The sequence below is a fragment of the Balaenoptera borealis genome (genome assembly GCF_965194805.1).
Source record: "Balaenoptera borealis genome assembly, chromosome: X".
Taxonomy (NCBI): Eukaryota; Metazoa; Chordata; class Mammalia; order Artiodactyla; family Balaenopteridae; genus Balaenoptera; species Balaenoptera borealis.
The window spans coordinates 66381983-66442354 of NC_138881.1; the positions used below are offsets into that span (position 1 = coordinate 66381983).

Here is a 60372-nt window from a genome sequence, read left to right on the forward strand (position 1 = left end):
CCAGTGCAGGGCAAGCCCCTAGCATCCTGCCCCTACAAAAGGAGCTTTATCAGCTATTTAAGTATGGTTAAAAAATAATAATAGTCATAAGCATAACCTTAACATTTGTATGCCTTTAAGTTTTCAATAAAGTGTAAATATCTTGGGGCCCTACACAATTGAGATAGACAAATATATTATCATCCTCACTTTACATATAAAGAAATTGAGGCCCTTCGCAAAAGGTTTAGTGACTTACCCAAGGTCACATGTTTAGTGAGCAACAGAGAAGATGAGACCAAAGTCTCCTGGCTAGTGCTTCTTCCTCTCAATCAAATTAACTCTAGAGGACTCAGACTTTAGAACGAAACTCAAAGTTTAGTTCCTTTGCTTGCTGGTTTTGCCTCTCATGTACTTTTCGATCTTGTGCCAGTGGCTTTTCCTTTTGTTTTCTTAACAAAATCATCTTGTCTTTTGTATTTCAAGGAAAAATGTGAGACCTAATTTTGCCAGTAACTTTCTTTTTTATGTTCAATATAATGTGCAATCACAAATATGGTTTAACTCATTGTTATCCATTTCTTGATCAGTTTCAAGTCCTTGTGAGATAGCAAGCACACCATGCATACAAAAGTATCTCTCAGCAGTGTGGAAACAGGAAGACTATCCAGGAAGAAAATGGCCCATGACTTTAAGTAGATAAAATTGAGTAGCAGAAGATGACTAAGAAATAAATGTTTTCCTTTGTCTTGGTGCTTTTCTTTTTCTCTTTCACCTGTTTTCATTTTCTTTCCTTTGTTCTTTTTACTCTCCAAACATCAGAGGAAGAAGAAAATCAGCCCAAACCTTGAGTTTCCTGACTTTTGTCATTTAAAGCACAATTTAAAATTCCTTAAATATTATCTAGATTTTATAAAGGGTGTTCAATTTTCCTACTAATAGCATCTGGGTCTTGTTACATGGCTTTCCTTTTTGGCACGTGGAATCATATTGCAATGAGACAGAGGTCATAGCACAATGTTTTTCTTCCTTTCTTTTAAAAGAAAATTTTTGGAGGTGAGGTCAAGTGGTGGTGATAAGTAATTCACATAGGAAATAACCAGCCAAAGAGATAATTTTCAAATGATCGATTATCTAAAGGGAGGGGTAGAGAGAACATATGTTATACTAAGGTCATTTTCTTTCCCTCACTAGTAATGCATCAATGGAATTAAAGCAAGCAGATGTTGGCCTTCACAAGTCCCTGCTAGATGGGCTTCATGACTGTCTGTCTACTTCACTATGTCTCACTTTAATCTACTACTCAACATTACTCAAACATTTGGAAGCATCTGATAGCAGTGCTGCATAATCCAGGTCTGTGATTTACTGTCTGATTCTTTCAGCCCCTATTTGCCTCTTGTTTGGCTTTCATGTTAAGTAGCAGAGGTCAATCACCCTAGGGTCTCTGAGTAGTCCCTCCAGCTCCCATTTGTTGCTGTCAGTCCATCCTGATGACTCTCTTCACAGACCTGCAAGAAGTGTTCCCACTCACCAGCACTGAGATGATAATTGATTTGCAGGAGCCCATTCTTCAGTTCCATTTAGGAGGTAACCTACCAAGTTTGCTGCTCACTGTCAAAGGGAATTCAATTAACACACCATAAGTGTGACAGTCTTCAAAGTTCAATATTGTTACCAGCTGTCTTGAAGTTTCTGGACCATCCAGTTCTTGGCTACCCAGGGAGGACCAAGAATAATGGAAGAACTCTTCCAAGTTGTTTCTTTTTCTCCTTCTTTCTCTTTTTCTGTTTCCTTTTTTTACCAGCCTAATGGAAAATGGTTCAATTTATGCATCTGAGAGCCATACATTAATATGATCAAAGGGGGGAAAGAGTAAATTCCTATTTAGAGCAAAAGCAAACTCTGAAAACAGTTTAATGAACACCACATTATTACTGAATTGTGGACTAAACAGTGTGTGTCTGAACATCGGTCAACATATTTCATGCTTTCTGTTTGCTGCCAAAAACATTTCATAAATCTGTAGCTTTTCCTGATTCCCATGGTGCTCTACAAAGAACTAAGGTGATATACATTTGTAATGTGTCCAATTGGATTTTCAAATAATATCGTATTTGGAAAATATTCCCAAATTAAATATTATACTCTATCTATCCCTGTCTGAGATTCTTAATGTTTCCTTATTGGATGTTGTTCAAACAATAGTTTGTGCCTTCTACGTGAGGGTGAATGTAATAATGCCTCTTAAAAGGAAAAAAAAAAAGATTAAACAAATAAGTTGTGACTCACTGAGTTTCCTGAAGCAGACACACCATAGCTTGATAATTTGTGTCTGACAGCATCTGGTATCACACTTACACTAGAGAGTAGTAAGATGTATTGTGAATTAGCTTCAGGAGAAAACTGTATTTGCTTCATTTGCTTGAGATATTTAGCAAAGCCTTCATCTGAATTATTTTGTCAACAAAATTTGAGTTTAAAGAAAAAGATACCAACAGCATTTTACATCAGTTTTAGGATTTGTTTTCCATAGGTCACAAGTCAAAAGAAATTTCTTAAAATTACATGCCATCACACCCACTTTTAAACAATAGAATTAGAAGCAGAAGCCATAGGATTTTCTCCCAGTCCTGTCAGTTTCCAGCTGTATGGCCCTGAGGCAAGGAAATGTGAGCTGTTGCTACAGCCAACTGGTTCAGTTGAAAAAAGAAGATGGACTTTTTTTTTCTCTCAGGTAAAAAAAATTTTTTTGTTTTTAAATTTACTTCTCTCCATTTTGTTTTCTTACTGTACAATTTGAGAGTAAGTTGCAAAAATCATGACTCTTCACCCTTATTTCAGTGTGTATTTCCAAAGAACAAATACAATATCTTATAGAAAATAGTACAATTATCAAATTCAGGACAGTTAACATAGATGTACCCTATGTACAATCCATATTCAAATGTTGCTAACTATAGGAAGAGTGATTTTTAAAATGAACTTAATAGAAGGAAGGAGTAGCATAATTAGATTGGGGGAGGAGGTAATATTGTTGCAAGGATTGTGTGAATCTGAGAAGTCTCAGTTTGTCTCAATTTACCCTCACTTAAAATGCTCCTCATAGTATCATGTCTTGGACACCTGTTTCTCTTTCCCTTTTGCTCTTTCTTCCTTTCCCTTCCCCATAAGCTCAAGTGAGATTCTGTAGCACAGGAAGGGGCAACTGCTGGTGAAGTGAAGACATCAGATAAAGCTGAAACCATGCACCTCAGATTGGGACTTGAACCCATGCGGCCAGGACTCAAACCTGGCTGAAACCCACAGTCTTCCAACTGAGATCACACACTTGGTTCCAGGACTTAATGAAGCTCAGATTCTTGATATCTCATCACAGAAAGAATTCAGTGAGAGACAAAGTGATAGGTAAGAAGTGGATTTATTTAAAGAGAAACACATTCTGCAGACAGAGTGTGGGCCATGTCAGAAGGTGAGAAAAGGCACAAGGGTATGGGGTTGTCAGTTTTTATAGGAGTGGGCAATTTCATAGGCTAATGAGTGGGAGGAGTATTCCAGCTATTTTAGGAAGGGGTGGGGATTTCCAGAAATTGGGCCACCACCCACTTTTTGATCCTTATGGTCGGTCTTGGAACTGTCATGGCGCCTGTGGGTGTGTCATTTAGCTTGCTGATGTGAGCATATACTGAGGCTCAAGGTCTAGTGGAAAAAGTCGATCTGTCCACCACCTTGGATCCATTTGGTTCTAATCAGTTTATGTCATGTCCTGGGGCTATGTCATTCTTTCAAAAGTTGTGCCCTGCCTCCTTCCCTCCTGTTTCAAAGCCATTATTGCTGAAACCTTAATTTTATTTATTTTTTTATTTTTAAAATGTTTATTTTTAATTGTAGATACAATCACATATCACTAAATTTACCATCTTGTGGTTAGCACTCTGGACTTTGAAAAATAATTTTAAAGTTAACCACATTGGTATTAAGACTTCACTGAAACAGAACAATTTAAGACAATATGGAAAAAATGAAGAATGAAGATTCTTTCTTGGATCAGCTACAAAGACTGAACGCTTCGACTCCAAAGTACACCATTGCCTTTTAAATCACTTTCATGTTTTTATCCATTGTTTAAGGAGATGCACAATTGAAATCCTGTCCTTAGATAGGGTAGGTAGGAGCCCAAATAATGCCGGTAGATTCCCCATGTGTTTGCACAATGCACTAACTAGAACCAAAAGAGGATGCCTCAGACATCCTATAAATGTAACCGACAAGAGGGGAAAATGGGTAGGAAAAATATCTAAGCATTAATTATACCTCCTAAAATCCTCAAAGTCTTCAAGGGTCAATAATATCTGGATCCTACCCCAAAGGCTAGTAGAGATGGGATTATGGTGGGGAGGGACTGCCAATCAGACACATCTTTAGGGCCTAGTCATCTTGGGAGGGTCTCAGAAAGATCTCTAGGAATGCCTACAAGGCAAAAAGGAGAAATAAAATCATAGCCTGGATGCATGTGTCTTTATGAGAGTAGTCATCTCTATTACCTCCTGCAATGTAGTGGTTAAATATGTGGATTGTGAAGCCAAGCTGGTACAAATCCCAGCTCCACACTTTAGCTGTTTATTGTTGAGCAAATTACTTAATATCTCTGTGCCTCAGTTTCCTTGCCTACAAAATGGGAATAATAGCATATCTTTATCTCATAAAGTCATTATGAAAATTAAATAAGCTAATATTTGGAAAATGATCAGTGCCTATTATAGAAAGAACTATGAGAGAGTCTCTTAGTTAAATAACTTGGTGTTCTTAGAAACAGATTCTTTAAAGTAAATGTTGATGTGACAGTTATTAGAAATATGATAAAAATATATTGAAGGATGCCAAGTAAAAGCAAGAGTATGAGGCATGTAAAGAAGTTAGTAAAAGGTGGCATATGTTTTGTGTGTTAGCTCCTTCAGCAATCAATGGTGTGGGCCCTACCTCACTCTCAGGCTTGCCTATGCCTCTGACTGGATGACAATCAAAACAAAACCAGGATAAAATGATTACAAAACAAAGCTCCTGGGGAGCGACTAGGATGGAAAGAATAGATGAACAGAAAATTCAACAGCCAAGGAGAGTCAGGAGTAGATGCCATCAGGAAGTTCAAGAGCACCAGGCAGGTTCCTTGATCATTTCCTACTTCTCCCCCAGAGAGCCAGCCATTCTCAAACCTGTTCAGTCCCTTTGCTCTTGCTCTCTTGCTACTTGAAACACCCTCCTTTTCCTCCAGCACCCATTCTGCGAGGTCCATTTTCTTCACAAAGCCCTCTCAGCTTCTCAGATTCTTCAAAGCCACAACTGCAATATAATGAAGTGTTAAAAACACTGAAGGGAGACAGAAAGTTTACACCTTTGCCTCTTCCATTTTCAAGCTGCCTGATCTCTGGAGAGTTACCTAATCTCTCTGAGGTTCAGTTTCTTCAGTTAAATAGGAATAAATAAATACCTACTTGATCAGGATCTTATGGAAATTAAATGAGACAATGTATATACAACACAGTATAATTACATAATAAATGACAGTTCTATATTTTTATTGTAATTTATCCCTTCCCTGAAATCATGCTATTTGTACCCTTAAGGCTGAATATTTTGTACTTTGTATTTTAATTATTTGTTAAATCACTTATCTCCCTATGAACCCCTGCTGACAATGATCACTTTTGTATGAGTCAAAAATTTCTATTTGCAATTGATAGAAATTCAACTAAAACTGGTTTTAGCAATGAAAGAAATTTATTTATAATTGAAAACGCTAGGAATACTCAGGGACTCAAAAATGTCACCAGGAGTTGGTCTCTATTTTTCTTTCTCTGTATGTATATCTGGGTAGCAGAGGGGTATGGGGTGGGTAGCCTTTAGCAGATCTATTCCTACATCTAACCAGCTACAAGTCCAGTGGAAAGAAATGGTCTCTTTCCAATAGTTCCAGCAAACGTTCTGGAGTTAAGTTTTAGACAAACTTACCCTTCCTAAACTAAATATCTATAGTTTAGAGGGCAGTGACTCTGATTTTCCATATCTGGGTCATGTGACAACCCTACTTGCTACAGAGTGATGTCAGCCATACTGGGCTCACATAGACTGAGAGTGAGAAAGGGATGTTTCCCCAGAGGAAAATCAATATGTGTGACTATAAAAAGAAGGAATGGATGATTATAAAGAAAAATAATACTGACACATTGTAAACCACACCCTCTCTCATAAATGTGGAAGACATCATAGCCAATATCCTTGGTCTTCTGCAATCAGTCTCATCCTAAGTGGCCTTCAAGTCCATATACACACTGAAGACTACATACTGCGTAACTATAAAGGGAAATATCTTAAAGCATCTATCTTGGATATCAGATCACATTCGATTCCATCAACTTCCACTTCTAGTCCAAATAGAGTAACAGGGGCCAGATTTACTCTCCTGCCTGAAACAACCAAGAAAGATAGACAAACTATATAAAATAACAGTTTTTAAGATACTGGATATCAGGCAAAAAAGGGCAGTGATATCTGAGAGATGAAAAACAAATGAGATAAGCCCTATGATTGCCCCAGGTTATTATCTTGAGAGACTTTCTAGACCACGGAACAAGGAGAGGGAACACAAGCAGAGAAAATTCCCTGTGTTAAGGAAATGGAGCTGAAAGTCCAGGGAGATCAAGTTGGCTAGAGTTCACAAAACAAAGTACCAGAGAGGAAAGAGCTCCAGAGAAAGAACCCTGAAGAGTTGCAGAGGATATTTAGCAGAGTACTCATCAGTGAATGCATGTAAGTAAACTACTGGAGAAATAATTATATGATATGATTACAAAGAAGAGTGCTCACACAGGGCTAGAATTAGTGCATATTACTACCAGTGATATTGGAAAACCTATAATTTATAGGCAAATAGGTACTCAGAAGGCATTTGCCTCAGTGGTGAGGAATAATGTCTTGAGTCTGTATTCCAAACTAAATGCTATTCTTGTCCTGCCTAAAAAATCTTACAATGAAGACCTGGAATGACCAAAACTCTTTTCAAGTAACTTAATGGTAGCCCAGAGTAAAGTTCAAGAATATTTATAAGAATACAAAACTATCCAGCATTGAAAAAGGTAACATTCACATTTGATATCCAATCAAAAACTACCAGGCATGAAAAGAAGCAAGAAAACGCATGCCATAAATGAGAAACATTAATCGAACAAAAGTGATTCAGAACTGACATACATGTTAGAATTAGCAGAAAAGGATGTTAGAATACTTATTGTAACTATATTTCATATGTTTAAAAAGCTGAGTAGAGACATGAATGATATAAAAAAAGATCCAAGTTAAACTTCTAAAGAAGAAAACTGCAACGCTTGAGATTTAAAATTCACTGGCTGTGATTAGCAGCAAATTAAAAAATTTCACATCTCAGAAGAAAAATTTAGTGGACTTGAAGACACTGCAATACAAACTATTCAAAATGAAACACAAACAGAAATTAGAATTTGAAAACGTGAAAAGAACATCAGTAAGCTCTGGAACAACTTCAAGAGAGTCCCAATATATGTGTATTTGAAGTACCCAAAAGAGTGGAGGCAGAAAAATATTTGAAGAAATAATGGCTGAAAAGTTTCTAACTGTTGTTAATATCATACAAGCTTTGTTGTGAGGGAAAACAGAAAAATTGCTGTTTTCACAATGTTTGCTTGTACGTGTTGGTAAGAAAAGTGGCCATTTTGATCTCATGCAGTAGTAGAAGCAAATCAGTTTTAACAACCGACTCTCTGAAGACAAATAAAATGAAAAAGTCCTGATTTGTCTTGGTGTATGTGTCCCATCATGGCCAATTTCAAGCTACTTGCTCACAAATTTTCTAAAAACGTAACAATAAGCTCTCATGAGCCTGTCCTAGCCAGCTTCAGCATACCACTGATTCTATGCTATCAAAATGCGGGTATATAGTTATCTTATTCCTGCCAAGTGGTTCTCTTTTGCAAAAAACATATTTAGAACTGTTGTTTGGAATTTAAGCTCTGAAAAATTATAGGGCACACATATGATCTAGGGGCTATAAATGAAATTGCTCTAACTTTGAAATGGGATTTCTAGTAGCACTCCACACCCCTTTCTTCCTTATTGAATAATTTAGCCTTTCTTTTGGCCTTAATAAATCTAAGCACCTGCTGCCTGAATCAATAGAAATCTGATAGGACATTAAAATTTCACCATGGATATTGAGTATGCCTGCAGAAGATGAGAGGCCAGACCTTTTGGGATGTCCAGAGTGACTCTATTTGTTAAATTCTTGAAAGAAAGTTAGTGTAACTCTCATAGATTTTATCAACTTCCAGGTCATAGCAATTCGTCTCAGCCCTTTCTAACAGACTGGAACTAATGTGTAACACTGTTGGAGGGCAAATTAAGGTTTCTCATGTTGATTTTTAAAGGAAATAATGATATAGACTGACTTTTTAATTAATTCATTGTTTACTTATATCTTTTAGTGTGTGTGGCAGGGAAGGAGAGTGGAGATGTTGCTGGATTAGATGTTCTGCTCTTTTCAAATTATTTTTGGGTAGGTACTAGGTGCTTTCAAACATGCAATCTCATGTATGAAATGGGATAGTGATAATAAATAGAAAATTGTGGGATTTCAGGCACCATACCTTAAAAGTCAGGGAGATAAATTCTCATAAGTGTTACTTTCTTTTTTTTTTATGGGACACACTTTTATTTCTTCAGAACAAACGATTACATTCAAAACATACACATATAACACTTTAAAGAACTTATAAACCCTTCCGTGTCCTTCAGATCTGGAGTTCTCCCTCATAAGAATGTCACATTTTACAGAATTATATTTAAAAACACAGCCTGTACTCTCTGAAGGATGGCCAGGTACCAGGGCACATTTGATCCTTGCATCAGCTGTTACTTTTAAGTGACCACACATAATCCTGCATTTTTCAGCCAATTCCTCTGGTCTATCTGGCATAAGACCAGCCTTAACCTTAGGACTTGACACACCACCCTCCCTTCAAACCACCCGTAACCTCCAAACAGTGAATTTTTAAAACTATAATCTAACCTGACAAGAAACAAAAGCGATCATGTCTCATCTGTAAGCTAGGTAAGAGAGGGGAGATAAGTCCTAATCTGAGTATGCAAGTTTTCTATTTAGTGTGTTAGGGAGTTGAGACCAGATCATGCCATACATTTTTTTATAATAGATCTTTATTGGAGTATAATTGCCTCACAATACTGTGTTAGTTTCTGTTGTACACCAAAGTGAATCAGCCATATGCATACATATGTCCCCATATCCCCTCCCTCTTGAGCCTCCCTCCCACCATCCCTATCCCACCCCTCTAGATGGTCACAAAGCACCGAGCTGATCTCCCTGTGCTATGCAGATGCTTCCCACTAGCTATCTATTTTACATTTAGTAGTGTATATATGTCAATGCCACTCTCTCACTTCGTCCCAGCTTACCCTTCCCCCTCCCTGTGTCCACAAGTCCATTCTTCATGTCTACAACTTTATTCCTGCCCTGCAACTAGGTTCATCAGTACCATGTTTTTTTTTTTTTTTTTTAGATTCCATGTATATGCATTAGAATACGGTATTTGTTTTTCTCTTTCTGACTTACTTCACTTTGTATGACAGACTCTTGGTCCATCCACCTCACTACAAATAACTCAATTTCGTTTCTTTTTATGGCTGAGTAATATTCCATTATATATATGTGCCACATCTTCTTTATCCATTCATCTGTCGATGGACACTTAGGTTGCTTCCATGTCCTGGCTGTTGTAAATAGTGCTGCAATGAACATTGTGGTACATATCTCTTTTTGAATTATGGTTTTCTCAGGGTATATTCCTAGTAGTAGGATTGCTGGGTCATATGGTAGTTCTATTTTTAGTTTTGTAAGGAACCTCCATACTGTTTTCCATGGTGGTTGTATTAATTTACATTCCCACCAACAGCAGAGGAGGGTTCCCTTTTCACTACACCCTTTCCAGCATTTATTATTTCTACATTTTTTGATGATGGTCATTCTGACTGGTGTGAGGTGATACCTCATTGTAGTTTTGATATGCATTTCTCTAATAATCAGTGTTGTTGAGCATCTTTTCATGTGCCTCTTGGCCATCTGTATGTCTTCCTTGGTGAAATGTCTATTTAGGTCTTCTGCCTGTTTTTTAATTGGATTGATTTTTTCATATTGAGCTGCATGAGCTGTTTGTATATTTTGGAGATTAATCCTTTGTCTGTTGCTTCATTTGCAAATATTTTCTCCCATTCTGAGGGTTGTCTTTTTGTCTTGTTTATGGTTTCCTTTGCTGCACAAAAGCTTTTAAGTTTAATTAAGTCCCATTTGTTTATTTTTGTTTGTATGGGTATGTTCACCTTCAGTTGACAGATGAAGAAACTGAGGCACAGAGGCTAGATAACACTTTGTCAATGTGTTAAGCATGTTACATGGATCACCTCCCTTAGTCTTCTCAATGACCCTTTGAAGACCTTTATGGTAGGTAATACAGTTATTCACATTTTACAGTAGAGATAAAGACATTGAGGCACAAAGAGCTTCAGTGATTTGCCCATGGTCACCTTGTAGCAAGTGCCAGTCTGGTTCAGAGCCTTGCACTTAAAAATTATGTCATATATTGATTGTCTTTCTCACAATAGCACAAATGGAGCCTTCCCTTTGGGAATAGGAGATAAGGATTGAAGAAGAAACACCCAGAATTAGGGAAGGGGTGGGTGGGTTATAAACCTACTTTGGGCAAGCCAACTCTTGGTAAAATTGTGAATACAGTTTTTCTTTGTTGCCTCCTGACATCTTCCTCCACAGTAGGTCCCCAGCACCAATCAAGACTCATTTTCATAGGCCCTACTCTCTAAAGCTCAAGGAGGTGGTAAAACAGTTTCTACAACATGGGGTCTCAATCCTCATTGGCTAGGTGGGACTCTTTATATTTTTTTAAAATTCATTTATTATTTAATTATTTATTTATTGGCTGTGTTGGGTCTTTGTTGCTGCATGTGGGCTTTTTCTAGTTGTGGAGAAAGGGTGCTACTCTTAGTTGCAGTGCACAGGCTTCTCATTGTGGTGGCTTCTCTTGTTGCGGAGCACGGGCTCTAGGCACGCAGGCTTCAGTAGTTGTGACACACGGGCTTATTTGCTCTGCAGCATGTGGGATCTTCCCAGACCAGGGCTCGAACCCGTGTCCCCTGCATTGGCAGGCGGATTCTTAACAACTGTGCCACCAGGGAAGTCCTAGGTGGGACTCCTTAAATATTACATTAAATTGGTGAAATTTAGTTTCAATTTTTAAGCTTTGCAGGTGATTCTAATGTGTAGTCAGGGTTCAGAACAAATGTTGAGTCTTGGCTGCACATTGAAATCATTGAAAGCTTTTAAAAATTACCCAAGTGTCCAACCTCCAGGAATTCTGAAGTAACTGGTCTGGAGTTTGACCTTGACTCTGGGATTTCTATAAGCTCCCAAATGATACTAATGTAGAGCCATGATTGAAAATCACAGATCTAGAGTTAGAAGACCTGAGATATACTATAGACTCCATCATTTAGTAGCTTGGGCTAACAACTTAATCTCACTAACATAGTTTCTTCATCTTAAAAATAGAGGAAAAAATAATACTTTGTGGGTTTATTCTGAGAATTAAATGAGATATGCCTTGTAATGGGTCACTATCTGGCACGTTTACTACTATAAAAGAAAAACAGCTATAATAATAAGCTACTATGCAGGATAAAAACTATCTGACAAACTAAATCCTACTAAGGAAATGGTTCTCAAACTTTAGCATGCATCAGAATCACCTGTAAGCTTGTTAAAACACAGATTGCCTCTCCCCACCGATTCTTTAGGTCTAGGGTGGGACCAATAATTTGTTTTTGTAACAAGTTCCCAGGAGATGCTGCTGCTGCTGGTTTGAGTATTGCACTTTTAAAATCACTGTTTGAGCTGTAACAGTTTAAGTTTCCCCTTCAAAAGAGTATTGATGCTTTAATACACCCCAAGGATATTATTATGGTGGAACTTAAGATATTTCAGTTGACAGTAGGGACATATTCTGGGGCAGGAGACATCCTTGTAGGAAGCTGACTATTCTGTTTCATTTTTAAAATTTTAATTTTATTTTTTTTTACTTTGGGGTATAGTTGTTTTACAGTGTTGTGTTACTTTCTGCTGTACAGCAAAGTGAATCAGCTATATGTATACATATATCCCCTCTTTCCTGGATTTCTTTCCCATTTAGGTGTCATCACAGAGCATTGAGTAGAGTTACCTGTACTATACAGCACATTATCATTAGTTATATATTTTATACATATTAGTGTATGTATGTCAATCCCAATCTCCCAATTCATCCCACCCCCACTTTCCCCCCTTGGTGTCCATATGTTTGTTCTCTACGTCTGTGTCTCTATTTCTGCCTTGCAAACAGGTTCATCTGTACCATTTTTCTAGATTCCATAATTTTAAGGTGAGTCCTTGTCAGCTTCTCTGCTGTTTTCCAAAGCAATGGACAGATCAGATCAGATTAGCACTATTTAATGAGAGCTGCCCTTTCCATTCCTTCACATTCCCCTTTAATTTGGAAACCATGCTGTTAAAATGGCACACATTTATAGAAGGATTAAATTCATGTCTGAAAGTATGTTAAGGCTTGTAAAACACATCAAGATGGTTGGGATCTGACTATTTCCCACTGAAAAGTGTCAGAGAAATTATGTTTTCCAGTATGACTGAGGAGGTTATGACAAATAGACCAAAGATGGCAAATTTGTGCCCCAGTCTTGACAGCTACTGAGGTCCTCATTTCTGTGAGAGATGACACACTCTGAGACCAGTGGGGAATTTGGCAAAGCTTGCCTGCAGCATACTCTTCCCACCTCTCCTTTTAGTGACTACCCAGTCCTGGCTTCCTAATTCTCCAACACTCTATTTCTGAGCAGCGGGCATTATCCATGTTAAACCTCACCCAAGTCAATATCTATTTTTGACTTAATTTCTATTTCTCTAATATCTGGCTATGCTGAATTTAGATACAGAAATTCAAAATGAGTTTGTGAATGGCTGATACTGCTTAATGGGATATTTATTTCAAGGAATTTGTATGAAAAGAAGCAGCTCAAAGGAATGCATCAAATAGTGGAAAGCGAGGCATTGTGACTGATGGCAGAGTTTCATTTGTTTGATTTGTTTTTGTTTTTTTTAAAGATTTTTTTTTTTTTGATGTGGACCATTTTTAAAGTCTTCATTGAATTTGTTACAATACTGCTTCTGTTTTATATTTTGGTTTTTTGGCTGCGAGGTATGTGGGATTTTAGCTCCCCAACCAGGGATCGAACTCACATCCCCTGCATTGGAAGGTGACGTCTTAACCACTGGACTGCCAGGGACGTCCCTGTTTTGTTTTCAATATGTGTGTGACATGCTGGGGGTGGGGGACTTTGAAACTTTTCTCATATATTCTCTCCATCCTTGGGAGCAGGTAAGAAAATTTGTTTGCTAGGTGGTATTTGGGCAATAGGGGCCAATATTCTCTAAAGAGAAAAGAAAGTGGGGAGAATCCTAGAGGCTTAGGACCACAGGTAGTTGGGTTTGACATGGAGAGATCACTCAATATCTTTGCCTCCAGATACTCTTCTATGAAACAAAGTTAATAATATCCTGCCCTGCTTTCTTCTTTTAGGGTTGTGAAAATGAATCTTTCGTGGCACATGTGAAAGCATCCTGTAAATTAGTAGGTGTTAGAGAAATTAAAGTTTTTGAATAATGATTATGATGGTGAAAATAATAATAATAAATAATAATAAATCCTTGCCATATGAGTTTTAACAAATAAGATATCAACTAATTTGGAGGGGCCAGAAAACAATAGGTTGAATGTTAGTAAATTTTTCACTCTAGAAAAGTTATACTGAATTAATTTAAAAGTGTATTGATGCAAATTAATTTAAAAAAAATTATCATTCCTCATATCTTAGAGCCAAGAAAGCCCACTGATTTGATGTGGATATAGCATATTTTCCAGGCATGTCCTTCTCTAGGTCTCAATGTCCCCATCTGTTCCATGAGGAGGAGGCCCAGACATTCATAGATAGCATGGTTTTCTGGGTATTCATAGGGAGGAAAGAAGCCCAAGATGAAGAAGGCTGCCACTGTAGCCTCCTCTCCTGTCCAGTAGGGGTAGCCCGAGGGCCAGAGAAGAAACAGTGACCCTTTGTAGAGGTCTGTACTCTGGAGGGAGGCCACGTGGAGAATCCTGAGAGGCTCACTGCTGCCCCCTCCCAGTGAGTTGCTTTCAGTGGAAGATTCACAAGTTCTAAAGACACTCCAGGACAGTGAAACAGTGGTCCACACTGGCTCAAAGCTCCAGGCAGTAAGTATGAAATGATTGCTCAATCAATAGCAAATATTCCAAGGCCTTGAAATGATCCAGGATCACTTCTCTTTGAATCATCCACTGGGTAAAAGAAGCAGTTAATTTATAGGAGAGCCTTGTTGTATTTGCCCTGGTATCTACAGCCCTCTGCCACCATGTCCCAGTACTGAATTAAATGAGTAGAGACTGTTCATGCAGAGGCTTAACACAATGAAACTGTGTGTTCAACCTCAAAGGCCCTAACATCCTGCCATCCTCAGAAAAGCAGTGACTCCTAGCTGGTCAGACTCAGCTTCCATGGTTATCCAGCACAACTTGTTCCAGGTGAAAAAGCAAAGGGCTGCAAAGAAGAGACGATCATCTCTGCATAAGGTGGGCATCAAGAGTAGTTCCATTGTTGCACTGGGGCTTAATTTAGGGAATGAGGTTGGTCAAGTGGGTAACAGAGAACCTGTTTCTAAAATTTTTATCTCCACATAAGCAAGAATAGGGATGCTTCAGACAGGGATAGCCTTATAAATAGATGCATTATAATCTCCCACTGAAAAATATCTTCTTGTAAGCCTTCAATCATGCCCCAGATTCTACTGGCAGCGCTTGTGTTAAGCAGTGCTTGTGTTAAGCATTGCCCTCTTCCTAAGGCCTTAAAATGGAAAGCAGTGATTAAGAGCCAAGTTTCCAGTTGGGACTCAGCTATTTACTAACTCTTCATCCTAGGCAAGTTGCTTAATTTCTCTAAAGTTCAGTTTCCTCATCTTAAAAACGGGTAAAGAATGGTACCTTCCTCTAAGGGTTGTTGTGATGATTATAGAGATAATATTATTAAGTGCTTGGCACATGGAAAATGTTTTTTAAAATGGTAGATGTTGGGGCTTCCCTGGTGGCGCAGTGGTTGAGAATCTGCCTGCCAATGAAGGGCACACGGGTTCGGGCCCTGGTCTGGGAGGATCCCACGTGCAGCGGAGCGGCTGGGCCCGTGAGCCACGACTGCTGAGCCTGCGCGTCTGGAGCCTGTGCTCCGCAACGGGAGAGGCCGCGACACTGAGAGGCCCGCGCACCGCGATGAGGAGTGGCCCCCGCACGCCGCAAGTCGAAAAAGCCCTCGCACAAAAAAAAAAAAAAAACAAAAAAACGGGGACCCAATGCAGCCAAAAATAAAATAATTAATTAAAAAAATGGTAGATGTTATTATTACCTAAAATCCAAATTCTCTTGCAGGAGACTTCCCAAAGTCTCCATGAGTGAGTTTGGCTGATGCCTCTTTTTCAGAGACAGTTTGGCAGAGTGTAAACACAATGGACTTTGGATTCAGATGTGGGATTAAATCTGGGCTCTCTCACCCTAGCTCTGAGACTCCGACTAAGTCACTTTACCTGTCTGAGCCTCAGGCCCAGTCTGTTGTAAAATGGGGATTAACATCTCACTTTATGGGACTGTTGTGAGAATTATGAGATATTTGTGACATTCCTGGTACATAGTAAGTGCTCAACATGTTAATTCCTTCTCAGGAAAGCAAAGGTCTCTGACACATGATGAGAGGGAGGGTGCTGAAAGTAGGGTGATGGGTGTTAAAAGGAAAGCCAGGAAACTGGAGACAAATTTATGCCTTCTGGGCTTGACTTGAGATTGAGTACTCTACTATCAAGATAATGGAAAAGGTGTAAGGACCTAGTGACATAAAAATGTTAGTACACCATAATTTAAAAAAAAGTGACATGGTATAAGCATATATGGGATTAAGGGTCAGTGTGCAGGACAGGGTATTTAAAGTGTTTCCCATTCTCACTGTATCCTTCTGAGGGCTTCCTTATCCTTTGGTGACCATCCCATTCAGCAGCATATAAAGGGCTTGTCAATTGGCATGAAAACTTTGCCCAGTAGGGGGCCTAGAGAGATGGTAACTGGCTGAGTCCATCAGATCCTCTCTTGAATTTGGTAGTGAGGAAGGAGGATTAGGGACATGGAAAACAGAAAAAGATTGGTTATGGCAATTATGGGTGCTGATTGAAGCCATAGAAACAGGTAGAGTAGAGTAAGCTGATAATGGTGATCACCAAATGCTGTAACATTAGGGGCAGGAGAAACATAATCGTTTCTGAGGGGAACTTTAAGTAGAGGTATTGATAATCCATCTCTCTTATTAGACTGCTAGAGCTACTGTTGTATCTTGAATATGTAAAGGTTCCAGTTACCTGTGAGGCCTGGTTGTATGGTCATCAAAATGGTGTACTGACCTCTGTATTTCTCTACATATTTTTATAATAAATCCTCTTTAGCAGACATGATCTAAGCTTATCTATGTTCCTTGCAAACTAAAAGAACTTAAATATTTTGGTGTGAATTTCAGCCCTGCCACTTACTAATTTCTTCATCTGTAAAATGGAAGTGATAATTAAAAGAGTTAGTACATGCAGAGCATTTAGAATAGTGCTTGGCATATAGCAGATGTTCAAAAAGTGTTAATTACTATCATCATTACTTTGGACAAGGCCTGAATTTTTATCTGTAAAATGGGATTATATTCACCTCATGAGGTTGTTGAGGGGATTAAATGAAGTAACAGGTAAAATAGTAATAGTTATATACCTGGTACTTAATATATGTTGGTTATCATTTCCCTCCCCTCAAAAACAAAACCTCTAAATATTTTGAATCATCGAACATCCATCTGGTCAGTATAAGTAAAGACAAGTTTGGGCCTTGTGCATAGTAAGTGCTGAAAAAATAGTTATTTAATGTGAAAATTTCCTACTTCAATGAGTGTTGCCATTTTGAACCACTTTCTCACTCTATAATCCCACACACAACGTCAGAAGAATTGGGGTGTCTCAGATATGGTTCTACTTGGAGATTCATAGCAACAGGAAGGTTCTTCCATAGGGTCCAGGCCTTCTTGGTCAGTTAAAAGGAAGCAAGAGGGAGGGGATATGGGGATATATGTATATGTATAGCTGATTCACTTTGTTATAAAGCAGAAACTAACACACAGTTGTAAAGCAATTATACTCCAATAAAGATGTTAAAAAAAAAGCAAGATAATTTCAAGTCCTTTACAAGTGGAATGGTGTTGCTATCTTCACCCGAGCTAAGTAATGCCTCTTCTTTATGAAGCTTACAATGGGTGTAACATGAATGGGAATAATGAATTTAGCTTTCGATTTTCTTTCTTCTGTAAATAGGCAATTCCACCTGGAGGGCCTCAAAAACGCATAATGAGCTGGGAAATCTCTACAGATTTTGGTAATTGGAAATCTTTCTTTTCTTCTCATTACCTGGAAAAGTATCCTCCATCATCTTTCATTTAACCCCAGAATGGCTCTTAGACTTTGTTTGATTGAATCTAAAGAAGAAATTATCAAGATTCTATATAATTATTATTGTTACTTCAAACCCAAATCCCTTTATAGAAGTAACATAAAATCACTGTGTGATGTTTTCCAAAAGTTTTAATCTTTTTCCTGTCAATGATTTCATGTCATTTTGATAAAGGAAAAGCTAAACATGTCAAGCTCTGGCATGATCAAGTTTGAGTAAATTTTCTAAGAAATGGACACAGCGTCATTTTATGAACCTTCACTTGGAACATGGAACCCAACTTTATTTTAATGACCAAGCAAGACATTGAATGAAGACATTTTTTTCCTTCCCTAAGTTAGAGAACAAACATTAAACAGAATAATTTATTTTACTAGGTATAAATTTTCCTTTAACATTCTATTTGGACTTTTCTAACTGAAGGCTGGAAGGCTTTTACCTGTCTGGCAGATGAAATAACTCATGAGTTAGTGGTTAATATATAAATTATTAAGCACCACAAGCACAACAGTCATTTATTTGTAGTGAGGCACTTTCAAGAACTTTGTACCTGCTAGTACAGTAGAGAAGTAGTATACTGACAAGAATATAGACAGTATCATCAGTAGGCAGTAGGCTGGATAGATTTTATTCTTGTAATTTTAGTCAAATGACTTTTACCAATATATCTTTTTGCTTGGGAGCATTTTCCAGTGTGGAAAATGAAAAGCTTGAGTATGAATACAACTTAGTTCACTTTGCAACAAATTGATTCCATTTGTTAACTTATGGAAAAACGGCTCTGATTTCAAAACTGAAATAAAATAATATTTTTCTGATAGCTCAAACTGGAGAAGAAAGAAATAGGAGAAGAAAGAACCAATCTTCACCTAGAACACCTGTTTGTCTCAGGATGAACTACCCTCTAGTCAAGAATTTGATTAGTTGCTTTCAATGTCTCAGCAATAAAATCAGAAAATTATATACTGGGAATAGAATGTGGATGAGGTATAACAAGACTTCTCTTGTAATTCCAGTTAGAATCCAGTATAGTACAGTGCTATGAGCACTGAATTTGAAGTGAGACATATCAGTAATAAAATCCAAGCTCTGTTTCTCAGTTGCTGTATGACTCTTCACCATCTACTTCAACTATCAGCCTATTTCCTGTTCTCTAAAAATTGGGATAACAATCATCCAACTGCTCACAGGATTTTGAGGATTAAATAAACCACAATATATCAAAGTACCCAGAACCATTCCTAACACATAGTAGATGCCCAACAAATGTGGTAGATCTGAACCTCTCTGGTCTCCTCTTCTGTAAAATGAGTTATAGGGTGGATTAGATGTTCTCTAGCTCTCCTGAGACAAAAGACTCTAAGACTCATAACATCTTAATACTGCATTTAGCAATCTTTTGGGTGAATAGTAGAAAACAGAAAAGAATGGAGGTAATTTACTGTACTACAGCAACTCACTTCAGTTTATGCAACCAATGTACTCTAAAAGATTTGTAGAAAGGGAATATAAGGCCCAGAAAGGGGTAAGAGAATTATCTAAGTTAGAAGTCGGTATCAGAGCTAGAGCTAGAAATCCAAATCAATCACTGTAGATCAGATCTGGGGCTTTTTCCTCTATAGTCTACACTAGAGCCAATTTAAGACTCTCTTGGAACAGTTATTTACTAACAGTTATTTACTAACTTGAGCAAATCCACCAAAAATTAGGCTAGGTTTGTCTTTGGCAACCTATCAATCATTTTGTTCTTATTTTCTTTATAGATAACTAGTACCCTTAAGACTCTCTTCAGATAGTCCATCCAGATGTTCCTTTCCCATAACTTTCTAAATTGTAAAGCAAACTCATCTCTCATCATAATTTACCTGTTCTCCTATTTGTTTCTTTATAGCAATGATTGGTAATAAATTAGCAGGTAAAATAATCCAGCCCACAATGCTTACACAAGAAAGCGGAAAATTTTAGGCATTGAGACATATAGGAGCAGGGATATAATTTTTGTCAGGGGTCCTTTTTAAGATTGCTTTAAATAATAGCTACATCGTCTAAAGGGTGAAGGTGCAGCAAAATGTTTCTGAGCTTTTAACCTTATACATTTTACCAAATGATATAATCAAATACTGAGGAAAAAAATCTGGAGAAAAGTAGATTGATAGGGGACTAAAACTGAAGGTAAATGAAAGGTGCTGTGATGTCTACTTTTCATGATAGTATAGTTTGATGTGTCACTTTTCAATGATTGAGTCACTTATCAAGGTAGAAATATAATTTGTACTAACAAGGTAAGAAAGAGTTCACAGGTTGTGGGGCTGTTGGTCTAAGAACAAACTGTAAGAAAGAAAAATTTATTATAAGATAATAGATGAATCCAAAAGCAAAACTTTGTGTCTATCAGAGAATAGTTTTAAAAGACAAATCTGATTCGGCTGTTAAATAAAACTATGAGCAGTTATCTTTAGATCAGAGTCATTTATATTTCTAGATGTAAGTAAGCCATATTTGCAATTTAACAATTTGCATTCAAGTCAAAACAAACAAAAAAAAGCTACAATTCCCACCAATGGAAAATAAGAAAACTCTATTTCATAGATAGTTTAGTCTGTAATAATCTCTTCTATGCTTCTCTGGGATGTTCCAAATGTAAATAAATAAACTTACCCTTTAAGTAGAAAAGACAAAGCATCAATGATAAACAAAATGGAAGACTACCACATTGAAGTCACATCATATAGTCAAATTATGAATTACCAAGAAAGTTAAATAGGTTTAACCCAAACATAGCAAAAGAGTAATTTCTCATTTCATTAACCAGTGAAAATAATCTTCATTTATACATGCTCTCTTTTACAATAGGAAACATCATATATGAATGGTGAGTACTTAGCAAAAAAACGAATCGACAGAAAAAGGATTAATCTCCAAAATATATAAACAGCTCATTCAGCTCAATATTAAAAAAAACAAACAACCCAATCCAAAACTGGGCAGAAGACCTAAATAGACATTTCTCCAAAGAAGACATACAGATGGCCAAGAAGCACATGAAAAGCTGCTCAACATCACTAATTATTAGAGAAATGCAAATCAAAACTACAGTGAGGTATCACCTCACACCAGTTAGAATGGGCATCATCAGAAAATCTACAAACAACAAATGCTTGAGAGGGTGTGGAGAAAAGGGAACCCTCTTGCACTGTTGGTGGGAATGTAAATTGATACAGCCACTATGGAGAACAGTATGGAGGTTCCTTAAAAAACTAAAAATAGAATTACCATATGACCCAGCAATCCCACTACTGGGCATATACCCAGAGAAAACCATAATTCAAAAAGACACATGCACCCCAATGTTCATTGCAGCACTATTTACAATAGCCAGGTCATGGAAGCAACCTAAATGCCCATCAACAGACGAATGGATAAAGAAGATGTGGTACATATATACAATGGAATATTACTCAGCCATAAAAAGGAACAAAACTGGGTCATTTGTAGAGACATGGATGGATCTAGAGACTGTCATACAGAGTGAAGTAAGTCAGAAAGAGAAAAAACAAATATCGTGTATTAACGCGTATATGTGGAACCTAGAAAAATGGTACAGATGAACCGGTTTGCAGGGCAGAAATAGAGACACAGATGTAGAGAACAAACGTATGGACACGAAGGGGGGAAAGCGGCGGGGGGTGGGGGTGGCAGTGTGATGAATTGGGAGATTGGGATTGACATATATACACTAATATGTATAAAATGGATAACTAATAAGAACCTGCTGTATAAAAAAGTAAATAAAATTAAATTAAAAAATTGAAAAAAAAGAGCCTCCATAATTGCACTTTGAATGAAGATTACCTAAACAGATGTGCTCTTTTTTTTTTTTCAGATGTGCTCTTAATAGAATTTCATGAAATATTGGCATTCTTTCATGGATCAATCATACATTAAGTAAGGAAAAACACCTTACCTACTTAACCTAGATTAGTAGTACACTTTCTAAAATGTAACTTGGTCACTTCTCCACATTTGAGACTGCTACATCAGAAAAGTGCAGGCACATGTTAATTTGTTCATTTTAGTTGGGTAAAATATAGATATTCCTGGGGAGATGGCAAGTAGTACAGCTGGTCATCAAATACTTTCTCCCAAGAATCCTGGCCTTCCAGAGTCTAGTCTTCTTTACAATCTTATGAGTTTTCTGCCCACCCTGTATGTTATGCTCCCAACCTCCATTAGGCTGGAAGTTATTTGCTTAGCTAGGCAAAACATTTGATTCCAATTTATTTATTTTCCACTTCATTTCCTCCAGTTATGAGAGTTGTTTAAGATAAAAGAATGAACACATTCAACCAGGACTTATAGTACAGTTGACCCCTGAACAACACAGGTTTGAATTGTGTGGGTCCATTTATACACAGATTTTTTTCAATAAATACTATAGTACTACACAACCTGTGTTTTGTTGAATCTGCGAATGTGGAACCACAGATACAGAGGGCCAACTATAAAGTTATACACAGATTTTCAACTGCAAAGGGGGCTTGAAACCCATAACCTCTACGTTGTTCAAGGATCAACAATAGTTGTAACTTGAGTTGGTTCAATTTCGTTTTGTTATTTTTTGTTGGTTGGTTTAAAAACACAGGCCAAGATTTTTGAAAACCAATCAACAATTCTGTGAGAAATGTAAATGACATTAAGGCCATGCAAATTAATCTCCTTTTAAAATACAACCTAACAAGGGTTGAGTGCAAATTGGGGAATCATTAAAATGTGTTTCACTTTCATTTAAAAGTATGAAACGTTGAATTTCTCAGAGAGTCTTAACAGTGATACTTAACAAAGAGAAAATATTTAATGAGCAAACCTTGATTTCTTTGATTTAATTTTGCAGATTTTTTATCAATGAAAAAATTTTTTATTTAAGGAATTCAATTAATAGTCATTAAATTACTAGGTAAAGATTCTCATAGTAATCTAAATTTAAAAGTTGATGAATACAGATTAAAAGTCAACTGAATTTCTGCTTGAATAGCAAAAACAAACAAACATAAAACACAAAAAGTAGCATTGTCCATTGTATGACGCTAAATGAGGTGTTTTTGGTTATGTAAACATATTAAGTAAACATATTTTCCCTGCTTTTATTTTTATGCATCACATGTGAATGTAGACAGAGATTTAAAACTACCTTGAGTTAAAAAAAAATCAAAACTTTTATTCTATACTTTATTCTGTATAAAGTACTTTATTCTGTAGTACTTTGGTCCTAGATTTTTTAATGTAATTTTTGAGGAAGATATTTCATATACAACAAGTTAATGCTAGCTCAGCCTAAAACACCTACAAAAAAACCGTCTCTCGCACTTTTCAACATAATATACAAAACTGTAAAATCTGTCAAGGTGGAAACTCTCTGGAATTAAAGTACTGGAAAGTACAGCAAGGTAAAAGAAAGCATTATATACAAATAGTGTTAAGCATTCTGTAATGTATGGCATTCTTAGTGTAACTGGAGTGAAACTTATCTATACATACACACAAAATATTTCAGAAGCCAGTGAAGTAAACAAAAGCGCCAGTTCTTTAAGTTACACTTGATCACGTAGACGAGCAAGTCTCTGTGATAGTTCATCCTGGAGAAAGCAAAGATTAAAAGTCACAGGGCTGTGACAAATATAAATCACTAATATTTTTAAAAGCTCATATTCAAATAAGATTTAAAATCTTGTCTCAAAAATTCACACAAAAATATTAAGAATTTACTTTTCTTAAACATTTCAAAATAAATGGAGAACTTAATAGAGCAGAAGGCTATGAAGGGGAACAAATTCAATCGCTAAATGAAATATGCATGCAATGTCCATCATTAAGGAGTTAAAGGCTAATTACACTTTGCTTATTTACGATGATGTCATACTATAGTAGAAAAATACTTTTTATAATAGATAAAAGGAGAATATATTTGCTTATATATAAATATAAATACACATATATTTAATTCATTCATCAAGTTCATACAAATCAAGATAAAATCCAACTTCTACCTGTTCCATGGAAGTAACACTTGTGCCAAAAGAACCTGTTTGACCTTGTGGTAGTTCCATACTGAGATCAAGGCTACAATTTTAAAATAATTAACATAAATGAATGTTAATATAAGCATTTTGCTCCTTATCTAATTATAACAAGCTTATAATTGTTATTATAAATAACAAAACAAAAATTACAAAAACATGCTTATTGCAAATTTGAATATTCTACCTAGCATTTTACCTTAATTTAAATAAACATAATACCGGTTCAATTTTATAGATGCAAATAGAACTTAAAAATATTCTGGGGACTTCCCTGGTGGTGCAGTGGTTAAGAATCCGCCCGCCAGTGCAGGGGACATGGGTTCGATCCCTGGTCCTGGAATATCCCACATGCAGCGGAGCAACTAAGCCCGTGTGACACAACTACTGAGCCTGCGCTCTAGAGCCCACGTGCCCAGAGCCGGTGCTCCACAACAAGAGAAGCCACCGCAATGAGAAGCCCTCGCACTGCAATGAAGAGTAGCCCCCCCCACGCCACAACTACAGAAAGCCCGTGCACAGCACAAAGACCCAATGCAGCCAAAAATAAATAAATGAATTAATTAAAAAAATACATATTCTGAATGTCCACCTTAGGATAAATTAATTACTAATTTTAAAGAGTTTTTGTTGAGCCCTAGTGGCAACCCCATGTGGATGATAATCTTATGATAGAAAAGTGAATAAAATATAGGATAATGATCTGGTCATCTGAACAAAAAGAAAGACCAAAACAATGGTTATCCAATGTACTGAATTTACTGGAGATTACTATATGTCTTCTACTGTAAAGAAAATTAATGTGCCAAAAAAAGATAAAACAGGCTAGACATATGTAGCCTCAGGATCAATATCCATATCTAACATTTGAGCTAACTTCAAGTTCAGTGTTTAGATCCTGAGCTACCCTTGCTAGAAATCATTACTTGCATCTACCCACATAACTGAAGTTTAGAAAAGTTAAGTATGCTTGCCCAAGATCACTCTAGTGACAGATAGGATTCAAATCCAGGTTTGTCTCCTTCCAAGTCCACGATTTTAATCTCCATTATAACTACTCCTGTAGGATACAAACTACTCTTTCTGCCTGTCTCTAGACGAGTGTATGCCAACTCCAGTTTGAAAACACTACAGTGAATACAGTAACTTCATCATTAGGAGATTCTAGAGACAGACTGTTATTTAAAAGGTAAAGATATGGTATACTAAAATTTTGCTATACTGAAACAGAATTTTGCTATACTTAAACATCTATAAGGATGGGTATTTCGACATCAATGGTTCTACTTATTTCTACTGCTCCAGTCACCACCCATTATTGACAGAAATAATCACTCGATTTTGGCTCCCTACACTCAAGGAACATTTGTCAATGTATGGAGACATTTTTGGCTGTCACACCTGGGGGGAGGGGTGATATTACTTGTGGGTAGATGCCAGGGACACTACTAAACATCCTACATACATAGGACAGCCCCTAGGATTATTAGCCCAAAATGTCAACAGTGTCAAGTTTGAGAAATCCTATTCTAAATCTTATAAAAAAGTTGTCTTCTGAACTTGATTTCCACTGAGAGTCAGTAAGGCTGTGATACGGCAATATTCGTTTTACAAGACCTCCCTTGCTCTATTTTCAAGCCCAATCTTCTTATTTCGTCTTTGGTACAAACAGAAACAAGTTCTTAGCCTCATATTAATAAAATGGAGTCTTCTTACACATGCCTTAGTCTCTCCTATAATACTTAAAAATCATCCTTCTTACTAACTCCTTGTTGGTATATGGGCTATATTAGGATACTAACAAAGCAAAATAGTATACCACCTACCCTCCGGCCCTGTTCTCAAATATTGCAAACCTGATTTATTAACCTAGGTTTTAATTCACTAATGAGAGATACATCAGTGAACTAAAGAGCTGATAACTAATTAAGTTCTTTCTAATTAAGCATTAGTTTCGACACTAGAATAATATTCATCAACTCTATTTTCCAGGTGTCTTCAAGAACCTTATTTCAACCTATTACTCTACCTTTGAAGATAAAGCATAAAACTTTAGTATCACCCAGTTGTAATCCTTATCTTTGAAAAAAATATTTTTAATTATTTACTATAATGTTCTCTTGAACTAAGTAAAATACCAGAGAATACTGATATAACAAGACTTCTGTAGCACAGATAATATTACAGTCAAGTCATTCCCCTCAAACATGAAGAGCCTAAAATAAATAGCCTAACAGATACCCTATTTCTAATAGCTGTGCCAGAAAGGGTGTTAATTATTTACTTTTTTAAACAACAAATAACCATCTGCAACAATGAAATGTTGCCATCTTTTGAACTCCTTGGACGTTTTGCACATATTGCTCAGTTTGCAGGACTCAGACTGGGTTTAAGACTTAATGGCCTGATCATAGTAGAATTCTTTTGGAAGATCCTATTAAAAAAAATTAAACATTTGATATATGCTGAACACAGACGGTACAGAGGAAACTTTTTAAACACTCCTGCCTCCCTCAGTCACCTTCATTTCTTATCACACACTAACCGAATCTATCTCCAGAGATTTTTAAGAAAATACTAAGATGATTGGAACAAAGTCACATTTTTATGTGCATGACAAAGAGCTGGATGTTCCAAAGGTCCTTGAAGCACTAAATTCTAGGATCAAAAACCTAACTCTGACCATTGGTGGTAAAGACAAATATTTTTATCCACATCACATAATTGTAGGACTTGTAGATATTAAATCAAGATTATTCAAAAGCATCTGAATAATTTCTTACCCAGCTTCATCTGCCATTTCTTGAAGCAGCATATCCACCTGGTTCTAGAATAAAAAAATGAGAATTTGTATTTGAATGGTATTTGCTTTTTGGGTAGATTTTGTTTCTGACCTAGGTTTAAAAAGGGGGAACTGACCTACAGTTTTTAAAAGAAAGTTAAAAAAATTTTTTTTTACCACCAGAGGGAGCTGAATTATCTCATAAAATGATTTATTTATGAATAATGTTAAATTATAAAGCCTTAAACTATGAGGTTATGTGAAAAATATTCACAGTGATATTCACATATAATTTGAGTCTGAGTAATGTAGCTCTCTAATGGAGCAAACCAACTTTGCTCGTATTTAAAATGTAATAGATTTAAATTTTAGATTAATCATAACTGTCCTTTCTGCTAGTTGATGCAAATTTGATATTAAGCTTTTCAAAGTATCTAGAGATGAATAAAATATAAGTATTGAGATATTTACAATAGTACAGGAGTTCTCAGGGAATAGAGTCCAATTAATTAAAAAAAACTTGTTTTTAACTTATTTAAAATATTTTGAACATACAGGTAGGAGCTCTAAGATGTAGTTACAGCTCTACCACAAGGTACCACATTTTAAGCAAACCTCTAATAATGCTGTTGGGCCTTAGTCTCTCTTGTCTTTCATTCACCTTCAAAATATAAAGAAGTTCAGAAAATAATAGATCAAATACTTCTGTGCATTTAGATTGTGTTGTTTTTACTTCATATCTAAAATATCATTGTGTTTTTAAAATTTACTTAAATGGCATTATACTAAGTATACTATTCTGCAACTTGTTTTTTTAATTCAACCTTATAAGATCTAATTATATTGAGATCTAGAGCTCTAGTTCATTAACTTTCACTCCTGTATAGTACTGTAATATAAAATACTCTCAGTTGTATTTATCCATTTTATTTCTGGACATTTAGACATTTTCCCCTAATTTCTCCTGATTATAGACAATAGTGCAATGAACATTCTTATGTAGAAGTATGTTTATACACATGTAGGTTTTTTGTGTATAAATTTAAAAATAGAAGTACTAGGTTATAGGTCACATGCATTTTCATATACTCTGATTTATTCAACAAATATTAACTGAGCACCTACTTTATGCCAGATATCATTTTAAGTGCTAGGGATACATCAGTAAACAAAAATAATTAAAAATATCTCTGCCTTCATTAAGCTTACATTCTAGTGTGTGCACATGAAAGGGAGGGGCAAATAAAAACTTTTTAAATTATGTGGTTTATTAGAAGGTGATATGTACAATGAAGAAAAATAAAGCAGGGATGGTAGATAGGGAGTACAGCACACGGTGGATGTGCCACTGGTGTACTTCTAAGTAGGATGATCATAAAAGAGCTCACTGAGAAAATGACATTTGAACAAAGAACTGAAGGAGATGGGGGAGTGGGCAATGAGGATGAGTGCAAGACAGATGAAGAATATTCAGGGAGAGGAACCTGCAAGTGAATGGCTTTGAGGAACAAATGTACATGGTGTGTTTGAGAAATAACAAAGAGGCCAATATCTTAGTAGAGTGATGAGCAATAATAGGAGATAAGGTCAGAGAAGCAGGATGAGGCAGATCCTAGAGGGCACTATAGCCCACCATAAAGAATTTGGCTTTTATTTTGAGAGACATGTAGAGCCACTGAAGGGTTCTGAGCAGAAGAATGACATGATCTGACTTGTTTTATCAGGATTGCTCTGGCTGCTATGTTAAGAATGGACTGTAGATATTACTGCATTGCTTTTCCAAAGTGAATATGCCAATTTAAATTCTAATTACTCAATAGCAAGGTATGAGAATTTGGGCATCTAGCATGTCCATTTCTGTTGTAAATTTTGGTTGACTCTTTATGAAAAATGTTTTGTATATACTTGAATATCCCCAGCACCTAGCACAATACCTGAAACCGGAGAAGGTGCTTAACAAATGTTAGGTGAATGAATCTCAAGATTTTTCAGAGCTAAAAGGCATTTAGATATCATCAAATCCAACCCTACATTTTACAGCTATGAATACTGAGGCCCAAGGTAGTGAGTATCTTAAGGTCCCAAACTTAATTAGTGGCAGAGTAGGGATTAGAAATCCAAGTGTCCTGACTTCAAGTCATTTTTCCAGTCCCCTTGTTTTCCTAATCTTGACCATAAAATCACCTGGAAATCACCTAAGGTGCCTGAATAAGAATCAGAAACTCTAGGACAGTGCTTCTCAAAATCAGGGCATAAATATCACCTGTAAATCTTATTAAAATGATTCCAATTCAATATATCTGTGGATAGGGTCTGAGTTTCTGCATTCCTAATAAACTCCCAGATGATACAGATGTTCCTGATTTTTGCACCACACTTTGGGGAAGCAAGGCTCTGGAGGAGGTATAAAAGTAATGGCTAAATATATGCTCTCTATAAGACATACACATGAATACTTTCTTCTTAACTCTAAAACCTGAATATAAGCTTGTTCTCTTATTACTTACCTCTTAGTGAAAGGCATCACCTTCAGTAAAATTTTGATGGATGGCTATTGATTTTTCTCCTAACCTATTTTGTAAATTATCCATATTATCATCTTATGTAGTGATAACAAGATTTTGTTTATTTGATGAACCATGTGATAGGTGCTGGGATCAAAAAGAAGAGTGATAACGATATAAATCTTCTCTTTTAATATTCAAGTTTCACAAAAACTTTATTTCTGGCTTACGTGACATCCAAACTAGTTTCAAATTTAATTTTCTCTCTAGCACATCTCTAAGTTGCAGATTCAACAACATCCTAGAAAACATCCTAGTTTTCTGAAAAATAATTGATCTTGTAATTTACTATTTGTTCATCTGTGATCTGTGCCTAATAACATACTTAAAGAGTAGGCAGGAAGCAGAATATCTGCAATGAGATGACTTACCTGGCGTTAGGATAATACCTAATACCCACTGGCCTCAGTGAGTCTCTAGTTCAATGCTTTTATCAATAAGGACCACTGGCAGCAGGGCAGAACCAAGTTCCATACTCTCTAGACATGTGACCTATAATAATTCTTAGAACTTCAAAACAAGATAGGAAATGTCATCTTCTAACATGTCCTTAGGAATCCAGGGTCAGAGCATAACTTCCTACTTGCATTTTGGGGATATACGATGGTTACTTCACATTCTAGAGATGATTTAGGTTCACAAAGCCATTATATTTTGAAGTTGGGTAATTTTTAAAAGTTAGTGTAAGTAGAGAAACTATTCTTACTTGTGGTGTTGTTAGGGTTGTAGTACTACTCATTGTGTCTTCCATTTGTTGCGTTTGAACATCCAGTGTTTCAAACTGCTGTTCAAATTTGTCCATCAGGGCAGAAATCTGCAAAAAGAAATATGGTCATAAGAAAAAACTTACTCTGAAAAGATACTATCTGAACATCAATTTATTTATTTATTTTTTTTACCTTTTCAAGGTTCATACTCCTCAATGTAGCATCCATAGACTTAACTACACCTGCCATGGACTTGGTTACCTATTGGGAGTATAAAAAAAAAGACTGAGAATCCTATAATATAAACAACCTCAAAATTTATGTAGTTTCTTATATTACTTGTAGATCATCTTATAAAATTTATCTACCGCTTCCTTAACAGTAAAAGTACGCTATGTATTTCTGGTCTAGGCATCGACTATCTTTTATCTTTGACTATTCATTGGAAGACAACTATTTAGACCTTAGCTGAAAAGCCACTGCCAAAATAATTTTCCTCACTAAGCATTTTGACTATCTTTCTCCTGCCCAGGAAGGCCAGTACCCTTGTAGCACTTTGCAGTAGATTTAGATTTCTGACAATTCTTAATACCTCCAATAACTTAAATCAAGAGTTCCTATTATTTACAGATATTAAGGCTTACCTTGCCCATTGTTACTGCAGTTTGAACTCTGGCTGCCACAGCATCAACCCTAACACTCATTCTCAAGAAATTAATTGTTTGGTTCTTCTGGCGGATTGCATTTTCAGCATGTATTCTTGCAACTTCTGTATTGCCTTTCTGAATGGCCTGTTTTAAACAGAGCAAAAGTAGACAGTGAAGATAAACACCAAAAGTAAATATAGGGAGCTTAAGTACAGATATTTTAGAAAGAGGAAAACAATGCCCAACTAACATATTTTTAATATTTAAGAGGTTTTACAATTAGTATTTTTAGGAAATAAAAGGAGAATTTATAGTCCTTTAATTTTTTATTTATGATTAAAAGATATATACTCATTAACATTTTAAGAAATTAAAATATAAAGTTTAAAAATTTTCCCATAATCACTCAGCCATTACCACTATTAATATTTCAGTATAAAGTATTCAAAGTACATAAACCTATTTATTGAAATATTACAATATAAATTACAAGAGTACATGCATCAGAGCATACTGTTTTCTCACCTAATTAAAAATTTTTAAGTCAATAAATATATAACTACATCATCACTCTAAAGACTGTGTTGAAAGAAAAAAAAAAGACTGTGTTGTATGGATGTACCATTAATCAGGGCTTTCCTCGTATGTGGTACAAACACTACTGATAGTACATAAAATGATTTTAGATGTTACACAGACATAAGTATCTTCATTTTAAGCATGCATTTATTTAAATGTGTATCTGAAATGGATATAACTAGCACAGATCCATGCTTTCTGCTATACTGTAATAGCTATGGCCAGGTGTGAAGTTAAAAGTCAATTTAAAGAAAAATGTTAAATAGTTCAGATGGTACCCCAGTATAGCAAAATCGATAGAGTACATAAGTGACTGAAATTAGAGCACATGGTTCAATTAAGATCCCTGATTGCTGGGTATTTAGTTTGTTTCCAATTCTTCAATAATATAAACACCAATGTGATAAATACATTAGTATATGCAACCTCAAACACTTTCCAAGATTTTTTTCCTAGTTAACATCCATAACCACATATAGCTACAATTTTTTTCTCGTGATGAGAACTTTTAAGATCTCTTAGCAACTTTCAAATATACAATAAAGTATTATTAACTGTAGTCACCACGCTGCACATTATATCCCCAGGACTTATTTTATAACTGATAGCTTGTACCTTTCAGCCATCTTCACCCATTTCACACACACCCCCCACCTCCTTCCTCTGGCAACCACAAATCTATTCTCTTTATCCGTGAGTTTTTTTTTAGGATTCCACATAAGTTAGATCACATGGAATTTGCCTTTCTCTCTCTGACTTATTTCACTTAGCATAATATGCTCAAGGTCCATCCATGTTGTTGCAAATGGCAGGATTTCCTTCTTGTTTATGGGTGAATAATATTCGACTTTATATATATATATATATATTCCAACTTTTCTTTTTCCATTCATCCATTGATGGACACTTAGGTTGTTTTCATGTCTTTTTTAAAAAATTAATTTATTTTTGGCTGCATTGGGTCTTCGTTGCGGTGTGCGGGCTTCTCATTGTGGTGGCTTGTCTTGTTGTGGAGCATGGGCTCTAGGCATGCAGGCTTCAGCAGTTGTGGTATGTGGGCTCAGTAGTTGTGGCTCACGGGCTCTAGAGCACAGGCTTGGTACTTGCGGCACATTGGCTTAGTTGCTCCGTAGCATGTGGGATCTTCCCGGACCAGGGCTTGAACCCATGCCCCCTGCATTTGCTGGTGGATTCTTAAGCACTGCGCCACCAGGGAAGCCCCTCATGTCTTGGTTATTGTAAATAATGCTGCGATGAACATGGGGGTGCATATATATTTTTGAGTTAGTGTTTTTGTTTCCTTCAGATAAATACCCAGAAGTGGAATTGCTGGACTATATGGTGGGTTCTAATTTTCATTTTTCAAGGAACCTCCATACTGTTTTCCATAGTGGCTGCACCAATTTATATTCCCACCAACAGTGCACAAGGGTTCCCTTTGCTCCACAACCTCTCCAACACTTTTTGCTTTTTGTCTTTTTGATGACAGTCATTCTAACAGGTGTGAAGTGATATCTTATTGTGTTTTGATTTGCATTTCTCTGATGATGAGTGATATTGAGAACATTTTCATGTACCTGTTGGCAAATTGGTATGTCTTTTTATGAAAGATGTATGTTCAGATCCTCTACACATTTTTAAATCAGATTGTTTGGTATTTTCCTTTTGACTTGTATAAATTATTTACATATTTCAGATATAAACCCCTTATCAGCTGTATGGTTTTCAAATATTTTCTCCCACTCAGTAAGTTGCCTTTTAAATTTTTTCATGGCTTCCTTTGCTGTGCAGAAGCTTTTTTGTTTGATGTAGTCCCACTTGTTTATTTTTGCTTTTGTTGCCTCTGTTTTTGGTGTCAATTCCAAAAAATCACTGCCAAGACCAGTGTCAAGGAGTTTACCATCTACATTTTCTTCTAGAGTTTTATGACTTCACGTTTAAAGTTCAAGTCTTTAATCCATTTTGAGATAACTGCTGTATATGTTGTAAGACAGTGGCCCAGTTTTATTCTTTTGCATGTGGCTGTCCAGCTTTCCCAACACTATTTACTGAAGAGACTGTCCTTTCCCCATTGTATATTCTTGGGTCCTTTGTTGCAAATAAATTACCATAAATGTGTGGGTTTATTTCTGATTTCTCTATTCTGTTTCATTGATCTATGTGTCTGTTTTTATGTCAATATCACACTGTTTCATTTACTACAGCTTGGTAATATAGTTTGAAATCAGGAAGCATGATGTTTGAGACTTCTTTCTCAAGATGGCCTTGGATATTCAGAGTCTTCTGTGGTTCCATACAAATTTTAGGACTATTTGTTCTATTTCTGTGAAAAATGCCATTGGCATCTTGATAGGGATTGCACTGAATTTGTAGATTGCTTTGAGCAGTATGGACATTCTAACAATATTAATTGTTCCAACCCATGAGAATGGAATATCTTTCCATTTATTTGTGTCTTCTTCAATTTCTTTCATCAATGTCTTATAGTTTTCAGTGTAGTCTTTCACGTCCTTGGTTAAGTTTCCCTAGGTATTTTATTTTTAATGAAATTGTAAATAGGATTGTTTTCTTAATTTCTCTGCTAGTTCATTATTAGTTATAGAAACACAACTGATTTTTGTATATTGATTTTGTACCCTGCAACTTTACTGTATCTGTTTATTCTAATGGTTTTTTGGTGGATTCTTCTATATATAATGCCATGGGTTTTTTATATGTAATATCATGTTATCTGCTAATAGAGACAGTTTTACTTCTTCCTTTCTGATTTGGATGTCTTTTATTTCTTTTTCTTGCCTAATTGCTCTGGCTAGGACTTCCAGCAGTATGTGGAATAGAAGTGGTAAAAGTCAGCATCCTTATCTTGATCTTAGAGGAAAACCTTTTAGCTTTTCTCCCTTTAGTATGATGTTAGCTGTGGGCTTGTCATATACGGCTTTCATTATGTTGAGGTACATTCCCCCTATATCCACTTTGTTGAGAGCTGTTATCATGAATGAATGTTGAATTTTGTCACATGCCTTTTCTGCATCTACTGAGATGATTATATGATTTTTATCCTTCATTTTGTTAATGTGGTGTATCACCCTGATTGACTTGTGGATGGTGAACCATCCCCACATCCCTGGAATAAATTCCATTTAATCATGGTGTATGACCCTTTTAATGCATTGTTGAATTTGGTTTGCTACTATATTGTTGAGGATTTTTACATCTATGTTCATCAGGGATATTGGCCTATAATGTTCTTTTCTTGTAGTTTCCTTGTCTGGTTTTGGTATCAGGGTAATGCTGGCCTCATAAAGTGAGTTTGGATGTGTCCCCTCCTCTTTAATTTTTTGGATGAGTGAATTTGAGGTTGATTGGTATTACAGTTGACCCTTGAACAACATGGGGCTAGGGGTGCCAACCCCCACTCAGTCAAAAATCCATGTATAACTTTACAGTTGGCCTTCTGTATCTACAGTTCTGCATCTGCGGATTCAACTGACCATGAATAGTGTAGTACTATAGTACGTCTTTGTTGAAAAAAATTTGTGTACAAGTGGACCTGTGAAGTTCAAACCTGTGTTGTTCAAAGGTGTACTTTAATTCTTTAAATGTCTGGTATAATTCACCAGTAAAACCATCTGGGCCTGGACTTTGTTTGTTGGGAATATGCATATTTTAATACTGCTGTACTTGCCTGGGATTTATAAATTCAAAAATTATTTTTAGATTATTTCTAGTTTCCTCAATATACAAAAATGTTAGACCAAAATCTTTTTTATGCTTTCTCTTTCCTTGCAATAGTTGGGCTTATACTTTTAGAAAAGGATGATGCTAATACATCAATTTTAAGTATTTTTTCTTCTAACTCAGCCTATTTCTATCTCCTTTTCTGAAAGTTTTCTTCCCATAAAGTTTTCTCTATTAAGAGCATAGACAAAATACCCAAAGTGACTCAATTTAAGGGTAGGATATACGCTATTACCAAAGATCAGAGTAAGTTAATAAAATATTAAAAATAGATATATAAATACACATGTGCAGATAAGAGTTAACACAGCAAGCCTGAGTCTGCTGTCCTTCAAAAGGTCTATTTGCAAGTTTGGCATGTAACTAGCATCTAGGAACTTGGATTTGGGGAAGGTTTCCATCTTTCCCAGAACAGTTAAGAGTGGCTCACTGTGCCTAAACTCTCTATACAAACAATGTGGTTTATGCCAAACACTGGATTTCCTTCTGGGAGACTGGAATTTTGGTGTGTGCTAGGAAGAGGATCCCTGCATGACTACCAATAAAAGCCTTGGACTCCTAGTCACAGGAGAACTTCCTTGGTAGACAACATATAACACATGTTGTCACAATTTGTTGCTGCAGGAATTAAGCTTGTCCTGGGTGATTCCACTGAGGACTCTTGGAAGCTGAAGCCTGGATTCCTTCAGACATCGCCCCATGTGTTTTCCCTTTGTTTCCTTTAGTGTAATATGTCATAGCCATGAGTCCAACTATATGCTGAGTCCTATGAATCCTAGCAAATACACAATACACAAGTCACAATATACATTAATGCTATGTACTATGTATATATAAAACTTATATTCAATGGAATATTACTCAGCCATAAAAAGAAATGAAATTGAGTTATTTGTAGTCAGGGGGATGGACCTAGAGTCTGTCATACAGAATGAAGTCAGTCAGAAAGAGAAAAACAAATACTGTATGCTAACACATATATATGGAATCTAAAAAAAAAAAAAAGATTCTAATGAACCTAGGGGCAGGACAGGAATAAAGATGCAGATGTAGAGAATGGACTTGAGGACACGGGGAGGGGAAGGGTAAGCTGGAACGAAGTGAGAGAGTAGCATTGACATATATACACTATCAAACGTAAAGTAGCTAGTAGGAAGCAGCCGCATAGCACAGGGAGATCAGCTGGGTGCTCTGTGACCACCTAGAGGGGTGGGATAGGGAGGGTGGGAGGGAGACGCAAGAGGGAGAGGATATGGGGATATATGTATACATATAGCTGATTCACTTCATTATACAGCAGAAACTAACACATGATTGTAAAGCAATTATACTCCAATAAAGATGTTAAAAAAAAAAAACTTTAGAGACTACAGAAATTCAAATGAGCCTAAAAATGTGAAATATTATTCTTACATACAGGCTTTATACTTCTCAGTAACAGTGGTTCTGGCTACAAACCAAAGGACAGTCATTAGATGTAGGCAATAGAACAGTTAGATAACAGTACAGTTATACTCTGTGTTATGAGCCATACTTGTACACATAAGTAGAAATAAACAAAAAAGCCATTATTAATTATGTCAGATAATAAATAATTTACTTAAATAGATATTTGGCTTAAAATGCTAAAGCCAGTAATCTTTCTTCAATGTAAAATAAACTAAAACAACCACTCTTCCATCATATAACTGTGCTCATTTCATGAGTTTAAAAAAAGTAAAAAGATTAAAAATTACTTACCTTTTTAATCTTGGCCTTTTCAGCCTTTTCTTCTTTATCACATTTCTTGGCATTCCTATTAAGTTCTTTTGCAGCAAACTTCAAGTTAAATAGGTGTTCTGAAATTATATGTTAAGGTTTTAAAAAAAAAGTCATTTCCCAACCTAACTACCTGAAAACAAGATGTTAAAATTATAAAACTTATAAGATTATGCTATTTAAACCAAATATTCACAAAGTATTTGAGGAAACAGAACAATTTTTATCTCTTCCACATTTGTTTTCTGTTAAAATTAATTATTTTAAGAAATAATTTTAGAAGAAAATAAGAAAAAGAAATAAATAAAACTTAAAAATTTTAAGAAACTTAATTATTTCTATTAAAACAAACTTATGGTTATCAAAGGGGAAAGGTGGGGGGAGGGATAAATTAGGAGTTTGAGATTAACATACAGACTACTATATATAAAATAGATAATCAACAAGGACCTACTGTATAGCACAGGGAACTCTACTCAATACTCTGTAATAACCTATATGGGAAAAGAATCTGAAAAAGAATATATGTATATGTATAACTAAATCACTTGGCTGTACACCTGAAACTAACACAACACTGTAAATCAACCATACTCCAATATAAAATTAAAATTTTTAAAATTAAAGTAATGGCAAGAAAGATTAATTACAAAGGGAAAAAGAGCAACTTTACAGTAGAGAAATCTGGCAGATACCACCTTACCAAGGATAATATCACCAGTAATAAAACATTTCAACACCATTTACCTTCTGAAATGATGAACTGGAAAGAGTACAGCATACTTATATGGTGGTGTTGTCAAAAACATAACCTCAATTTACTCCAGAGAAACCGTCAGGCAATCCTGAACTGAGAGAGACATTCTATGTAAGATATAACTGACCAGTGTTCTTGTCAAGCGTCAAGTTCGTGAAAAGCAAAGAAAGACTGAAGAACTGTTACAGAATGGAGAAGACGAAGGAGCCATGCCAACTAAATGCAATGCGTGATTGGATTCTGAAACAGAAAAAGGACATTAGGGGAAAAACTGGTGAAATCCAAGTAAGGTCTGTAGTTTAGTTAATATTGTAGCAATGTGGATTTCCTTTGGTTGATGATTATGTTCATGTAAGGTGTTAACATTAGGAGAAGCTTGGTAAAGGGAATAAAAGAAATCTCTGTACTATTTTTGCAATTTCTCTTTAAGTCTAAAACTATTTTAAGATTAAACATTTTTAATTAAAAACGACAAAAATATAATGGGAATAAAACCCAAATAAGCAATACCACAAATCTTCCATTTTCATGACACAAGCAAAAACAAATATGAAGTAATGCACATGAATCTGACAAAGCAATGTGGATTATTTCAAAACCAACTGCTTTGTATCATGATTAAATCACTATTAAGAATGATTCTATGTGTTTTCTGCCCTTTAGAAAAAGGTAAAATCTATTTTTTTTTAAACCCTGATTCTATATTTCTTTGGGACATTTATAAAGGATGCAGGGTTCATTTTTTTGAAAGGCACACATACACTATATAGTTTAAAGAGCTAACTGTTGGTTTGATTATATCACTATCAGAAAATAAGTATTATTCGATTATTTACCAAAGCTAAACCATAAATTAACCTTGTTCATCTCTCAAAGGCTTCATGGTTCTAATTTAACACCTTATATTTATGGATAATGAGAGGGATAACTTGCTACCGTGAGTATTTTTCATCAACAACAGATATAACTAGAATTGTTAAGAAAATAAGTATATGTGTATGAATTTCTGGGTAGTTTTAATGTGTCATATATGTTACATTTTAAAGTAAGATTTATCAATTTCAGCTAGGTAACTGAGAAAATTATAGCTCCTTTTATAAATAGGGTTTTTAACCTAAGCACTACTGATATTTTGGGCTAGATAATACTTTGTTGTGGGGGATGTCCTATGTATTTTATGAAGTTTATCAGCATTCCTGGCCTTTACCCACTAGATGACACTAGCAACCCCTCTGTTCCCCGAATTACAACAACAAAAATGTCTCCAGACATTGTCAAATGCTACCTGGGGAGGGGGGCAAAATCGAACCCTGCAGAGAATCTGAATCACTGAGATAGATGGAAATAAAGGAAAAAGTAATGAATTTTTTATTTTTCAAATCATCTCCCAAATAGAATTGCTGTCTCTGTAGAAAAAGTCACTATTGTTAAAAGCTGAATTAAGAAGCCAACTATTTTAGATGAATTCATATAATTTATATATTCATTGTTGTTTTTAAAGAATGATTTCAGTTTCCCTTAAACCTGAAATTTACTACAAACTGCAAATACTGAGGACTGACTACTGAATGCCTACTATAGCCAACTCTAATTTAATATTAATGGTTAAGAATGATCATGATATAAAATACTAGCCAAAAATATTAATAGGAGATCCATTGCAAAAGTCCATTTAATACCATAAAGCTTTTCCCCCTTCATCCTAAAAAGACGTGAACCACTTCCATTAATATGGAGGCCTACACATTTATAAAAACACCTTGAAATACTGGATAAACTACAACAAATGCCCTTTTAAATACAGAGCTTAGGTTGTAAAAATGGAAGGAAAATCCTCAGGAGACAGAAACAAGGAGGAAGAAGTAAATATCAGTAGTAGGTAAGCACTGAAGCCCCTGAAGACAAAGCCCCCTATGGAGCCCACTAGATGAGACGCTGGAAATGAATTTTCTGAATAAACCTAGAACCTTGAAAGCTACAACATTAGCATAAGGGTGAGATAGAAAGAAGTCTTATCAGCTGGCAAAGGAAGAAGAGATGACAAGGTTAACTGTCATTATGGGCCTTGGCTCACAGCTGGGGGTGGAGCAAACTAGATAAAAGAAAATTAGACAAAGCTGAGGAGAAAATTAGCAAACCGACTTTAGATCTGAATTAAGATTACAGTGAAAAAATAAGGTTAATATGAAAGAGAGGACAAGAAATAAAGAAAACAGAATAAAAAGGTCTAATATCTGCAATACCACAAAGACATAATAAAGACAATATGCAAAATGTTACATTCAAAGAGATAATACTTGAGAATCTTCCATAACTGATGAGAATAAAATCTTTAGACTCAAGAAGCACAAACAAACAAAAAATCAAACAAACAAAAAAACAATCCCAAGCAGGACATATAAAAATCAATCCAGAGAGGCGGAGTCAAGATGGTGGTGTGGGAAGACGTGGAGTTAGCATCTCCCCACAACTAGGGAGCCTGCCGGCCGCTGGTGGGGGATTCTAATGCCCAAGGATATGGGAGGAACCCCAGAGTGAACCAGCTTGCAGGATCTTGGTTCGCAAGCCTGGGGTTGGGCGGAAGCTACTGCAGTGGGAGCTCTGATTCTGAACCACTGGACTAACAGAGAACCTCAGACCCCAGGGAATATTCATAGGAGTGAGGTCTCACAGAGCTCCCCATCTCAGCACCAAGACCCATCTCAGCTCTACCCAGTAGCCTACAAACTCCAGTGTTGGAAGCCTCAGGCCAAACAACCAGTAAAACAGGAGCACAATTTCACTCAAAAAAAAAAAGGTAAAATAAAATAAGATGGCAAAAAGTATGCCACAGGTGAAGGAGCAAGGTAAAAATCTACAAGACCAAATAAATGAAGAGGAAATGGGCAATCTACCTGAAAAACAATTCAGAGTAATGATAGTAAAAACGATCCAGAATCTCAGTAGTAGAATGGAAGCACAGATTGAGAAAATTCAAGAAATGTTTAACAAAGATCTAGAAGAACTAAAGAACAAACAAACAGAGATGAACAACACAATAACTGAAATGAAAAATACACTAGAAGGAATCAATAACAGAATAACTGAGGCAGAAGGATGAATAAGTGAGCTGGAAGACAAAATGGTGGAAATAACTGCTGAGGAGCAGAATAAAGAAAAAAGAATGAAAATAATTCAGAACAAGCTCAGACACCTCTGGGACAACACTAAATGCAACAACATTTGAATTATAGGGGTCCCAGAAGGCAAAGAGAAAACGAAAAGGTCTGAGAAAATATTTGAAGAGATTATAGTTGAAAACTCCCTAACATGGGAAAGGAAATAGTCACCCAAGTCCAGGAAGCACAGAGAGTCCCATACAGGATGAACCCAAGGAAAAACACACCAAGACACATATTAATCAAACTAACAAAAATTAAATTCAAAGAAAAAATATTAAAAGCACCAAGGGAAAAACAAAAAATAACCTATAAAGGAATCCCCATAAGGTTATCAGCTGATTTTTCAGTGGAAACTCTGCAGGCCAGAAGGGGGTGGCAGGATATACTTAAAGTGATGAAAGAGAAAAACCTACAACCAAGATTACTCTACCCAGCAAGGATCTCATTCAGATTCAATAGAGAAGTCAAAAGCTTTTCAGACAAGCAAAAGCTAAGAGAATTCAGCACCACCAAACCTGCTTTACAACAAATGCTAAAGAAACTTCTCGAAGCAGGAAACACAAGAGAAGAAAAAGACTCACAAAAACAAACCCAAAACAATTAAGAAAATGATAATAGGAACATATACATCAATAATAACCTTGAATGTAAAGGGATTAAATGCCCCAGCCAAAAGACACAGACTGGCTGAATGGATACAAAAACAAGACCCATATATATGTTGTCTACAACAGACCCATTTCAGACCTAGGGACACATACAGACTGAAAGTGAAGGGATGGAAAAAGATATTCCATGCAAATGGAAATCAAAAGAAAGCTGGAGTAGCTATACTCATATCAGATAAAATAGACTTTAAAATAAAGACTGTTAAAAAAGATAAGGAGGGACAGTACATAATGATCAAAGGAACAATCCAAGAAGAAGATAAAACAATTATAAATGTTAATGCACCCAACATAGGAGCACCTCAATACATAAGGCAAATGCTAACAACCATGAAAGGAGAAATTGACAGTAACACAATAAGAGTAGGGGACTTTAACACCCCACTTAAACCAACGGACAGATCATCCAAACAGAAAATAAATAAGGAAACTCAAGTTTAAATGACACAATAGACAAGATAGATCTAATTGATATTTATAGAACATTCCACCCCAAAGTGGCAGAATACACTTTCTTCTCAAGTGCACACGAAACATTCTCCAGGATAGATCACATCTTGGGTCACAAATCAAGCCTCAAAAAATTTAAGAAAATTGAAATCGTATCAAGCATGTTTTCTGACCACAATGCTATGAGATTGGAAAACAATTACAGGAAAAAAAATTGTAAAAAACACAAATACAAGGAGGCTAAACAGTGCACTACTAAATAACCAAGAGATCACTGAAGAAACCAAAGAAGAAATTTAAAAAAAATACATAGAAAAAATTGACAACGAAAACATGATGACCCCAAACCTATGGGATGCAGTAAAAGCACTTCTAGGAGGGAAGTTTATAGCAATTCAATCTCACCTCAAGAAACAAGAAAAATCTCAAATAAACAATCTAACCCTACATTTAAAACAGCTAGAGAAAGAAGAACAAAGAAAACCCAAAAACAGTAGAAGGAAAGAAATAATAAAGAACAGAGCAGAAATAAATGAAATAGAAATGAAGAAAACAATAGCAAAGATCAATGAAACTAAAAGCTGGTTCTTTGAGAAGATAAACAAAATTGATAAACCCTTAGCCAGACTGATCAAGAAAAAAAGAGAGGGGTGCAAATCAATAAAATTAGAAATGAAAAAGGAGAAATCACAACTGACACTGCAGAAATACAAAGGATTATAAGAGACTACTACAAACAACTATATGCCAATAAAATGGACAACCACGAAGAAATGGACACATTCTTGGAAAGGTACAATTTTCCAAGACTGAACAAGGAAGAATTAGATAATATAAACAGACCTATCACAAGTAATGAAATTGAAACTGTAATTAAAAATCTTCCAACAAACAAAAGTCCAGGACCAAATGGCTTCACAGGTGAATTCTATGAAACATTTAGAGAAGAGCTAACACCGATCCTTCTGAAACTCTTCCAAAAAACTGCAGAGGGAGAAACACTCTCAAATTCATTCTACAAAGTCCCCATTACCCTGATACCAAAACCAGAAAAAGATACCACAAAAAAAGAAAATTATAGACCAATATCACTGATGAACATAGATGCAAAAATCCTCAACATAACACTAGCAAACAGAATCCAACAGCACATTAAAAGGATCATAAACCATGATCAAGTGGGATTTATTCCAGGGATGCAAGGATTCTTCAATATACACAAATCAAACAATGTGATACACCACATTAATAAATTAAGGAATAAAAACCATAGGATCTTCTCAATAGATGTAAAACAGCTTTTGACAAAATTCAACAGCCATTTATGATAAAAACTCTCCAGAAAATGGGCATAGAGGGAACATACCTCAACATAATAAAGGCCATATATGACAAACCCACAGCAAGCATCAAACACAATGGTGAAAAATTGAAAGCATTTCCACTAAGATCAGGAACAAGACAAAGATGTCCACTCTCACCACTCTTATTCAACATAGTTTTGGAAGTCCTGGCACAGCAATCAGGGAAGAAAAAGAAATAAAATGAATACAAATTGGAAAAGAAGAAGTACAACTGTCACTGTTTGCCAATGACATGATACTATGCATAGAAAATCCTAAAGATGCCGCCAGAAAACTACTAGATCTAATCAATGAATTTGGTAAGATTGCAGGATACAAAATTAATGCACAGAAATCTCTGGCATTCCTATACACCAACAATGAAAAAACACATAGAGAAATTAAGGAAGCACTCCCATTTACCACTGCAACAAAAAGAATAAAATACCTAGGAAAAAAACCTGCCTAAGGAGGCGGAAGACTGGTACTCAGAAAACTATAAAGCACTGATGAAAGTAATCAAAGATGACATAAACAGATGGAGAAATATACCACGTTCTTGGATTGGAAGAATCAATATTTTGAAAATGACTATACTACACAAAGCAATCTACAAATTCAATGCAATACCTATCAAATTACTTATGGCATTCTTCACAGAATTAGAATAAAATATCTTACAATTCATATGGAAACACAAAAGAACCCGAATAGCCAAAGCAATCTTAAGAAAGAAAAACAGAGTTGAAGGAATCAGGCTCCCAGACTTCTGACTATACTACAAAGCTACAGTAATCAAGACAGTATGGTACTGGCACAAAAACAGAAATATAGATCAATGGAACAGGATAGAAAGCCCAGAGATTAACCCACGCACATATGATCACCTTATTTTTAATAAAGGAGGCAAGAATATACAAAGGAGAAAAGACAGCCTCTTCAATAAGTGGTGCTGGGAAAACAGGACAGCTACATGTAAAAGAATGAAATTAGAACACTACCAAACACCATACACAAAAATAAACTCCAAATGGATTAAAGACTTAAATGTAAGACCAGACACTATAAAACTTTTAGAGGAAAACATAGGAAAAACACTCTTTGACATAAACCACAGCAAGATCGTTTTTGACCCACCTCCTAGAGTAATGGAAATAAAAACAAAAATAAACAAAGGGGACTTAATTAAACTTAAAAGCTTTTGCACAGCAAAGGAAACCATACATAAGACAAAAAGACAACCCTCAGAATGGGAGAAAATATTTGCAAATGAAACAACAAAGGATTAATCTCCAAACTATACAAACTACTCATGGAGCTCAATATCAAAATATCATACAATCCAGTTAAAAAATGGGTGGAAGACCTAAATAGACATTTCACCAAGGAAGACATACAGATGGCCAAGAGGCACATGAAAAGATGCTCAACATCACTAATTATTAGAGTAATGCAAATCAAAACTACTGTGAGGTATCACCTCACACCAGTCAGAATGACCATTATTAAAGAAGCTAGAAACAATAAATGCTACAAAGGGTGTGGTGAAGAGGGAACCCTCCTACACTGTTGGTGTGAATGTACACTGATACAGCCACTACAGAAAACAGTATGGAGGCTCCTTAAAAAACTAAAAATAGAACTACCATATGACTCAGCAATCCCACTACTGGGCATATACCCTGAGAAAACCATAATTCAAAAAGAGACATGCACCCCAATGTTCATTGCAGCACTATTTACAATAGCCAGGACATGGAACCAACCTAAATGTCCATCGACAGATGAATGGATAAAGAAGATGTGGCACATATATACAATGGAATATTACTCGGCCATAAAAAGAGACGAAACTGAGTTATTTGTAGTGAGGTGGATGGACCTAGAGTCTGTCATACAGAGTGAAGTAAGCCAGAAAGAGAAAAACAAATACTGTATGCTAAAGCATATATATGGAATCTTAAAAAAAAATGTTACTGATGAACCTAGTTGCAGGGCAGGAATAAAGAGGCAGACATAGAGAATGGACTTGAGCACATGGGGTGGGAGGGTGAAGCTAGGGCGAAGTGAGAGTAGCATCGACATATACACACTACCGAATGTAAAATAGTTGGCTGGTGGGAAGCATAAGCATAGCACAGGGAGATTGGCTCGGTGCTTTGCAATGACCTAGAGGGGTGGGATAGGGAGGATAGGAGGGAGGCTAAAGAGGGAGGGGATATGGGGACATGTGTATGCATATGGATGATTTGCTTTGTTGTATAACAGAAACTAACACAGTATTGTGAAGCAATTATACTCCAATAAAGAGCTATTAAAAAATAAAAAATAAATCCTAAAAAAAAAAAAATCAATCCAGACTTAGATATATCATAGCACACCTCAGAATACCAAATACTAAAATATTTAAAACAGCCATAGTGGAAATTCAGATTATTTATAAAATAACTAAAGATCAGACTGAGTAGGATTTCAAATAAAATGCTAATGTAACTTCCAAAGGATGTACAGCAGATTCTCATTCTTCATGTTAGTTATGTTTCATGAAATCACTGCAAATAGGGAATTAATGAGTACAGAAACATTTCTCCTAAGGAAAATGCAGGATTAGGTTCCTGCGAGTCTCTGGTCAAAACATTTTTGTCAACCTATGAATACATAACCTTGTTTTATGCATATTTTTGTTTTAACACATCTTACTTAATATATCTTGCTGACTCTGTAACATTGAATTCATGGCAAACAGCATTATAACTCATGCCTGAAAGAAGCTTACCTAACACACATATACTCTCCATAAGGCACATCACAGTCTTGCACTTCAGAACACTATACAGCACTTAAACACTACACTTAGAGATTAGTGAAATCACCAACAAAAAGTACAAAAAATGCAAAAAAAAAAAAGTGGCACTTGACAAAGTGAAAAAGACACTCCTTTAAAGTATGAGAGCTGAAGTAAAAAGGCAGAGCATCGTATTGTTCACCCTTAACTGGGAACATGCCCCTTTGTCCACTCAAATTTTTCACTGCCTGAGCATGTCCATGAATAACCTTGAAAGCATAGCAAGGAATGATTTCAGGTTAAAAAAAAATTATAGTGAGTAGGTAAATTTGCAAACACAGAATCTGAGAATAATGATGACTAAATAAGGATGACTGAATGTACTTCACAAAAAACAAAATTATGTCTGACATAATGAAAGGTTTAGTGAGCACAGAGACTGGTAAACACAGATAAATCCAGAGAAATACTGACTATAAGATAATCATAATGTCTAATTTTGGAGATTAGACAGGCAGAACAAACACAGACAATAAAAACATGTACAACAGAGGATGGGGTGAAAAATTATATGTTTAAAAATCCAAGAAAAAAGTTTCTAATTATTTAGAAATTAAATTAACTATGCATGTAAAAATGTGAAGGGTACTGCTAAGGAAATAGCATGTACCTTCTAAAATAATAAAGGGAAAAATGGGGTAAACCACTTAATAAATCCAGAAGAAAGTAGCAAAAGAGAAGTGAATCACAGAGAAAACAGGATACACAGAAATCATAAAATATCAATAAAAAGAAACATCCCCAAAATGTCAGGATGGATTAAAAAATAATGAAACAAATTATAAATATGTGCTTTAAACAGGACTTTAAATCACTTAAACAGAAAGGCTGGATGTAAAAAGACAGAAAAAAATTATACCAGACAAATACTAACCTAAAAAAACAGTTGTAGCTTTATTAGTATCAATCAAAACAGACTACCTAAAAGCAGCATTAGAAAGTTTTTAAAAGTAGGGATCACTATAAAATGATAGAAAGTAAATTCACAAATTGATGAAATAATTCTAGATTTCCACGTTCCTCTACATAGCCTCAAAGTGTGTTTGTATGTATATATATAAAACTGGCAGATAAAATTATTAATCTTGGTAGATTTTAATAAAATTCTCTCAGTAACTGACAAAACTAAGAATATAGAAGTTACAAAAGACCCGATTAAGAAGCTTAATTTAAAAATTAACATATAGAGAATTATAGTGAAACCTGTGCCCAATAATTTGAGAATACACATCATTTACAAGCATATGACACATGAAAACTGATCATACCCTGGGCCATAAAGCAAATATGAAATAATAGATATCAGACAAACCTACTGTCTAACCACAACTCAATAATGAATTAATTAATATGGGAATTTACTTCACAATTTTTCTGTAAGAATCTAAAACTCTTTTAAGATTAAAAGTTTATTATTCTTTTTATTTATTTATTTTGACTGTGCTGGGTCTTCATTGTGGCACGCGAGCTCAGTAGTTGCATCACATGGGCTTAGTTGCAGTATATGGGATCTTAGTTCCCTGACCAGGGATTGAACCCAGGCCCCTTGCATTGGGAGTGCGGAGTCTTAACCACTGGACCACCAGGGAAGTCACCTAAAAGTTTATTTTAAATACGCATATATCTATATCTATATCTACAGTAAGTCCCCTACATACTAACCTTCAAGTTGCAAACTTTCAAAGATGCGAACGTGCGTTTGCATGTCCAATCACGTTAGTTCATGTCTCTGGTGTACATTCTCACGTGCATGCATCCTCTACAAGTGGTTGTGCTTTGTGTACTTTACAGTATTATATAGAGTACAGTAGTACAATATCTTTATTTCAAGCTAGATCTGCAAGAGGACGACTTCATTGAACTCCTTGCTGTGCAACAAGAGGAGCTTACTAATGAAGACTTTATGGAATTGGAGGCCCAGAGAAAGGGCAAAGAGAGACAAGAGGAAGAAGAAGTAACTGAAGAACCGAAGAGATTCACGACGCAGGTAATGGCAAGGGGATTTCTTTATTTGAGGAGTCACTGTTAGTTTTTGAGGCACAGAACCCGAACGCAGAATGGTACACGAAGGTTGCAGCAGCCGTTCAGAATGCAATCCGGTGCTACTGTGTCATCTATGACGAGAAAAAAAGAGCTACTACCCAGACATCACTGGATCGTTTTTTCAAGAGGGTAGATAGAATTGAATCCAACAAGGAACCAGAACCTGTGCCATCAACGTCAGGCGTGAGTGAAATTGCAGCTTGCCCTCCATCTCCTATTGCTGATGATCCTTCAGCTCTACCATCTCCCACCTCCAGTCACTCTTCTTGCCTGTTCACTCGATGCCAGCCCCTGTATGCCAGCTGTTGTACTGTACTACTGTACTTTTCAAGGTACTGTACTGTAAGATTAAAAATGTTTTATTTTTTGTGCTTGTTTTTTATGTATTATTTGTGTGAAAAGTATTATAAACCTATTACAGTACAGTATTATATAGCCAATTGTGTTAGCTGGGGACCTAGGATAACTTTGTTGGACTTACGAACAAATTGTACTTAGGAACTTGATCTTGGAACAGAACTCACTCGTATGTAGGGGACTTACTGTATTTGGAAAAGACTATATATATGGATTTAAGAATTTATTTTTTTAATTTAAAAATAGACTTGAATGACAATGAAATGAGTGGAATGTGGCTTGTGGAATGTAAAGCTAATGCCATACTCAGATGGAAATTTCTACCATTAAAAACTCACAATAGAAAGGAAGGTAGGCTAAAAATTAACTCGATAAGCGTTCATCTCACAAAGTCAGGAAAACAAGAATAAATCCGAAGGAAGTATAAGAAAAAAACTCAGAGGGAAAAAATAGAAACAGATATATAATAGAAAGGATCAAAAAGTTTAAAATTGAGTTCTCTGTAAATAATAATATTTACTTACCTCTACAGAAAGCGATTAAGGAAAAAGACAAGGCATAAACAAAGTGTAGAAATAAAAATGGAGAAATAACTGCAGATAAAGTTACTTTAAAATAATAAATTATGAACACTATGCCAAAAAATTGGAATTAGACAGAATGGACCATCATATAACAATATTTCCGAAATGAACTAAAAACAAATAAATAGAATTCTAAATTCTTGATTCAATATGCTAAAATATTTTAACATATAAACAAAGTAACTAATTAACAACAGTCACAGGTCCAAATGGTTTCACTGGTGCACTGCATCAATCATTTGAGAAAAAAGCAATTCCTATCTTATACAAACTCTTCCAAAGAATAGAAAATATAAAGAACACTCCCTAACTTTTGATACCTAAATCAAAAAAAGGATACTATATATTAATGGACACATAGACTAAACTCACTTATGAACAGAGAGGCAAAAATACTAAACAAAATATTAGCGATGAAGCAATATTCCCTCTCACCCCCGTGGAATTTTTGCATGCAGTTTTAATGAATGAACATAAGACTATCACTTCAATTAATTACTCTGAATTGTAGCTGCCAAGACTTTAAAAACATCATGTAACAATGTTCTGAAAACAGTTACTTTCATCATTCAGAATCAAAATGTGGGGACCAAGAACAAAATTTTTATTCAAGCAATGTATTAAAGATACCTCATACTCATGATGGACTTAGCCTAGAAATACAAGGATGGTTTAACATTAAAAAAATCCATCTGTGTATTTTAACCACATTAGGAGGTCAAAGAAGAAAACACAGATGATAATCTCAGCATATAAAGAAAAAACATTAAATAAAATCCAATATTTGATGTATTCATCAAACCAACTTTCAGATGAATAGTTCATGACCAAACTTCTACTAAACTAGGAATGGAAAAAAAACACACAAAAAATTCCTTAACCTGAAAATATATCTATCAAAAACTAGAGCAATCATCATCCATAACAGTGAATAATTAGAATTTCTTTTAAAATCAGTACAGTCATCCCTCTGTATCCATGGGTTTGCATCTGCAAATAGAGGGCCAACTAAGAGATTTGCATATCTGCAGATTTGCGTATCTGCGGTGGGGGGGGGGGGGGTGTTGGAACCAATCCCCTGCAGATACCCAGGGATGACTGTAACAAGAAAGTGATCATTTTATATATATATATATATATATAAATTAAGCATTGTTCTGGAGTCCTACCAAGCATGATAAGAAAAATAAAAGGTATATAGATTACAATGGAAATCATCAAAGAATCATTACTTGAAAATACCCATAGTCTCCAACCCAGCAATCCCACTCCTAGGTATATACCATAGAGAAACTGTCCCCAGCTGACACAGGAAATATGTACAAGAATGATCATAGCAGTATTGTTTATAATGACAGAAAACCATGGAAACAACCTACCTAAATATTCATCACTAAATAGAATGGATAAATTGTGTGATATTTCTACAATAAAGCAATTATACTCCAATAAAGATGTTAAAAAAAAAAGTACAGATGTTAAAAAAAAAAAACTACATAGAGGTGAAAGTGAAAATGACATAATGAATGAATTTGAAGAATCATCTTGAATAAAAAAGAAAACAGTATACCACACACATAAAATTGGAAAATATGCAAGACATTAATTATATCCTAAGAATGTACATGTATGTGGTCAAATATAAACAAATGCATGGAAATGATAAATATGAACTTTTAGACAGTGGTTGCCTTTGGTGGGGAAATAAGGGATATGAGTTGGTAATGTTTTATTTCTTAAGCCCAGTGGCAGGTAACTGGTCTTTTATTCTTTTTTGTACTTGCTCTTGGGGGGGGTGAGGGTTAAAGTTACATGATTTTTGTAAAAAATTCATTTCAAATAAAAGATTAGATTAAGAGTTTATAGTCCTGTTCCATGAGATGGTATCTTTGCAATTTAAAAAAGAGGGTTGCTTGAAAATTAAAAGAAAAAACCCAAAAGCATGTATTAAATAATACTGGTCACAAAGCACAGAGCTGATCTCCCTGTGCTATGCGGTTGCTTCCCACTAGTTATCTATTTACGTTTGGTAGTGTATATATGTCCATGCCACTCTCTCACTTTGTCACAGCTTACCCTTCCCCCTCCCCATATCCTCAAGTCCATTCTCTAGTAGGTCTGTGTCTTTGTGACCACCTAGAGGGGTGGGATAGGGAGGGTGGGAGGGAGGGAGATGCAAGAGGGAAGAGATATGGGAACATATGTATATGTATAACTGATTCACTTTGTTATAAAGCAGAAATTAACACACCATTGTAAAGCAATTATACTCCAATAAAGATGTTAAAAAAAAATAATAATAATACTGGTATATGGACAATGCTGTTAGGAATGTGTAGTAGTATTATAACTTGGATACGTTGAACCTCTTTGTGCTTGATATAAATTTAATATAAAATAGCTGGTCTCCAAGGCTGTTTTCATACATTCTGGTCCTAAATTTTAAGTATACTCTGTGGAAACACTAATTTGAAATTTACAGTGTCAGTAGCTACTTACTCTGTATTCCCATGTTACTTTATATTTGATGTACTTTTCTGTATTTCATTATAATTCTTTGTTTACATGTCTACTTCTTTAACTAGACTATGGACACCCTGAGAATAAGGATGAATCCTAATTATCCTTATACCATCAGCTTAGTGCAGTGATTAACAGAAGTACTCAAAAGTTTTAAGTAAATGAATAGTAGAAAAAATGTTTTGCAATGGTACCTGATATACTGGGGAAAAAGCATCACTGATGTTGGGCAAGAGGACTCAATTACACATATAAGCTTATGAATAAGTTTATACTAATACAGCGATGTTTATTTCTATTGTATATTAGGATTCTACATGATTCCATTCAGGAAAAAAAAGGGCTCTGCGGCTAAGAGTGAGAAAACCAATGTCATAGCAGATCCCAGACTTTTTAAAAAATCCTTGGACTGGTATAATTAACAGAAAGAATAGAGCAACACCAAAAATGTAGGAAGGAGAGTCTCACAGTAAAGGATGGCTTTTAAAATTGAATACATTTGGCTTTGGAAAATACTTTTTACATGGTCTCTTCTTATTTTTCTCATTTTGACTCATAAATATAGTGTAAAGCACATGATTCCATAGAGGAGGACTACATATCTTAGACTACCACCTCTGCCAAATATATTCATATGTGTCTATGTATCCCAGGCAACCTGTAAAACCAGTGTTTTTCTGATGATGTATCTTTTGTCCTAGGCCAGAAATCAAAACACTCCTGGGTCTAAAACATTGCCTCTAACTCTCGGGTACCTTCTACAACCAAGGTATGCGATTCTTAAATTCAGGTGCCTGCTATTCAAATAATTACCTTCTGTATACACTACAATAAGTGAATATCCTCTATTGCTAATGTGGAAAATAATGGCATTGATTCACCCACTAAATTGAACTATGAACCAGAGTTGATATACTGTGAAATATTTTAGATATTTTAGTTGGCTGTAAATCCTTGGAGTATTTTTCTATTTGGAAAAAATAACACTGGCAGAATAATCTCCTTCACTGACTAATCATAAATTCAATTTGGCAAAGTGGTTGCTATTAAGACAGTATTTCTTTTTCTTTGCCAGCTGAAAAGACAATGACTGAAATACTTTATTTTTGATGGATTGAAGGTTTAGAAAGGCTGAACAGTAATACATATTAACATGTACAGAATAATGCATAAGGCCCTAAACTAGATCTTGGGTAATCCCAGGCTCCAGCAACTTGTGCTTCAGTGATGATGGCCTCCACCAGTTACCTGACTCTGTGTCTTCACATACAGTTCCTTTGCCCACTGTACCCTTCTTCCTCCCCTCCCTACCATCTTCCTCTTAACCACTATGAGGTTTATCACACACCACCATGCTTGCTTTTTTGCTAACATAAACACTGACTCTGAAAAATTGGTCTCAAAGATCTCCATTAATGGCAATAGGTTTCCCTCCTCCTGCCAAAATCCACGCAAAAGCAAAACACTAACTCACTTAGCCCTTGGGATTGATAAATAAGAAAATCAATGAATCATCTGAACAATTATTTCAAATTTTCAGAAAGTAGTATTCCCTACCTTCTAACTCTATAAAATTAAAATTTAAAACATTACATCATACAGGTGTACCTCTTAATAGGAAATATATCTATGAACTAGACTTGTCTTCGAGAAAATCTAAGCTAGGTCCTCCTTAAAGTGATTGTGTTGATTCATGGTTTTCCAAACTCTTTTAAAAGCAAAAATCTCAAATGGAATGTCAATATATAGAAAGAGTAGCTCTGCATAACCCTAGGACTTGATCAAATATAACTGAAGTACACTGTAAGTTCTGGAGGCACTATGGAAACGTGAACACACCAGAGACTTTGGAGCCGAGCCCAGATTCTTTACACTTACAAGCTCTGTAGCTTTCTTAGCTTTAATTGCCTGTTCTATAAAATGAGGACAATACCACCCATCTTCCAGGGTTGTTTTGAGGTTCTGAGATGATATATAAAATCCCCAGCACAAAGTTTGGTACATAGTAGATGTTCAATAAATTGTCATTACCACCTCATGATTTAGATAAGTCACCTATCTTAACTGGGCAATACGGCTAGTCAGGGAATAAAAAAATCCCAATGTGTCTTTAAAACATTCTATGTTGGGCTTCCCTGGTGGTGCAGTGGTTAAGAATCTGCCTGCCAATGCAGGGGACACGGGTTTGAGCCATGGTCCAGGAAGATCCCACATGCTGCAGAGCAACTAAGCCAGTGCACCACGACTACTGAGCCTGCACTCTAGAGCCCGTGAGCCACAACTACTGAGCCCGCACATCACAACTACTGAAGCCCACATGCCTAGAGCCCGTGCTCCGCAACAAGAGAAGCCACTGCAATGAGAAGCCCGCACACCGTAACAAAGAGTAGCCCCCTCTCTCCACAACTAGGGAAAGCCCACGCGCAGCAATGAAGACCCAACACAGCCAAAAATAAATAAATAAATAAATTTAAAAAGAAAAAAAAAACATTCTGTGTGATTTCTTTCAATAGCAATTACACTGCTGACAGGCAAAGGGGAGAAATCAGCTATGCCTTAATAGATTATTGCTTTAAAATTTAAATAAATAACAATTATTAGGGTTCCACATATTTATTATGCATACAGAAGGAAACCTTGCTCTAAGATTTCAATCTGCTTCCTCAAGAAAAATGGTTAGTCAGTTTACTAGCAGAAATTCATCGTAGAACTCTTACGTCCTGCCTACCTCTCTGAAGTGGGTGGAGCAACACAAAGGGAAAGTAAGTTATCCCAACATAGTAGGGCAGAAAGCTATTTGATTCCAAGTGCCAACAGTAGGATTTTACAATCCTTTACATAGAAGTAAAGGTTGAAAACAAAGAAGGTAAGAGGAAGGAATAAGAATGTTCTACTAGCACCTGCCTGCTCCAGAATAAAGCAGTGGTGCCATACCATAGATGGTTATTCATACATTTGATGAGAAAAAGTGGCATTATATACCCAAATTTCCTCTTTTTCAGCTCCCAGCATCTTAATCATCCCTTGTGTATGTCTGGGTGGTAGAGTTTGGGAACACAGAAACTCAGGGAGATCTTCAGAATTGAAAGAAACCTTAGAGATCGCTTGTCAACTTCCCTCATTTTACAGATGTGAAAACTGAAGCCTAGAGATGGGTAATTAACTGTGAATAGAAGAACAAGAAGGAATTCAAAGCCAGCTCAACTCTTATTTCTCTTTTTGCATTTTAACTTTCATAGTGAATTGCTCAGAACTGATCCTCAAATAGCATCAAATGATGAACGATAAGCATTCCTTACATAAAATACTTCTTGTAAGACAACATACTACTAGCAAGCCAGGACATACATTATAAGACTACTGTCAGGTGACAATATCTAAAAAACAAAATTTGAACTATTATTAATATCTTGGTTAAAAAATCACAATACATTTGTCAACACTAGCAAAGCCTCAGAGACTCTGATCTGTAATTCTGCTTTAGGATGTAAAGCCATTCACAATGGAGAGCATTTTTAAGGTTGCTGGCAATTTTTGCCTATAACATAGTCTCATTTGTCTAGGTGACTACAAAAGGAGACAATGATACCAGTCCACTTCACAACATCCCTTTCTTTACTCTTATGTCTACAGTACCTATTATCTACTTCGTTGCTTCTCAACCTTTTTCAGGTTAGAATCTCCTAGAGAAAGAGATGTCAGCGACAAATATTTTCCCCAGGAAAAGGCACATTGCCATACAGCATAAACTAACATGATATTGTAAAGCAACCATACTGTAATAAAAATTTAAAAAAATAAATAGTTTGGCTATTCCATCAAGTTGTTTAAAATGATATTGGATCTAATCCAACATAACTTCAGTGTATCTAACTGCCCAAAGACAGAAGTCACAATTACCATGCTAATTCAATTGTGTTGGCACATTTATTCTTCTTACATACTGTAACAATGAGATTTCTGCATTTCAAATAGGTGACAAATAAATGTTACTCAAGTTTCAGTTCAAGTTATTTATTTATGAAAGACAGGTCTGAGTCCATATGTCATTTTCTTCCTCTATACTCAAAGGAAAAGGTCTGGATTCTAAAAAAAGGACCAAGAGAACTAATCACTGCCAGACGGTATGAATGAAGTCCTCACTTCCTTTGATGGACTTAAGAGTAGTTACAGTTCATTTTTGTTATGTATTAAACTACTGATAATAGTACCATTATTTTTAATTATAGTCAGGCATACATACTTTTCAGTGAAAGAAAATTAGTAACTATCTTATTATTGGAAATCACATAAAGTAGGTTTTTAGGTGAGCAAAAGTAACTTGCATTATTAAAGTAGGAAATAAAAGCAGTTTTAGAGCTATTACCTCAAACCCTTCCAAAAGATCTGGCGAAAAAGATAGCAATTTGTACTCTACTTCTTAATACTTAACATGTTCAAAACTTCATAATTTAGTAAGCCCTTACATTTCATTTTATCTTCACAAGAGCTTTATAAGGCTGGCAAGTCAGTTAGTATGTTTACAGATGAGTAAACATTGCATGACAGAGGCTATATGAGTTGTTCTAACTCACATGTTTCTTAAAAGGCAGAACTGGGATTGGAAATTGATCTTCTGACTCATAATCCAGTGCTCTTTCTTTTATGATGGTGCTTTAATAAAAATCATCTAACACAACTACACTTCTATAAATTATATCCTTTAAACTGGGCCTTTTAGTCATCTACTCTGTTCATGAAATGACCTATTTCTGCACCTCCACAAAGGTTCACATTTTATTCTTGGTTTAACTTGGCCAGTTCAGCACCAAATATGTTACCAATATTCTCAGTACAGTTTACATAATTTAATCCTCTCACCAAATGTCTTTCTATATTTCAGACTTACAAATTAATGAATGAAAATAGTTTCAATATGAGCTATCAAAGAATTTCTATGACCCACATTTTGTTATTTTGCCATGTTTCATTCAATAGCAAGATATCAAACTACTCTATTTCTGTAATGCCAATTTCTGGAAGAAGGACAGCGACATGGAAATCCTGTGATGGTATTTCACTTGTGAAAAACAATCTCATCCTTCTTCAATTCAGAGCTTCGCACAGCTTGGTTCCTAACCTCGAACTCATTGCTTAAGTGGTAACAGGTGCAACTGATGGATTTTTGTGGCTTTAGGAAACTATGAGTTTCCTCACGTTCTAAATCAGATTATTAGCAAGCAAGCGATCAATTTAGTTCGGAGGGCTGGTATTAAGAACTCATTACCAGTCACCTCCATCCAGAAAAAGGAAGATGTTCCACAAAAACTATTTGCCCTCGTTACCCATTCAAAACCTATACCTCTGCCCCAAACCTCTGGCAAACTGTCGCCTGTTTCCACACCACTCTCCTTCGATTTTTCAGAAGTGGATAAATTCACTGGAAGAACAGGTGACAGTAGCCTTCAACAAGGGAGGGTTCGTGTTCAGTAATCTTCTCAAAGCAGCCCCACGTCCCCTGATTCAGGATGGTTGCGGCTACCAGGAAAACAACAACAAACAAAACAAAACAAGCTGCCAGCGCCTACCAATCCGAGTCAGAACCCTCACCCCTCCTCAACTAGACCTAAAAGGTCACCACCAGGCACCTTCCAGGGCCCCAGGCCCTCCTCTCCCCCACCTCTTTAAGCCCTAACAGCAGCTTTTCAGAAGGAAAGGATACTCTCCATATTCGACATGGTCCCACGACTTTTCTTGGGAGGCGACAGCCAGGGGCAGCGGCAAGGATTTGACGGCAGTGCGCTTGGAGCGCGACTCCAGTCCTGAGCTGCTGCCTGCCTGGCTCCTACGTCCGCAATCCCACTTCCAGTTTCTGCGCGAGGAAGGCGGGGGTGGGGTGGGGGTGGGGGGATGGAGCCGTCTGCGTCCGAGGGGCGGGGCTGGAGCAAAGCCAAAATGGCTGCCGCTCTGAGGGGCGGTTAGGGCGTGTTGCAGTCGCTTCCGGGCGTTGGGGGTTAGAGGGCAAGCGGTTAAGCCCCTCCCCCTCGTGTCCTTAGCTGCACCCTAGCCTAACCGGCGCCTAAAGGTTTTCGTCACCCAGCTGACCTTCTAGTTATTTCTTTTGTCCTCCTCCAAACTCTCTTTAACCTTCTGCCCCACCTCTTCCCTCAGATTTCACACTATCCTTGACCCCTCACTTTTGTTCTCAGAGCTTGTCTTACGGATGAAGGAAAAAGGTATAGGGCTTTTAAAGTACTTAAAAAAAACGTTATAATCGTATGAAATAAGGGATTAGCGGGGTTGGTAGTTTTGAGTTGTGAGGTTCAATTGAAGTGTTAAAAAGGATCATGATCCTAAAGTTTTAGGTTAGATGGGGAGGACGAAAAAAGTAAGCCTAGGTTTAAGAGGTGAGGTTGCTGTGAAATATATATTCGTAATAAATAGTTTATTATTATTATATAATAGATGGTGTAAAATATGAAAATTACTACCAAATCTTTAATGGACGGGAGGTTAATAGAAATGCTAAATAGCGGTTAGCATTTATATGTGAGTTATTAATATATCCAAAGGTAATTTATTAGACGCTGAATCTCTAGATTTATGGGAAGGAAGGGGATCTTTGGCGTTGGTGTCGCTGCATTTCAATTCAAAACTCTTAGACATTCCAGGAAAGAGCTAAGAGATACTACTTTGGGGGGAAAAAATAGCTAGAATAATTATACCCTTATGAAGGAATTTTATAAGCTTGGCGTTAAAATTTTTCTTATCGTTAATATTTAAATATGTGGGGAAAATAATGAGTAAATAATTGGCTAAGCCTCTTTTTATCTTTAGGATCATTTCCTATTGAAAACTAAAATGGTTCAAAAAGCTAGTGTTTTACTCTTTTGTGTTGACTACTGGTAGGCTTCAGACTTATCGAATTATAAACACTTAATGCTGGAAAAACCTTTTTGAGTATAGTTCTGGGGAAGAACAATCTGTAAACCACTTCCATAGGTGAAACTGTATAAAGATTTTTATTTATATCTCTCCATATGTATATATTTGGGACACAAGATGTACTTTTATGGAGACAGACAAAAGTTGACAGATTTCATTATTGTTTCATCACTTTCCATACTAGGTAAACCACTAACTGTATTTCACAGTTTGAGAATTCTTTTTTTGGTAAAAAGGTTAAAAAAAAATGTTTTAAAAAGTTCGTCCCTAGGTTTTTAACATGTGTTAACACAGCTCTTTCAATAAATCCACATGTTGACAGAACAATCCACTAAAGCTTAAGCATTTCCAAGTTTTATGTATTTTAGTTATATTCTTTTTTTAAAAGAATAAGCCTTTTTTAAAAGTGTTTTTAAAGTGTTTTTGCATATTGTAGAACTTCTTAGATTGGGATCAGGTTTTTAGTAAAGTTAAAATCTGAAGAGATTTGTTCAGTTAGGAAATTTGTTATTGCTGTCCATCTAAAGTAAAAAAAAAAAAATACATAGCCTATATCTTTGATTTACTAACCAGTTAGAAGATTAAGAAGTTGTTTTTATTTTTATGAGTTCTAAACTAATTTTTACCCAAAAATTGCCCTCATATTATTCCTTGGACATCTTGTTTCTTAAAGTTAGATTTAGTAATTTTTTTGATCTTAGGCACAATAATAGAACTATTTAATGTATATGCATATTCAGTTGTAACTGCTGCTGTTGAAAGCAAGGAATTGAAATCTGTTAAAATCATAAACTTGTTTTATGGCAGAGCAAATATATTACAGAGAAAGGAAATACATCAAATTTTAATTGTTTTTATTAAACATTGAATGCCTATAAAATAATATTTGTAAAACATGAGTACAGAATAAACAAAAGCAATACAACAACCTCCTGTGACTTATCACCCATTATGAGAAAAGAAAATTACCATTCCCTATAAATTCCCTTATGTACTCCTTTCCTAATCACATTCCTTTCCTTCCCTCTTTCGAGGCAACTACTGTCTCGAATTTATATATAATTTCTCTGTTTTTTTAATAGTTTTACCAATAGTATTTGCATTCCTAAACAATATGTTCTTTAGCGTTGCATGTTTTTGAACTTTGTGTAAATGAAATTGTAACTGTTTTTCTTTCTTCTTTGACTTGCTTTTGTAACTCATCATAATGTTCCTTATTTGTGTTACTACATGTAACCATAGTTCATTCATTTTCACTGAAATAGAGTATTCCACTGTATGAATATATCATAATTTATTCATCTATTCTCCTGATGATGGTTATTTGGGTTGTTTCCACATTAATATATCCTCTAAGAATATATTGGTGTTATATTAACACATACTCTGATTAAACACTAAGATCAATAACTTATTTTAGTCTCCTAAACATGTTAGTATGAAATATGGAAATGTTTAGTTTATCATAGTGATGATTAAGGTTAGTGTTTTTAAAGCCAGATGTGGTCTTTAAAACTATAATTTTACTCTCTCACCCTAGGCACAATTATTCATTCATTGTTCATTGTATTTAGTCATATTTCCTGTTGTTTTAGGTTATCTTAGATATTGGCTTTGTTTCTTCCACTCTACCAGATTTAGTAATACCACCTACCCTGTCTAACCTAGATAGGCAACTACCTTTTTCTTCTTTCACTCTTAGAACAGGGCTATAGTGATAAAAATGATAGGTATAGGACCTCCCAAACTGTTCTTTTGGGACTTAGTTAACTCTACATAAGAAGGTTTAACTGAAACAACATAAGTCACATATTGATAAACTCAGATATGGTAAAATTCACCTATTGAAACTTAGGTGTGTTTTAAGAGATCTTGAATTTTTACTGAGATAATTGAGATGTAAAGAACCAATATAGTGTCTTAACTCAGCAGCTATTGAATGTGTTAAACTTTAGCATGAATAAAGCTAATGTGGTAATTATAATTCCCCCAGGAAATTGAGTTATTTTCATGATTCTTCATTCTTAGTTCTCTAAATATTTTGCAATCCATTGTATTACAAAGAACATGCTTTCCTTTTTAAAGTTAAAAACATTTATAAAACAATTGCAGTTGAAATTTAAATTACTTAATTTTTAAAAT

At 35.7% G+C, this 60372-nt stretch overlaps 1 protein-coding gene across 1 annotated transcript; it reads right to left on the reverse strand.

Moving 5' to 3' along the window:
- Window positions 1-12567: 12567 nt before the first annotated feature.
- On the reverse strand, window positions 12568-57158 carry LOC309620705 (charged multivesicular body protein 1B2-like). The gene is made up of 8 exons (XM_082377571.1): window positions 57008-57158; window positions 36561-36658; window positions 30501-30647; window positions 30049-30117; window positions 29856-29963; window positions 26587-26630; window positions 23774-23846; window positions 12568-23362 (listed from the first exon to the last, which is right to left on the reverse strand). The coding sequence occupies exons 1-8, from the start codon at window positions 57021-57023 to the stop codon at window positions 23318-23320; spliced, it is 600 nt and encodes a 199-aa protein (XP_082233697.1). The 5' UTR covers window positions 57024-57158; the 3' UTR covers window positions 12568-23317.
- Between the last annotated feature and the right edge of the window lie 3214 nt (window positions 57159-60372).

Bases quoted from the DNA above. Each gene is read 5' to 3' on its own strand.
- LOC309620705 (XM_082377571.1), bottom strand. The intron at 29,964-30,048 runs GTAAAAAAAATA...TTCTTTTTGCAG, and splicing joins GGAGTATGAACCTTGAAAAG to ATTTCTGCCCTGATGGACAA. The intron at 23,363-23,773 runs GTAGAAGTTGGA...TGCTTTCTCCAG, and splicing joins GTGTTACTTCCATGGAACAG to GATGAACTATCACAGAGACT.